The sequence below is a fragment of the Saccostrea echinata genome, unplaced genomic scaffold (assembly GCF_033153115.1).
Source record: "Saccostrea echinata isolate AGI-Se365-2 ecotype Australia unplaced genomic scaffold, CSIRO_AGI_Sech_v1 ptg000002l, whole genome shotgun sequence".
Taxonomy (NCBI): Eukaryota; Metazoa; Mollusca; class Bivalvia; order Ostreida; family Ostreidae; genus Saccostrea; species Saccostrea echinata.
In genome coordinates this window covers 17885043-17937301 of record NW_026889751.1, presented here as the reverse complement: position 1 = coordinate 17937301, position 52259 = coordinate 17885043, and the positions used below count along the sequence as shown (strand labels likewise).

At 33.4% G+C, this 52259-nt stretch overlaps 2 protein-coding genes across 2 annotated transcripts; one reads left to right on the top strand and one right to left on the bottom strand.

Annotated features, from left to right (window-relative positions):
- Positions 1-1281: 1281 nt before the first annotated feature.
- Positions 1282-27668, top strand: LOC133173781 (polypeptide N-acetylgalactosaminyltransferase 14-like). Its single transcript, XM_061308820.1, has 10 exons — positions 1282-1853; positions 2025-2188; positions 2606-2783; positions 3861-4064; positions 9617-9734; positions 10872-11057; positions 13034-13174; positions 13278-13382; positions 23228-23368; positions 26935-27668. The coding sequence occupies exons 1-10, from the start codon at positions 1510-1512 to the stop codon at positions 27073-27075; spliced, it is 1722 nt and encodes a 573-aa protein (XP_061164804.1). The 5' UTR covers positions 1282-1509; the 3' UTR covers positions 27076-27668.
- Positions 27669-32672: 5004 nt separating this feature from the next.
- On the bottom strand, positions 32673-48951 carry LOC133203095 (neuronal acetylcholine receptor subunit alpha-2-like). Its single transcript, XM_061338949.1, has 5 exons — positions 48844-48951; positions 43491-43535; positions 43266-43375; positions 38746-39281; positions 32673-33455 (listed from the first exon to the last, which is right to left on the bottom strand). The coding sequence occupies exons 1-5, from the start codon at positions 48949-48951 to the stop codon at positions 32842-32844; spliced, it is 1413 nt and encodes a 470-aa protein (XP_061194933.1). The 3' UTR covers positions 32673-32841.
- Positions 48952-52259: the final 3308 nt, after the last annotated feature.

The following is a 52259-nucleotide window of genomic DNA, read 5'->3' as shown; positions in this document are numbered from 1 at the left end:
AGTTACATGTAACTCTTATGTAAACTATTTTACGTAAAATTACAACTTTAGAAACATATTTATCAAGAAAACTTCCGGTCTACCATTAAAATCATTCTCACCCCTTTTCAAAGTATACCACTAAGTTCGACATACTTCTGATGTCTTTTAACCCACTTGTAAAAGAATTTGATTCAAATATGAATTTCATATTACAAAAAAGCAGCTAAGACATCTCTGTATCAACTTTCGTCAATATCCTTCAGACTTGTAACATGCAATCGTACATCTTCTAAATCATCAATTTTATGCCCCCTGAGACTTGATTTGAGAAACAGAAAATCCATGGGGCGAGGTCTGGACAATCAGGGTGCATTTTCACATACATGTAACCCTTCTTGAAATCGTTTATAATGCCACTGACTTGTACACTACATGTATAGCCCGACTTTTTTAACCTCCACCTTCATCGAGCAAATTGTTTTGTCTCCAAAGGGTCTCTCATAAATCACATAAAATTTTATCCCCGCGCGTTGCTCGTACAATTTCTGATGTGATGATACGATATATGCAAACCAATGAAAGCCTCAAAGACATTACGGTTATGCGTTGTTTTTTTTTTGGGGGGGGGAGATTAACATAAATTTTCAAACGGAATTAAAGAAACATCTGTACTAAGAATGTAGACTTCAGCTTATCAAACAGGCCCGAGGAAGCAATTTCAGTTTGGGGGGGGGGGGGCACAGCCAAACATTTTCAGTTGGAGGGGGCACTAACAACTACACCAAAATTCCTTGACAAGCTAAAAAAAAAAGGTCATCAGCCGTTTTTATTGAGGGGCACAACCATATAATAGCTAGGTTTTCTATAGTATTCTATATTGGCAAAATTACTGGGAGGGAGGGAGGGGGGCACGCCCCCCCCCCCCGGTTCCTACGGCCATGTCAAATATCGGAAACCGCAACCTCTTTCTTATAGATCATAAGACCGACTAACGTGATAGCATTTTAAATATTAAGTATGTTGTAATTATATTATTTACATTTATACAGAATACTTAAATCTGTATTGGAAATGCTATTTTTGAAGTGTGCAAATTTTCACTCCAATCAAACATATACATGCACATATATATAATTTAGCAGTCAGTACCAATTTGCATTTCGAACTTACATCAGGTACATGCATTGCAAGGGATGTAATTCAAAAATTATCCATACTTTTAGACCTGGGGTACCCGGCAGAGTTACCTTTCTTGTTCTAATGAGAAAATGAAAGTAGGTAATCTACCTGGGCAAGGTAAATATTATTAAGTGTGTTCATCAACAAATGTGAGAAATTAACGATATTTACTCCTTATAAGGAAAATAATGAAGCATAGTCCAGCCTCTACTACACAGAGATGATTGGTGATCAACATATTTACACCTGTTGGTGGATGTCCATAACGTGGGGTACATTTTGTATGTATACAGGGTTTAATGAATCGACATGAAATACTATTGTAAAGTTTCATAACAACAGCATTTGATGTTGCATACATATTCAAGAGAGATGGTTAAAAAATGGATTATACAACAAATATACCGCAAGAAGAAAACTCTGTTGCTCTCTTCATTTATCATTGCGGCTGTGTACATTTTGTGGCTTATGAAAGGTGGACAACGCCCTTCAAACACCGAGAATATCTATATCCCTATTCAAGCTGACGCAGTTTTCTTTACCAATACTCTTAAAGAAGAATCCCAAGTTGAGCAGCTTTTAGCGAACATCTCCAGAGACCAGGGAAACCCTAGGAGGAAATATAAAATGAATGTTTTCCTCAGTGACCGAATCCCAGTAAATCGTCCAGTTCCTGACTCTAGACCTTTAAGGTTAAACATTTTTACGTTCGTCATGCACCTTAACTTTCAATTGAACGACAAAGGAACATTTAATTCAAAGTGTAAAAAAAATCCACATGTATACGGAAGTCTAGATCTCAAATCTTTTTGGATCAAAATATTTAGCTAGGATCAATTAATATTTTGTACCATATTTTCCAGTTGCAGCAGCATAGCATGGCCTAAGGACCTACCCAAATCCAGCATAGTGATCACATACCACAACGAGTGGCCTTCGGTATTAGTACGCACTGTGTACTCTGTGATACAGCGAACTCCCGCGCACCTGCTCGATCAAATCATACTTGTGGACGACGCGAGCTTGGGTAAGATTGCCGAGGTTTATTTATTGCATATTCACTGAATCAGTTTTAGTTTAGATCTTTTTCGCTTGAAATGGATATGTGCAACAGATTTTTTTATTTTGAAGTGCATACCTTGCTAAATTGCCAGAGGATTAATTTCATACACAAATAATCAAAATTATAAAAATAGCGCAAATGCTACAATGGATTTTTTGACTTTTTGACACCAACACCGTGCGCAACGTCACTGTATTTTAATGCACATGAAATTATATAGTTTTTTGTTTTTAAAACTTCAAAAGTTTATGAATATTTCAAGAATGTGTAAATAATGATGCACTTGCATGCATATGCATATACCCGTGTCTACGTTTACATGTATGTGTACAGTTGTTGTCTGTGAAGATATTTTTCAGACCCATGTGTTGTTTTATACAGAACGGGAGACTCTCCAAGGCCCCCATTTTCTACAAACATATCTACCTAATTCTCCTATAACATACCTCCGACTGGAACAACGACATGGATTGATCAGAGCCCGACTACACGGGCTGTCCAAGGTCAAGTCAGAAGTTGTTGTGTTCCTGGATAGTCACATGGAGGTCAACAATAACTGGTACATGTAATTAATTTTGCTTAATTATTACTATAGTTCATAACTGAACACTGCTGTCCAAATATTAATTCATTCCTGTGTATTGTATGTTGCCTTTTGTTCATATTTTGAATATCTTTTTTTAAAACCCCGATTACGCTCAGATATAAAATGCCATATGCCTCATTTTCTCCAAACGAAATAGAACTGGTGAATTATGAAAATTAAGTGTTTGAATTTCATAGATTTTAGACTTAATGTACATATTAATCTATATTGTGTTTTGGCTACATTGTAAAATGTCTATTAGAAAATAAGAAATTTACAAAAAAAAGTTCTTTAAATTGTTTTGATGAAAAAAAATCAATTGTGTGAAATTATTTTTTAGAATATTATTATATATGTACATGCGAGAAGAAATTAAGGACCAGCAATTAAAAAGGAAATTCCATTGCTTTTCATTTCAGGTCTTTTTGATTTCATACAAACAATTTAAAATGCAAGTAAATTTATATAAGTCATCAGAAATTTGTGTAAACAATGAACCATTTCGAGAAAAAAAATTAACTATTTGAAAATTATTATTAATATTAAATAAAAAAAGGAAAATCATTTTAGGAAGATATTACAATTGTTCATATCATTTTACAATTTTACATGGTTAGAGGTCGAAAGTGTATGACCAGTTTTGAAAAGAACTCGTAAATCTACATGTTGCTTACATGGATCATTTAACTCTATAATGTATGTTTGTTCTCCTTGTCGTTTAATGATTACATTTAACTTAAATGCCTTAAGGCTTAATTCATCAAATGTCACATTTATCAGAATGCTTTGAAAGGGTCGGCCCGTAAAACCACTTTTTTTTCCTGGAAATACATAAAACATCATCAAATAAAACAAAACATTTTAGTATGCTTGTAATTTATTATCCTCCTACAACAACCATTTTTTGGTGTCCTCAGAACTTTTCAAATAAGTTACTTGCCGTGTTTACATGTCAACTCTTTCGAAAATTAAATCCCAAAAATAGCGCAAACTTCCTCCACTGGTACATGTATTTGTAATGACTTCAAAGGATTTTTGAACATTTTAAAGGCTACAGCCTTTATTGGTGGAAATCATGGACAACAAAGCAACAATCGCAATGTGTCACCTTGATTACATCGACGCCAAAACTTTCAAATACTCACACGAGAAGAATTATCGAACACGTTACGGTTTTGATTGGCAGCTACATTTCTTTGAAACTTACTTCCGGAGAGACCAAACAGAAGGAAAACCGGACACTGCTTCTTTACCGTAAGTTGTCTGTCAGTTTGTTTTAGGTAGAAATGTCACTTAGTGTGAATTGAAATTGCAAAGCGCATGTAATTTTCTACTTCATTTTAATGCTGAATATTTCGTAAAGAATGAAAATTTTTACTCGGTATTCATAACGAAGCGATAAAATACATTATAATAGATCTTTATTTGAATATCATTAATTTTAGAAAAAAACAATGTTAATTTCTAGCTGTCATTGCTGCTTATCTTCAAGAGCGCATGCTAATGGAAATTTCAAAACAGTGTAGACAGTAAGAAAGCCCATTAGATATATGCATGATATGTGTCAGCAGTTTTTGTAGAATTGCTGTCTTTAACAAACCAGTAGCCTCATTTCTGAGAACAACATACAAAACATTGCAGGAAATGGATCAGATTCTATTCAATTCAGGTCCGTGGAACAATATATGTCTAACCCCCTCCCCCTTTCAACCCCAAGAATTTGCATCTGCTAGCATAGCAGATCAATAGTAAATCTTGCCTTATGATTAGTTTTGTTATGTTTTATATTTCATGATGAATAAAACCAGTTTCCCAAACATATTACCTTTTGTGAGTTTAAGAACCGTGAATTAAAATTTGAACTAAAGCAATTTTTTCCTGAGTTAAATTATAAATCTTTTTTTTTTATTTTCCCACTTAGAGACACAACAGAAACCATCAATGACCAAAAATTAGGCCCCAACTTACATAATCTTTTATTATAGCATTTTTTCCTAACTGTTTGACCATTGATCAATGCTCCTTCCCAACCAAAATACAAAAATACATCCACAGCCCTGTCCCGATATGCCTGCATGACTGTAACAATTTAAGAACCTATAATTTATTCATTTGGTCAAACTAAGTTACTGGAGTAAAATTGTAAAAGGTCAGGAAATTTAATTTGCATAATCTTATTTTAAGGTTCACTAACCCTCTGATAAGACAGATAACTCAATGGAATAAATGCGCATATTCCTAATAATCTTGTCAAGTTAAAATGTCTTTTGTGACAATTTTATCCTGAAGCTATGCTAAAATTATCTGCATTTCATTTTACCTATTTATTTAATTAATTAATTAGTTTAGTTTTGTTTATTTACTTAGACTTGTATTTGTAGAATTATATTTATATTTGAACCTAAAAGACCCTTGTGTGCCTAAAAATATCGAACAAGACCAGAAGCTTTTATTATATTGAAAGAAAACCCCCATGATGAAATTAGTCCCTACATGTAAAATCAAACACTTTCCCAAACCTAAACGAGAAATATTCTATATAATGTGATAATAATGTAAGTTTATTTAAGTTTTCGAGGCTAACTGGAGAAGGTACAAAACTTTTACTTAACACAACTCTATAAATTTATGTATCATACCCAAGGGGCCTTAGGGGGCAGGAGAGAGAGGACAATAAACCTGTTATCATTAAACCTTCACTCAATTAAAGTACAGGTAATAGTTATTGTATATTTATTATGGTGTATCCTGATTTATTTGGACGAAGGGCGGTGACGAGTGCGAAGCACGAGTCTCCGCCCCTTCGTCCAAATAAATCAGAATACACCATAATAAATATTCAGTAACTTTCTTGTATCATGGCCAATCAAAACGTCAATAATTGTTATGTTCCAAATTTTCAAGCATGACTTTTCATTACACCAATAAAAAAATAGTTTTTGTCAGGTGACCGCATGGATACTCTCTCCTTCCCGCCAGTATTTTTTAATTCGCACATTTTATGTGTGTGTTCATGAGAAAGGACGTCTGATTGCATCTCTTCAACTTAATATAAAAACGGATTGTTAATGAAATTCATAAGAAACCTTTGGATATCAAGGATGTAAAATTCGAAGTTGAAGAAGGGAAATTCAGGTGTTAATCGAAAATCAAGAAAAAAAGATACCCGTTGATCATTTGACATATTCGAGAGCTGTGGCATGAACAAAACGCTGTGTTAGTAACTCTTCATCTATTGATGCAGTACAGCTGAACTTTATTCTAGTTGAGCAAAGAATACAGCAAAGATGGTACCGTATATCCTGCTAAAAGGTTCTATTACAATAGGTGTGATATTTTAAGATATTTATTTGTGGAATTCATGTCAAGAACTTGATTTCTCGATGCGGTGGATCGAATATTTGCAGAGTTCCGTAAAAACATTTCGAAATTTTGTCTCTGTATATAACAAAGCCCGTTTCATTCTGTAATTCAGATTCAATATACATGTAATTTAAAATGTTGAAATCGCCTTGGTGTTCAATAATTTATTTACACGGCACAGTTTTGGCAGGGTCCGCCCATCGGTGTATACACTTGACTTCAAAGGAAAAACACCACAGCCATGACACAAGCTCTATTAGAGACGTTCATGATTATGCAAGGTGGACACAGCTTTGAAAACGACCTAATAGCCCGAACCTCCTTGATTTTCTTTATAATCTTAACTGAACCAATGAGCAGACACAGAATATATATATCTGAAACGTGTCTTTGACCCCATCTTAATCTGAACCCATTTGATATCCCGACAAGCAAAATAGTAGCTAGCCTTGATAGAATTTTAGTTGATTATTAATAATATGGGGAATCCTATCTACCCTAACTGGTGAACAATTGTGTTTTTAAATTGCAATGCCCTTCTTTTATTGGTGTCGTGGAGGCCAAAATTGTCCTCCTTGACAAGCCCTATAAGAGAAGCGATATCCTGATAGGTGAGGATGCTGGTGGCTCAAATTTGTCTGTAATGTGGATTTGGCGGACAATGTACAATTCGACTTAGGGTGCTCATGCCCCCATTTTAAATAGCCTGAATTGCTCATTGTAATGCTTCCATCCAACTGATATTTATGTTTCAAATATATTAAGTCATAATTCATGCATTCATTTTTACCTACCTAGAGTTTTGCCACTACATGTGACAACAGTAAATATGTTGACGTACAATTAAATAAACATCTACTTCATGTTTCATTCATATACATATAATGCATTATTGTAATACAACATTGTAAAGCACAACAACTTGCTCTGCATGTATTTAACTTTACACAATTTTATCTCACAATTAATGACTGCCTTTGTATACAAATGTATCTTTTTCATGCCTCTCTTGGAGGAGGGGGGTGGTGGCTTGATTGGAAATAAACAATTGTCTATATTATACTATATAATTATACACTTAAAAATAAACAGTACTTCCCTTTGTGAATTCAGCTATATAACATTTGGATGGCTGCAATAGATTGACTGTATTTTAATTAATTTTCAATCTGTATATTTATTTACTTACTTTGCTTTAAAGGTACAGGGTAGCACTATCCTTGTACAATGTTCTTTTTTGCCACTAAAAGTTTTTAAGTATTAAACTGATAAATACATATATATATAACAAATCTATGTTACAAAAGCCACTGTGAGAATTATATGGATATTCCGTGAAGACTGTAGCCAAGGGACATAAGTATCTATAAATATCGATACGTGTTTGACCTTGAAGAAAGGGTACCGAATAAATTTGAAGTTTAATAATCATCATTTTCACGCTGGCTCTCTTTTTACGATTATTCAACTAAATAACCTTATCTTAACCTTAACCTTGTCGGAACCGGGGGGGGGGGGGGTTAGGGGGGCTTAGCCCCCCTACTTTTTTTGCAAAGATAGACATAATATAGGCATTGAAAATTGGGGCTTACCTTTTTTCGCAGGTTTAGCCCCCCACTTTCAATTAGCCCCCCCCCCCCCCCACTTTCAATTTGCTTCCGACGCCTATGCGATATGTTTCCATCCAATCAAATATTCGCCATCGAGCGATATAAATGTCAATAAAATAATTAATGCTACTTATTCCGACTGAAAATTAACTTTAAAAAACAGAAATTGTGATATACTATTTCAAAATGCAAAAAATTACATCAGATACTTTCATCACCCACCTTTCACTTTCATTGATGCATAGAAAAGGGGAGATAACCCGGAAACATAGTGACTAAGTACAGACACTGTATGGGTAGATAAATAAATTCCGACTTTACTCAATCATCAGTTTCTCGCAAAATAAGAGGCGAATGATGACATTAATAACAGGGTAGAGCTTTGATAAGGACGCATATTGTGAGACGAGCTCAAATATGCGGTAATATCAAAATGAACATTTTAATTGTATCATATGATTTATATATGTCCAAAACAAGTACACTGTAGTTGGAAGTAAAAGAAATGTGCATTTTATGGTTTACAGAGGCAGCATTTAATGGTATAATAAAGTTGTACCGTGTTCTGTACTTAGTATTGTTCTGTTTTAAAGGTGGTTTTTGCTGGACAGAAACGTTAAAGACCATTTTATGGTATTTTGCATCACCATTGTCTTAGGACACCAATCTTAAAAGTTAATTGTTAATTTTTAAATGAGATAAGAGACTTAACGATTTAAATCTAACTGTGGAAGGAAAAACTAGAATACAACTCTAGCAGGTCTTGTTTTCGACGAACGTGTGATGTGTTACTCTCAGTTACCTAACACAATCAGAAGGGGATAAAAATTTAATGTGGGACTTATTTAAAACTCTGTTATAAAGTAAGGACCTATGTTGTAAGAAACTTTGTCAGAGAAAATAAAGATTTCTGGCAAAATTTTATTTTTTTATCCATCAAAAGCTTTTAAAAAGAATTGAAAAACGAAATTCTCATACTAATTGAGCATTAATATTAAATAAACATTATGCAATATTTTGTAGCAATGTACTGATATGTATTTTTAATTTTTGAATATGTAAACATATACAAATTGGTCTTCATATTTTTCGTCCGGAATATCTACTTGTTGCATATTTGTTGCACATCCAGCTTTCAGTGGAGAACATATTTGAAACTTGGGAATCCATGTGCGGTATTTATCAATTAAATGTTAAGTTAGCCAGAGCTAAATATTATATTTTAGCTTATTAATAAACTTCTCAAAGGAGCTAGTTACTATTGATGTCTTTTTTTTTGAAAGCGAAAACTTAACACGGAACCGTAACTCTTTAATTAAGCTAATATGCCAATTTAACACACAAGAAAAAAAAACTGTATTGCATGCATGATATGTGCAATGTGTAGATGTAGCTTGAATTGGCCAAGAAACTCTAATGTGAGGGTGCCTGCATGGTCAGCGTCCATGTATTTCTGTACAAAGTTGTTAGATGTTTGGCATTCATTTGGCCTATGTACATGTAACATATCTAGGATGTTTTTGCATTTTTTCCGAGTTGCAGTTTAAAATTGAAAACACGTGCAAACATCAATATCAACATGATACATGTAAATTAACCCTTCTTAGCTTAAATATACTTTGTTTCTTTTATTTAGAAAATGACTATGATTAGAGAGGTTGTTTAATGCATGTCTAATTCGGTTTTTACATTTATGTGTGGTTTCAAAACCTAAATCGAAGATTCAGCCTTATGACTTCATGCCTAGGTAGCTGATGTCGTATAAGGGTAGTAATCGAAAGTTAATACTAGTACATGTACATAGATATATTGCTTACTTTTATTGGCGTTAAGGGGCGTGATTGCAGTAGGATCCGGATTTGCAGTGAATGTGGAGTATTTTAGAAGCATCGGGTCACTTGATGACGGAATGAAGATCTGGGGCGGAGAAAACATCGAGCTTTCTATACGGGTAAATTATTGATTGAGGATGATCATTCAATATTCCCCAGAGATTTCTACATCACCACGAGAGGCAATATTTTATTGTTTTAATGATTCAAACGTTTGACTATATACTAAGTTAGACTAAGTATATTTAATTGCATTGACGTACTATAATAATTGAAAACTTACCTTTAACTCTCTAGATCTCCCAAATTATATTTTAGCCATTCTCCAATTCCCCTCCCCATTTACCTCGGGGTGTAAATAGGGTCCCCAGTAAATTTGATATTCAGAAAATATTGGAAACTCAAATTTGGCTCATTGATTGTCTTTAATCTGAGGATTATAATGACGTTGATCGATCGATTGATAGATTGTATTTTGGCACTGTTAACATAACTGACAGAAAAAAATTAGACACATGTGTCCAGGTCCCAGGCTCATGAAGCAGTTTTAGACTTCAGTCAGAATTTGTACAAGGTTATCACAGAAAACACGTAAAATTTGAAACCAAAATTAAGAATTGTTTCCCATTTATGCTTTATTTTACTTTTCTAGTGTCAGATTAATATAAATATTCAACTTATGAATGAAAATTTGAATTTCAAAAGGCTAAGACTTTATGATCCTGGGGCCTGATCAAGCTTGAATCTGACAAAGGTTGTTTATTCAGATAAGAGTACATATAATTCAGGGTTGAAAAAAATGTTTAAAATTCGAGCTCCTTCCGTAACTGCTAGTGAGAAAATCTAGAAAGAATTCGATATAATTCTAAACCAATGACTTTGTAAAAATGACCTTGCATCAGGGTCACAGAAAGCCATAACATGAAAAATTTTGTATCAAGCAGTTTCTTTTCTTTGTTAAAAAAAATTAACTTGTGGAATCATGACACCCTTGGGTCATATGATGTTTTCCCTAAAGATGGTCTTTTATTTGTATGAGATTTCATTTTACTGTGAATTGGTCTTTAATCACTTAAATAAGGAAAGAGTAGTAATGTGGGATTGGTTTTTTTTTTTCTCTCCCTTCAAAGCTTTTGTTTATAGTCATTGTCCCAGACAGTACGTGCTTTTAAATTACATCTAGATGCTGATCACATTTCTATGTAAAAACGCTTTAACTGTGTTTGTTGATTATTAAAATATTTGAATAATGTCAGGTATGGACTTGCGGAGGCCGGCTTATCCATGTTGCATGTTCAAAGATTGGCCATATTGCACGTGACCAGCCATACAGTTTTCTGGAAGATCGAACAACCATAGAAATATATAATTACAAGAGAATCGTGGAAGTTTGGTTTGACGAATACAAACAATACGTGTATCAAATATACCCAACTATGAAGGTACATACATGTATGAGTGAATTTATTTTTTTTTTTTCACGTACCAAAAGTCAAGGAAGAATAAAAACACTTCTATCGTATATAGGGATGTGTTGATTAAAAATTATCAAAGAGGGCTTTATTTTAGCAACCAGCGACAATTATAGATGTGAATATCGAGGTAGAGGCGCATTTATTAATACTTGATCATCAAATTAAACGTTGTAAATAATTTCTCTCAACCTTCCTGAAAACATTGTGCCCTGTACACATCTTTAGATTTGCGGTACTCAAAAAGAGAATGTTTTCACAGTAAATATCAGTTCAATAGGGAAAACCTTTACTATTTCTCGGTCTTCGTTTGATGCCATCATGAATTGTTCTCCCATTATATTGCACGATATAGAACGGTACTTGAATTTTGCATACATGTATATCGTATATTTATGAGTTGAAGCAGTTAAAACATAATCCCCGCTCGATTTCTAATTTCACTTTCTTTTGCTTTCTTACATTTTAAAATTCAATTTTAACCAACTTTCTAAGACTTTGAGCAGAGAAAAGTAAATCGAAGAGACAACGTATGTTACAACGCGATATGTAATAACAACGCGAAATGTAATAAACCGGGATTATTGCATTTTGCGTTATTACATTTTGCGTCGATATCAACGCAGAATGTAATAACGTAAAATGTAACAACACACTTTTTAGGATTATTACATTTTGCGTTATTACATTTTGCGTCGAGATCAACGCAAAATGTAATAACGCAAAATGTAATAACACGATTTTTGGATTATTACATTTTGCGTTGTTACATTTTGCGTAAAGATTAAGCAAAATACAAAAACACAAAATGTAATAACACATTTTTTGTCAGTCAGATTGAGAATAATTTTCAATTGAGTAGTGGATGAAGAAAATAAACGGAAAGAAAATAAAACAATATGCTTATTCTTACAATAGATCTGATTTCATCATATATTGATATCATTAGCCATTTAAAATCAGATGACATTCAAATCATAGGTGTTGCGTGTACATGTGTGTGTGTGGGGGGGGGGGGGGGGTATTTCGTTTATCGGTGTATCGATTTGCTTTTTCTTTTTGCATAGGAACATGCACGAAATTTAGAAAAGAAATCTATTTTTACTAGCAAGTGTAACTATAGCGGGAAGGGGGTTTCTTGACAATTAAGATATCACACTGTTTTACAAATCATGTGCATTGCAGACCAGCAAAACTAAAATTCCCTCTCTCTCTAATAATAAAATGGATTGTTTCTGCATGCGCATAGAAATACAAAGTTCAACATACGAAGTAAACCCTACCCCCGCTTCTCCTCACCAGACACACACACACACACACACACACACACATGCACTTCTAATTTGCTAACCAATGTACACATGCATGTTGTACATGCATATCAAGAGCTTTTAATGGACCCATGGTCAATCCTTGGTAATCAAGAATGCCAGTGATGGATATATAATACAGACTGATTTATAAACAGACGTGTCATGTTAGAAATAGAGTTTGAAAATATATACGATTAGATTTAGTAATGTCCGTTAAGGCCATAATGTTTGTCTAATATTCTTATAGGTCTGTCTGTTTACTAAATCGAGTTTCCCCATTGTTATATGTTTCAATCAATTTTGTGATGTTTCGCATTGAAAACAATACCAAAAAAAACAATTATATTTGTTTTATTACATTTTGCTTTATTACATTTTGCGTTGTCTTCGACGCAAAAAATAATTAACGCAAAATGTAACAACCAAAAAGTGCATTATTACATTTTGCGTTAATCCCAACGCAAAAAGTAATAACGCAAAATGTAATAATCATAAAATCGCGTTATTACATTTTGCGTTATTACATTTTGTGTTGATCTCGACGCAAAATGTAATAACGGAAAATGTAATAATCCCAGTTTATTACATTTTGCGTTGTAACAAATGTCATCAGTTTTAATTTTTGTTAAATAGGAAAGAGATGCTGGAGATATTAGTAAAAGGCAGGAAATCAGAAGAACGTTAAAATGCAAACCTTTCGCCTGGTTTCTCCAAACAGTTTGGCCTGAATTACTCCCATACCAACATAATTCCAAAGTCTGGGGTACAGTGCAGGTAAATACAAGGAAATATGCAAATCATCTTAATCTGGTCCATTTTTATCCTGCATATGCGCGATTTTGCCGTGATTTTACTATGATTAAGTTTTCTTTTTCAGACTGACGTGTCGGCACGAAAAATGTGCTTGAATAATAAAAAGTATCTGTTTTCGTGGCCCGAGAAATTGACAGTGGGGTCTTGTCAAGAAGACCCCGTGACAGAGGTGAGTTATTGACGAAATCATCGCTCATTTGTCTCCTACTTGTGTACTTTTGTGAACAAAGAAAAAGGATCCTGCTATTCACGTTTTGTCAATTAGTTACCAGACCTATAAGGTTTCAAGTTCCCCATCTGTTACCTGTGTTCAAATAGAATGTCGACAAATTACTATATCTTTAAATCATCGTTGTCTTATTTTTTTTTTTTTTTTTCATTATTTTATGTTGGTATAATTTATGTGCTAATTCTTCGGATTAGCAGATTTGGATAGTGTTCATAAAGAGGGTGTTGCAGTTCTTTTATTATTTTCCCTAAAGTTGTAGCAGTTTAAAAGAAAATTTTCAATTAACAGAAAACGGTCTTAAATTTATTTCAGATACAACGGTATATACAGCACAATGTAGAACAGTATTTAGAAACTGCATATCGACTACCAATTTGCCATTAAATGAAGTGTGAATTAGCCATATAGCAAAATAAGTCAAGTTTTCTGCTTTTCAAATAGGGAATCCCCATTGTTCTGAAAAATTGCCTCCTTGAAACAGAATGAATTTGATATACGCATAAAGAGACAGGATTTTTCTTCAAAACTACCATTTCCGATTTTTGTTTCAAAGAGGCATATTTTTGAAAATCACAAAAATCGAATAAAAATTATTATCCATCCGAGGTGGAAAATGTGCACATAAAATAGCGCATGATAATTAAGTGTCCCAGCTGGTCTAGTGGTAAAGTGTGTGGACTCTTTTTCGAAGATTCTTTTACCTGAGAATGGGTTCGAATCCTGGAATGGTTGGTATATATATATTTTTTTCTCAAATAATGGAAGTACAATGTAACATCTCTCTTGAGAGAGAAAGGGAGGGAGAGAATGTCAGAAAGTTAATAGGTAATATTTTAGATGCATGCAGAATTAAATTGTTTTCCTTGATATTGTGATCTAAATCAAATAAGACATGTATACATTTAGTGGCGATGTCTTAAAAGATAAAGTGCTATCATTTTAGATAATTTAATTTTTTCATACTCATTCGATTCATTATTTTTCTGTTAATTAGTTGCTCAAATTTGACTTGAAACCACTAAATTGAAATGACTCAATGGATTTTTTTGGATATTGCATCAACAGCGTGATTATTGGACCCATTTTTATATACATATTAAAAAATATTAACGCATGCTGTCTACAACACATCTTTTCAAATGATGTTCGAGACGCACTTGCCATTAATTGTGCTTTTTATCGTTCTAACTTTTCTCGTGCAACATGGCTACAGTGACCATAGATGTGAAAAAAAGTTTACTACTAGTATTAGGTCGCCAGTCTATAGGATAGGATAATATTTATTTAATGTCGGATAAATCAACAAGATAGGAAAAACTATGCATGAAATAAACGTAAAATGTGAAATGTTTTGTTATAACAAGCTGGACATACCCGCCGTATAAATAAAGTCATCTACGTAGCTTTATCTAAATTTAGAGATAACTCTTCATGCGTCGTGGGTATTTAAGAGTGTATTCGATTAAGATAACCCGTGTCACACTAGTGTTCAATATGCGCATGCTTACTAGTTGAACTCTAGAAATCAAAATAAAACATCCCGTGTTGTACAGTATTTATTTAAATATGGCGGATGAAACAATACATCAGCGGGTATATAAAAACAGATCAAAAACAAAAACCGACAATTGTATCCTGAAAATGTGTATATTCCAGCAGACACTCTGACAACTGGGTTGTAAAAGTCAAAGAAAAACTTTTTGAAAATGGACTTGGATTTATCTGGTTTGAAAGGACAAACAAATGACTAATAAACAATTTCTAATTACTAGTATCAAACAAAGAATAACTGATAATTTCATACAAAACCTCATGACTGAAATGAATTGTTCAACAAAATGTATTTTTTACAGGCATATTGTAGATTATTTTACCTTGCAATATTATTTAAGAAAGTCAATACCTTCTCTTTATAAAAAAATACAAAAAACAAAAAAGTAGAATAAAAATGTCTTCACGTAACCTTGCAATTGAAACTGGGCCTCATAGAAATATTGTAAAGGAACAAAGATTTTGTGAGTTTTGTAAAACCAACATAGAAGATGAATTTCATTTTGTTTTGATTTGTCCCCCATACAAAGAATTGAAAAGTAAATATATTAAATGTTATTACTGGAAAAAATCATCCGCATTCAAACTAGTTCAATTACTGAGTGTCCAAAACTTTTCCGAGCTTTGTAATTTCGGATTTTTTTTGCGTTTAGCTTTTAAGTTAAGAAATGAAAAAAAGTTGTGGTTCATTCTTCGTATGTCCTATCTTTATATCCGTATATATGTATTTGTTATATGTTACAATGTTTGTTATATTCATCATGTATAGAAACGCCATACCAAGCAAAGAGCTAAAGCCACGAACCATCATATTTGGCCCTGTGTTTTTCACAAAAATAAAGTTTCGGTTCAAGAAGAGTACTATACGTTAAATATTAGAGGACAACATTCTTCTTTTCCATACATAACTTATATCGTTATATAATGCGCCATTAAACACGTGCGACGGTTGGAAAATGCGACGGTTTCATAAAAACGTTAAAAAATGCCGTTTTTTCGACAGATTTTCCCAAAGTTAGATGTGGCCACAGTCAAGAACAACTTTTATACTTCCCATAGATATAGATATTACCGATACAAATCTTTATGTTTAATATCGTTGTTGTTCGTGGCTGTGGCCAATATGAAATTTGATTTTATATTTAAATTTTGATGGATCAAATAATCATTAATTAGTAGATCAATCGTTTACATTCAATTCATGTAATAATAAAAAAATATAAATTTCACAAAATATGCTAGAAAATCAGTAAATTGTTCATTTAAAACGCTAGATGTGAAAAATAGTCAACTACATACATTTTCTGAAATAAATGTCTGGAAAAACTTTGTGGTTTTTACTATGACTAGGTCATTATGTATGACGTTACTAGTAATACGTCAGTTGTGACGTCATAAAGGCTGTAAATTATTTGGGATGTTGCTGAAAAGCTTTTAACACTCTAGATAGTGCCCCTACATGTATTTACATGTATATGATTTAATTACATGTAAACCCAACTGGATGATACCATCAAATTATAAGTTATCAGAAATTCCCGCCACGGTGTCTTTCTTTACTACCCCTCCCCCCTCCCCTCCCTGAAATAATTCAAAATACTGTTGTTAATAGTGTTATCAGGCATGACTTAAATTGTAAACAAATTAATAGAGATTGTAGCAGAGATATCACGCTATACCTTTTTAAAACAAGCGAAATAATAATGATATGGGTTGCTGCCCAAAGTGAAAATTAAAAAAAAAATGAAAAAAAAGGGAATGAAAAAAATACGCATTAAGATAATCATCTGCATTTCCGCACCGAAATCCATCTTTTTTATGTACATGCAGAAGAATCATCTCAGTTGATTAACAAAATTCAGTTATAGCCATGGCTTATACATGCTGATACAAAATAATGTATAGTTATAGTATGCAGTTATGTGAGCACCGATATCGGGTTTCGTCAAAACACTTGCACATGACGATCCCGCGCCCGTGATCAAAACAGAAGAATATATCGGTATATTTTTAATATGTCTGTATTTATTAAAATCGAAGTGAGGCTATTGACGCATATGTACATAAAACACATACCCGATCTTGTCATCCATTGTGAAACATAATTCAAATATACCCCCAGTGAGTAAAATTGCATTAAATGCATGTCGTATGTCTTAGACATCAGTATAAAATGTTTATGCATTTTTTGTACTGTGCTCCAAATATTTCATTGTAACTAACACAATTTAATTATTAGTATAGTTATGCAGTCAGTGAAAGGGTGGTGTCTTCCCACTTAACCAAAATTCTGAAATTATTACAGGTGACTGGTTTTGGCTAGGTGGAAATGGTGTACAGGTAAGGGGAGGGGAAGAACAAAAGAAATTAATTACAGGTGACCTATAGTCTGTTTTTGAATTAAGCACTGTAAAATGTTAAAATTATCCTTAAATTCCGATAATGTGATTAATGGTAAATGAAATAAACATTTTAAATTATTAATATTTTTTTAATTTAAATTAATTCATGCCAATTTTTAAATTCTTTACTATTTTAATATGTATCACAAATATTTGAAAATACATTCAAAAGTAAGGTACTATTTAATAAAATAAATTAAACAATTATTTTCATTCTTTTCATCTCTCTATTTTTATCAGTTAAGTAATAATCCAAATACATTCAATTGTTTATTGTCAAAAAATTATTTATTCCCATGTTAATTGATGAATGAATTAAATGAATTATTTTCATCAATAAAAATTGTTCTTAACATTGTCTTTTTTTTTCCAAAATGTGATTTTTTTCTGTTTAAAAAATATTGATACATGTGTTACGTGTTTTAAATTTATTAATATGTAGAACCTGATTATTCAATATCTTATAAAACAAATATTTATAATATGCATTAATTTTTAATAATGATCTTGTGCACCACAGGTAATTATTACAGGTAATAAACCTAAAACAGACTATACACAGATGACCACTCAGGTGTGAAAATCCCAATTTTGGCTAAATGGGAATAAGAAATTTGAAATTTTGGCTAGGTGGGAATAAACCGAAAGGGTAGTGATTATAGGTCTATTTAGACAAAACATAAATTAAATAAATAAGTACACTACATATAATTTACCCAAAGTTTTTATCCGTCATCATCTCTTCATTGCAACTTTATTAGTATACGGTTTTATCTAAGAATTCAGCGATGTGAAAACACATGGAGAGAGAGAGAGAGAGAGAGAGAGAGAGAGAGATCTTAGAATGTTTTAAAAAACAAATCATGTTCTTTAAAGCGTATGGCCGTAAGTTGTTTATAGCTAGATTTTTTTTAACCCAACGAAGTAGATTTTTTTTTTTTTTTTTGGATCATAATTTTTACTCTTTTTTTAAATCTATTGTCAGCTTATTCTGGTTAGTACACTTGTACCTCCTCCCTCAGTACATGTATAAACTATTAGTATCATGATATGTAGAATGGTAGATCCAAGACTTCCAGTTGAGATTGAAAAAAAGAGGGGGGGGGGGTGTTACAAACTAATGGCAACAAAATTTTCATCTAATGTAGTTATTTTTATTTTATTCTCTTAGGTTGTCTTGAATTTAACTTTCTTTATTGTTAATTAATAGAAATCAATCTAGAAATTGAAAATTGTTAAAGACTTTCCTACTCCTCTTATTTTTTCCTCAATGAGAAGGGGGGTGGGGACTGGTTTGGCAGCGCCTCTTTTCACGAAAAAAAATCATAAAGAAAATTGAAAAAAAATATGTACGGACAACTCTTATTGCTTCTCCGACTAAAATATTTTTAAGCAAGCTTTTGTTGATTAAAATCAATCTTGTGCTGATTGTGAGACAATAAAACAAGGATAAATAACACCTGTACATGTATTTCAATTATGATAGTGACCCACATATCAGCAATATCAGTGTAGCTCTACTCTTTTTATAAACCATAGAAACCATAATATGCAAATGAAATCGAAAGTGTGGATTTTACACAATGGTTACGTGTGATAATAACGAAAAATTCCTCATGCTTAATCTTTTGATACATTTACATGGAAAATAATCATAGAATTTTCGCAGACTCTACCTTTACAAAATCCCTGCTGATATTAAGGTATTTGGAGAAAAAAAATTCGAATATTTTGCAAAAAAATGGGGGGTCGAGGGTTCTAGCAAATATTGTTAAATATATAATAATGGACAGTGACGAGTGATTTTTTAACGAATTTATTTTTCTTAAGAATATTTTTTGAAGTGTACTCTACTGTTTTCCATATTACTCCAAAGAAACTTACATTTAGGGCTAGAATGTTTTGATGAGTTCTGTTTACTAATTAAACCATTCTGATAAATTGCGAAATCCCTTTCCAATTAATCTAAAATTTTCCCTGTTTCTGTATCGAAAACAACGTTCAAATTATTGTTACAAATGAATAAATGGATTAGAAACAAGTCCTTCCAACTTTTTCCTTCTTCCTCTTGTCCAAATAATTTAGATCTTTTATACGTTAAAATACTCGCAATATCAGGATCTAAGAATTTTGCATTGAAAGTCTCTTTCAATTTAAACAAAACCTTTTTGCAATTAAACTTTTACCTACACTGTAGTTATAGAATTAGCTCTTCAGTTCAGAAACATTCGTTTCAAGATCATTTCAGGTATGTTTTCAATTATTTTTTTTTCCGACTGCCCACTTCCCAACTTTGAAAAACGATACTACGTGCCTGGACGCACATGCCAAAGATCAGCTTAATATCTGCTGGCCTGTAGGGGAAAATCCGGAAAACTTGGTCAGACTATCGGCATTTGAAGCATGTCGTATATTGTTTATGATGATCTATACACAATACTTCACTAGGAGCGAAGCATCGCTCAAAAATGTGTTGAAGGGATATAAATAGAATATTCCTTTTTTAATATTATCATAGGGACCAGGTAGAATGAAAATATTCCAAGACAGTCACACAGATTATTTAACTCCCGCTTGAAAAGTTGGGGTATATAGTGATGGGGGTGTCCTTTCCGTCCGTCTGTGCGTCCGTCCATTACGCTTTTGGGTACACATCTCTTATCCGCAACTCCTCCTATACCACTCAATAAAATTTAATGATACTTTCGCAGAATCTTTGTAGATAGTGCCATTGTGCACCTCCTATTTCACTTTTTGATCGGACACATATTTCAGGTTTCCAATAGCAAAACATAGACACTGCCATTCTTTAAATAATATTTAGGGTACCCATCTCTTATCCGCAACTCCTCTTATACGCCTGAATAAATTAAGGATTTAATGATACTTTCACAGAATCTTTTTACATTGTGCCATTGTGCACCTCCTATTTCACTTTTGATCAGACACATATTTCGGGTCTCCCATAGCAAAACATGGACTTTGCCATTATAAATATATGATAGGCGGGGTATCAATTTGTGAGCTCAGTGCTCACAGTACCTCTAGTTTTTACTTCATGTATCTATATAATTCAATCAGTTAAACACGAGGTTACCATAAAGACGGCAAGTTAAATCAAGTTCCAAATGCTTTTAATCGTCTTAAATTAATTATGATGTTTATTATATTATTGATACTAGTTTTAATTCAAAGTCACATATTCATACATGCAAAATCGATCAAGGAAATTTTTCCGCCCTACGACGTTACGTTACAGAAAATGACGTTCTACTAGCATTTTTCTTTTAAAACACCACCATACTTCAAACTCTCTTTTTAAAAAAATATAATCGATATCGAAAAAAGAAAAACGGCAAAGCAAAGCTAAAGGTCTTCACTATCAATTGACAAAAACCCGTTAATTTTTGACACAGGGCCATTTTTGATGGTTCGTGGCTCTTGCTCTTTGTTCTATATAATATAGGCGCTGTTTTTCATGTATAGAAGTGCCATACCACACCATTCTGATTTTTCTGTGTATACTGTAAGAAAATTGTGATAATACGTATGCATTAAGCAAATAAAGAATAATACAGATCTAATGACAGACGTGTCAAAAAATTTGAATATTATACCCCCTGTAACATTTTGCATGGGGTATAATAATTGGTCAGAAAAGTACCATGTCTATCATTTTTCATTAGTCCACTGTTAGTCACAGGATGTGAGACATATACTTGAATTTTTGTAGATCTATTCCACAAAATATTGTGACGCCGGTAGGAAATAAACCTTGAACTAATGTGATTTAATGGTTTTCATGGCTGTGGCTTTTAACTTTGAATCTTTAAAAATTATGTTGAATATTTTAACTAAATTTATCTTTTAAATTTAAAAAAATTACGTATGTATTAATGGTACAGTATTATGATTGTGATTGAAGGCTGTCCCCCTGAAAAGGTAATTTCCATATAGGTATAACCTTTATAAGTGTATATTTATTATAAACAACAAACCATGCAGCTGGTTCTGGGGATGCGACATCCATATTTATAAGATTATAACATGCACATGTAACTGCCATTGCTCTCACATTGGAGTCTGTTTATTAATAATAATTTCCAGATAAAATAAGTTTTTAATTATATTTTCGTGTGAAATGCTATTGCAATATATAAGTCGTGATATCATACAGAAAATTTGAGAAAATATTAAGTTCAAATCTGTGTCTAAGCACCTTTAAATCTATAGGAATAATCTTATTGATCAATATACATAGACATTTTTATAAAGATTAATCCAACAATTAGGCATAGTCAAAACAAAAAAAGAAAGATAAACTTCTTTTTTTTAAAAATGAAATAAAATCTGTCGATGATAACACAATAGTAAATTGATGAGTTGATCTGAAAACTAAAAAAGGAAAAAAAGATGTCAAAATAATGTTGTAGACTTTTTTCATGGACGTTGTAATTTCTGATACAAACACTGACAAATTTATGCAGAGACATTTTTCACATTTACACTGCGTCTTCACCTTTTACTCCAGGTAAACTGAGGAGTATACTCGCGTAACACGGGTTGGTCACCCGTGTCAAAGATGTCTTGTTTTATTCACAACGCTAGTAACTCGTGTAACTCGTGTCGCTTAATCGAATATACCCTAAATGTCCTTCTCGATATAGGGAATAATCTCGAGTTTCTGCAACACCCTCTTATGTAGAGATCGATTGCCGTAGTTAAATAGGTTTAATAAAGTGTATATGTTCGTCTAACTTTTTAATCGCAAATTATCTTTATGAAAGTCTTTTGCAAACAAGACACATCTGTTTGTATACATGTGTATATAGTCATTGGTTTAATCGGATTCAGATTTTCCAAATATCGGGAAAAAAATCTTGCCTCCAAATTTTGACCAGATGCAGATCTAATGTTCACTGCATGCACCTAGTCTGGAACCGAGATTTCATGCGGTAATTTGGTGAAAGGAGAATAAAACGGAAAGAAATCTCAATATGAGCAACAAAATTGCGAAATAATCATTTTTTCCCAGTTACATCCAAAGTATACCTTATTCCTGAAATGTCATTAAAATCATTTCAAAACTTGCAGACAGACAGGAATACATGGGTGAAAACGTAACACACAGATAGGCAGAGATTGATGAAATTAAGTGTAAAAAAAAAAAGGTATTAAAAAAGAGTATTGTGTAGGGTAGCAGGACACAATTGCTATCACCTAGTTCAAAGTTATAAATTTGTTCTCATAAAGTCAACGTTTAAAATATCGCAAAGGATATGAATACGGCTTGCACGGAATTCTGTTTTCTTTAAAAAGCATGTACATGAATTTTGCAGAAAATCGGATTTGCGGTCTAAATGTTGCACTTGGGTACATAGTTCTTGTTTTTGACATGACATACGCGTACCATAAGGAATGTATAAATCATAAACACGCACACATAATCGGCACAATGTGAAAAGAATAACGAACTTAACAATATTCATATACATATACAGTGTATATAAAACAAGTATTAAAATGAAATACCATGAGCATGGTACATGTACAAGCGTTATCTAAGTTTAATATCATAGAGCTTATAATTCAAATTGGCTAAGAAAAAATTACATGGTGCATTTTATTACATACATGTACTACCATTACATATAAAAGGGGTTGTTTTTTTATGTGCCCGACTCCCAGTGTATGGAGATTGTAAGCTGAATGGATAACTAACAGTATACTGTTACTTTAGTATTGCTCAAGGTTTTATTGCTCATACATCAAACTGTTTATCACAGAATGAAATATGAAATTCTAGTGTACATAGACAGGTGTTTGTTCCAGGTGTTTGCTATTACAAGTAGTGGTCAGCTACGGACAGTTCTACAGTGTGTTGTGGTGATACTAGATGGCCTGGACTACGTACCCTATTTGCAAAGTTGTCAGGAAGTTAGAAACATTTCCGTCACACATTGGTCATACGAGGTAACAATTCAGAAACCCGTGAAGTACTTGTATAACCATAGATTTTGAGGTGTCAAAAAGAAATACGTTCATTTGGAGATGTACATAGATCAGTTCATGATGTACATCTGTAGAAGAAGAAATATCATTTAAAATACAGATTTTATATAAGCATTACGTTGTATATATATAACTTTGTTTTAATTATTAAAATCTGGCGGAAGACATGAAACGATTTCTCTTTAAACAACATTCACATTAGCAGGCAAATTCAAAGAATATACATGTATTTTAAATTATTCTATTTTTTTTTTTCCTGGAGGAAATACATGTACTTACATGTACATCCAATAATACCTGGTTTTAATTAGCTCTACTGGTCTAGTAAGTTGTCTGTCTAGCTGTCTGTCCGTCTGTCTGTCTGTAAACAATTTTTCAAAATGCTACTCCTCCTACAGTTTTGGTCTGATTTCAATATAACTTGGCACACAAGTACACTACTCTAAGATACATGATTCTGTGTATCGGTTTTTGATTTCGATGAACGATGTTGCCATGGTTACTAAAAATAGAAATTTCTGTGAAATACTTTCAAAATGCTACTCCTCCTACATTTTTGGTCTGATATCAATATAACTTGGCACACAAGTGCACTACACTAAGATTCATGATTCTGTGTATTAGTTTTTGATTTCGATGAACAGTGTTGCCATGGTTACTAAAATAGAAATTTCTGTGAAATACTTTCAAAATGCTACTCCTCCTACAGTTTTGGTCTGATTTCAATATAACTTGGCACACAAGTGCACTACACTAAGATTCATGATCCTGTATATTAGTTTTTGATTTCGATGAACAGTGTTGCCATGGTTACTAAAATAGAAATTTCTGTGAAATACTTTCAAAATGCTACTCCTCCTACAGTTTTGGTCTGATTTCAATATAACTTGGCACACAAGTACACTACACTAAGATACATAATTCTGTATATTTGTTTTTTAATTTCGGTGAACGATGTTGCCAAGGTTACTAAAAATAGAAATTTCTGTGAAATACTTTCAAAATGCTACTTCTCCTACAGTTTTGGTTTGATTTCAATATAACTTGGCACACAAGTACACCACACTAAGATTCATAATTCTCTATATCAGTTTTTGATTTCGATGAACAGTGTTGCCATGGTTACTGAAATAGAACTTTCTGTGAAATACTTTCAAAATGCTACTCCTCCTACAGTTTTGGTCTGATTTCAATATAACTTGGCACACAAGTAGATTGCAGTGAGATACATAATTCTATATATCCATTTTTTGATTTTGATGAAGTGTTGCCATGGTTACAAAAAAGCTGAAATTTCTTTGACATACTTTCAAAACATAACTTGTCACCCGCGTGGCGCAGTGGTAGAACGTTTGCTTTAGAGTCGCAGAGTAAGGAGTTGATCCTTACATCGCAGGTTCGAATCCCACTGTGGGACATGGAGACCGGTCCTTCGGATGAGACCGTTTAAACCATGGTCCCATGTCGCAGTAGGTGCTGGCACGAAAAAGATCTCTTACTGTTCAATGGCCCTGAGTGCCGAGCATAGGTCAAAATTTGCAGCTCTCTACCGGCAAGTGGTGGCGTCTCCATAGGAGTGAAAAATTATTGAGAGGGACGGTTAAACAACAAACAAACAAAATTTACTTCGCCTACAGTTTGGTCTGATTTTAATATAACATGGCATGCAAGTAGACTACGCTGAGATACATAATTATAGTCTTTATTTTTTTTTTTTTGATTTTGATGAATGATGTTGCCATGGTAACTAGAATCAAAATTTCTCTAAAATTCTTTAAAAAGGCTACTCTTTCTACAGTTTTAGTCTGATTGCAATTCATCTTGCAACAAAAAGAGAGTAAAACAAGGATTATTATTTATTTATTGCTGTTTCAAGTCCGAGTGCTACTTTTCTCTTCCTTTGTTATAAGTACAAACCAGTAGAGCTACAATCTCAACAGAGACTTCTGGTTTTAGTAAATTTTAATAAAAATATAACATGAAGTTGACCTTTTTAATTTTGAGGTTATTGTGTCAATGGACAGAGTCATTTAGACAAACATTGTAGTTAAACGGAATTATAACTCAAAAGACGAGAGTGCTTTAGCACGCGAAACTGTACAGATATCATATTGTTGAAAGAAACTTCGCCGGATCGCACAATTTCTTAAACGTGCGCCTGTTGGCGATTCTTTCGATAGAGTTACGATGAATCGTACAACTAATCGACTTGCAATTATACATAATTAGCGTGCCTGTGCAGTCGATTGTTCATCAGTCTCTTCGACCCAATCTCTAACCAGTCCAAAGTTTTTAGCATGATCAAAGGCCTCGTCCACGTTGTTCAAAAACTGTTCTGCTCATGCGATCAACCAAGACCTCTGCGATCAGTCGTGAACTCTCTCGACTAGTTTACTGCAATTTCATTTTTAGCTCTACTGGTCAGAGACCAGAAGAGCTTATGCGAAAGTAAGGTGTCCGTCGTCCGTCCGTCCAGCTGTGTAGCTGTCCGTCTGTCTGTAAACAATTTTTCAAAATGCTACTCCTCCTACAGTTTTAGTCTGATTTCAATATAACTTGGCACACAAGTAGATTACACTGAGATACAAATTCTGTATATCGGTTTTTGATTTCGATGAACGGTGTTGCCACGGTTACAAAAAATAGAGATTTTTGGGAAGTACTTTCAATACGCTACTCCTCTTACAGTTTTGGTCTGATTTCAAAATAACTTGGCACACAAGTAGACAACACTAAGATACATAATTCTGTGTATCGATTTTTTGATTTCGACGAACGGGGTTGCTATGGTGACTAAAAATAGAGATTTCTGGGAAATGTTTTCAAAACGCCACTCCTCCTATAGTTTAATCTGATTTCAATATAATTTGGTACACAAGTAGAATACACTAAGATACATTAGACTATATATCGATTTTTGATTTCGATGAACGGTGTTGCTATGGTTACTAAAATAAAAATTTCTATCAAATTCTTTCAGAACCCTACTCATCCTACAGTTTTGGTTTTATTTCAGTATAATTTAGCACACAAGTAGACAACACTAAGATATATAATTCTTTATATCGGTTTTTGATTTCGATGAACGGTGTTGCCATGGTTACTAAAAATATAAATTTCCTTGAAATACTTCCAAAATGTTACTCCTCCTACAGTTTTGGATCTGATTTCAGTATAAATTGGCACACAAGTTGACTACACTAAGATACTTTTTTTTTATTTTGTTGAATTATGTTGCCATGGTTACTAAATCTAAATTTCTGTAAAATTCTTTTAAAAGGCTATTCCTCATACAGTTTTGATGATTGCAATAAATCTTGCCACAAAAAGAGACTAAACCAAGGATCATTATTCTATTTATTGCTGTTGCAAAGTTTCAAGTCCAAGTGATACTTTTATCCTCCTTTGTTATAAGTACAAACCAGGAGAGCTACAGTCTCATCAGAGACTTCTGGTTTTTGGTCTCAGTCAGATTATTATTTGGTCGTGAGAAGACCAGACTTTATTTTTAGATATTTTTTCTGTAGTTTCAGGCCCTTAAACATGCTGCAACAGCTTTATGTTTGGAAGTATCGGAAACTGGTTTACATCTTATTATGAACACCTGTGACAGATCGAACAGACGTCAGAAATGGGAATTCCAAGTTATTCCAGAAAAAACAAGTTGAACATGTTTAATCAGTTTAATCCGGAGAGCATCTTTCGAGACAAGGGTTTCCGATCCACTCCGCTCCACATCTTCCCAAGACAAGAGTTTCTGATCCACTCCGCTTGTGGAGCGGAGCGGATCATGCAGAAACCCTTGACTTGGGAAGTTTGAATTTCAAAGAGATGTAGAGATGGTTTAGCTTGATCTTGGAATTATCAAAAACTTCTTCAGGAAAAATGCGTTTTTTTTTTCTGAAGTATGAAAATAGTCCCGACGTGTATCGTCTCCGAGAAATCCATGACAACTCCTGTTCCTGCCTTCAGCTGCAGAGCCCCAGATTGTGATGACGAGAAAAAAAAATCGGCCGTGGCTTAGACAGCATTCTGTAATGTTCACGATTTCATTTATATGCGTTTTTCTTTTTTACCAAAATATTTTATAATGCTTAACTATATGATTGAATTATTTTAAAGGATGATACTTGTACATGCAGGCATTCATTTAATGTTGTTTAAAAGAGTATAGATTATTCATTTTCAAGTGCAGGAAAAAATTCAGTTGATTACTGGTATTGAGTGGAACTACTTATATTATCGTGTTAAAATAAAGAAAAATAACCAGTATTTGTTTATTTATAAATTAGATTTTATACTTGCTAGAATGCGTAAAAAGGTTCATTTTATCCGATTTTTTTAATTACATTTTTATGAATTATCAGATTTTGGATGAGACTTTTTCAATTACATTTTTTGTTAATTATGACATTAATGTCCTAACAGATTTCATCTTAAAATTTGCGTGACAAAGCATGCATTGGGCTTTTACGTAAAGAATGTTGATGCAGAGAATTAGTTTTAAAATATACCGTAATATCGGCGAGGGCTTGACAGATTTAATCAATGTTTTGATTCATTAAAAAGCATATCATCTCAAGACATTGTTAACAGATGGCAATAATTGTTATTCAATAGAACAAACATTCTTTAGCAAAGTTAAACAACCGCCTCCTTCAAAAGAAACACATTGACTTAAATTTTCTAGCAATGATTTTTAGTCACTATCATTTATAATTTACTAGATACTTAGTAACTGTAGTGTGTACTCCAGCAAAAACAACGTGATTTTCTAAATGTCTTAGTATAAGCAGCATTCTAAACAATGATGGTTCTAGTAACCATAACAAAATAACTTGTCAAGTATTTCTGTTTTTATCAGTCAATCGCCTGAATAGCAATAACTGTTTTATTATTTTTTGATTAAATGATACAAACACGTGAAGCACAGTCACCATGCATGCTATCTTTCTTGATTGTTTTTATTTGTTGAAGTCCTATAGCTACAGATGTAGCTAAACGCAATGAGAAAGGCACTGTTAAAACAGACATAACTAGTGGTATTGATTTGGAATTTAATTTTTTTTTCAAGAAAGTGGAAGGAATTGACAACTTATTTGAAAATATCTTTGACAAGCTAAAAAAAAAAAAGAGAATTCTTTTAAACTCCAAAATATTATTCAGGGGTTTTAGTGTCCATGATCTTAGGAGGGATTTGACTATTATAATACTGGATAAAAAAAGATGGGGGGTGTTTCAACCAGCCTTTCAATTAACATTTTCATACAAAATTCATAGTAAAAATTTACATTCAGAGAAAAAAGGGAAGGGGAAGGGCAAGCCCCCTGCCCCTTCCAATGTTACGTGCCTGATTGTTCACCTGAGTGGAAGCAACTGAAATAACTTTTTATAGCTAATTGTATAAATTCAGAAGTTCTTAATCTATTTTTAGTCCAATGTAGAAAAAAAGATTCTTATGTTCACATGGAAGGTCATGTGCAGATGAATATAAAGTAGTATTTTAGGTCACTGAGTCACTTAGGTGACCTTTGCTCACCTATCGTTTTCGTCCGTCGTCTTGCGGGTGTACGTCGTTTGTAAACTTTTCACATTTTCAACTTCTCAACAACCAATAAACCGATTTCAATCAAACTTCCCAAAAAGTATCCTTGGGTGAATGGGACTCAAGTTTATTCAAATGAAGGGCAGTGCTTTTTTTCAAGTGGAGATAATCAAGAAAAGGCAAAAATAAGGTGTTGTCATTTTAAAAATCTTGTTCTCGAGAACCACTCGGTCAGATCGTTGAATCTTATATGATATCTTTCTAACATAGTGTAGATTTAAGTTTGTTCAGATCTTGGTCCCTGTGGATAGGATGGAGCCACAGAAAAGGGACAAGGTTTATATTGAATTTTATATAAATTACGGACAAAATAGATTTGTTTGTGTTCCTTCATTCCAGACCCAATTACAATTTCTATCTGTAGCAGCCTTCTTTATTCGAAAGCCTCGATAATAGAATAGTAACTTTGATTCAAGAGTGGTAACTCTTTAAGGAGGGATTCTTCTCATATTTCTAGTATTTAAAAATTAATGAAATTTTCATAGATTCAAGAAGACATTATCATTAAGTGATGGTATCAATTAGATTAAATTTGACCGTTTTATTTTAAAAGTAAGGTCAGGTCAAGGTCATTATCTTTTTCCTTGATTGTAAGAATAAAAAACTACTGTTGCCAATCATGCGATGCCTACTTCTATTTCAAAAGATTAAATGTTTTTCTTTTCGCATAAAAAGATATTACCATATAGGGTCTATCAAATAATACTACCAAATTGACATTAATAATTTAACTAGAATAGATATTGGCTAATCCGAATTTCCTCTATTTTTCTGAAATTTTTGGGATATATTAGTTATTTTTATATGCTTCGTATATTTACATTTTTCTTATTTTCACATATGGTAAAGAAGTCATATAAAGATACAAATTGATACAGAAAAAAAGTTTTGACCATTTACTAAGAGAGAAAAAAGCATTTTACGAATTTTTTGCTCAAATCTGTACCTAGATTGGAAGCTTTTAAAAGTCAACAAAATTGTAGTTTGTTTGGGAAATCATATTTATTTGATATATTTTAAAACTTCAGTCCATTATTATTAATTTCACTTACATTTGAAATTTTCTTGAAGTCTTCGATTGTTTAAAAATGTTAACGAAATTCATTGTTCTAAAGTAATTTTGAGAAGCAGAAAAGGAGAAGTTTTCATACGCCGCCGTTCCGCCAAAAATATAGTCCCTGCTAGATTTCAAACTCAATTTACCATTTTTATTTAAAGTTGTACAATCATGTTGAGGAAAGAAAAGTATGATCTTTTAAATCTCTTACATCTAAATATATAAGACTTATAAGCAAATATACTTTGAATGTTTCGTCTAGTCAGAAACCAGACAAGAATCCGTCCTTAAGGTATAAATGTCTGTTATTCCTTTATATACTAAGTATTTGTCAAGTTGAAATGTCATTTGGACAAAATATGCGAAAATTGTTTGCATTCCATTTATAAAACGCACTTTTTAAAAATAACTTTCTTTTGGAAAATCATATGCGTTAAAGAAAAAAATTATGAGTGAATAGAGGGTTTATAAATTTTAGACTTACAAACTTCATATTCACAGTGTATTAACCACAAACCGTCTACAAGTAGTAAACTTGACTGCATTATATAACAGGAAGACTTTAATCTTATATAGAAATTACACATTTTACTGTGTAACTCTGCATTTTGAGTAATGTTTTATTCCACGACTCATCATAGCTTCCAATTTAAAATTATTTACATGTATTATAATAGGTGACTGAGGTTTCATTCCTTCACATCAGAGATATGGCGATCCCTATTTTGGATCTGATTATTCAGATTATCCTCCCCCTTCTTTTAATGAAAAAAAAAACATTTACAGTGAATAAAGAATAATTAAAATCAGATGTGGCAATCGATTACAATAGAAAATCATTAAATTTGATGTTGAGATAGGAGCTGCCTTTTCTCCTTTAAGACATGCGACATGAGTTAACGATTTTTATCGACCTTCTTGACCATGTTTATCATTGTTCTTCAATTACCTCTCAGTCTGGTGACCCTTTCATGCACTATCCTCTTACTGTCGTTTGAATTGTTGATACAGATGTTAGAGTATCAAATTATAGTATCAGATTATACTTTATAATCGTTTTTTTCAACAATTGGTTCGACCCCTTTCTTCTCTGACGTCAAGAAATAACGTGCAAGATATAGAAAAATAACGATATTTTTTTTTAATTATGAAAAAATCTGTGTTTCTTTATGTGGGTGTTTTATAATGATATATGTACAATATATTAATACATTCATTTAAAATAAATAGTTGTCTCACATACTATTATCATACAGAGCATCATGGTTGTACATTTTTAAGAATCCACTTGACCAATCTAGGGCGCACTATTTCATGAAATTCAAAATGATTTTTTTTTCTTTTAACTTCTAAGCTTCAAAGTTTAAACTTTAAAGAAAAGAGACAATCATGTCTAAACGAAATATAAAAAAATAATTATAAAAAGCATAATCCCAAAGATTCCTCCAACGATGGAGTTAATCTCGATAGATTATACCATCTTTAAAAAATTGTTTGTTTGCCTTCTCACGACCGACTGGCCACAAATGGCCGGGCTCAAACCTTTTTTTAACATCTTTGAAACGATATTTTTTCCCTTTCTATTCCTGTATTTTTTCATCTTGATATATGTTGAAATTTTCTAGAGAAAAAAATTCCCAATCTACCTACCGACCCAATTTTTTACCCCGAGTCGGGAAAGGGTAAACAAATATTATTTTAAAAATGGCCTTATAGACTTGCAGTCCTTATAAAGGTTCAGTGTACTGAATATAACTTCAGAGACTGTGAAGCGAAAGTATGTTCAATATAATTAATTTCAAAGACTGAAAAGAGCATAAACTTGACATTTTCAACCGCTCAAAAAACTAGAGATCATTTTCAAAACTCAAAAACAAAAAAGAAATCATAGGATGCCATATCAAGAATTCTAGCGTTCAACTGCTTTTAAGAATTTGTATCTGACGATGTCCGTATTGATTGGAATATACCGGAAATAATGTTTTAATTAATCATTTTTCTGATCAGTAATGACCCACCGGCCATTCAATATCATGATGAATTGTTCAGCTGTGTAATGAATTGATCCACATTACTGTTCTAAAATTTCTCCATAGCGATAGAATTCACGCCGGTATACCTATCAGTCTCCGAGAAACTGAAGAAAGAGACTGACATACATATAGAAAATAAAATTAGTTCTATTGATCTAAAAGAAACTTCTTACAGCGTCATTAGAAGTTCTTTAAAAGGATAAAATATTACATATCAAAATAATGTATTGTAGTAGCTTTTGATATATGGCATCAAAAAAGAATAAACAATATGGTTCAAATGGAATTTGCCTTCCAATAAATGACTGCTGATTTAGCAAAATAAGGTAGGATATGATTACTGATGTATGAAAAAAATGTTCATCTTATAACCCAGCATCTTTAAAAAAAAAATAGAAAATTACACCGATCTTCAAATTGAAACTGAAGGCGGGCTTGCTTCTCAAGTTTTGAGTGTACAAATATTCATACTATAGTATTTAAAAATATCGCATAATAATTTACATTCTTTAATTCTGTCAGAAAAAATGAAAAAAAAAACAATTATTTTCTAACAAAACTGCTGCGTAGTCGTAAATGATAAATTTACATATATACATGTACAAATATTGAAACATGTTTTCACTTATAAAACAAACGTGAAAAATGGGAAAATAGAATGAAGATGATACAAAAATTTGATGTATTTGTTCAACTTTAAAGTTTGATAGATGTAACAAAAGAAGACAACAGAGAACACTCATTTCGCTGCTGGGGTAATAACCAGAACTATAATAGTTGAACTTAATGTTCCGAAAAGAAAAATCCAAAATAAGATGCGATCCACGACCTGCGCTACTTTTCTCCATTCCTGAATAATTTGAAAATCTTGATCTTCCTTTTCATGCTTGTCCAAAATAACCTGTAAATTTTTAACAATCTCTTCGTGCGATTTTGTATGCAAATTTTTGACTTGGATTCCTCTTTTTGGTCTTTGATGCGTTTCATTTGGCAATAGTCTGACATCACACCTTATGTCATTATGGAGCGTTGTTCCCTGCCCATCCGTAATAACTGTGTCCGCCATTCCGCCATTTTCTAATTGAGCTTCATTCTGAAGTTCCTGAGCAATATTTTCTAATGTTGCTCTTAAAGACATTGTTCTTAAAATTCGATGATTTTGTTCCTGGTTTAGTGTCGGTAATCCATTACTTTTCCCCATGCATAAAATATCATGAAGTGGCCCAAGAAGAAAATTACGTAACCACACCGGCACTGGGTGCCTATTTGGTCCTCTGTGATGGAGATTTAGCACGAATACTGTCATTATTACAGAAACTGATGTCAAAGACATGACGATAGTGAGATAGATACCTAAAATTGAAAGAAACGACGTTTAGAGATTAATTGTAAAGGGGATACCCTTCCCATATCCAGCAAAATTCATCGAACAATCTTTCATCACATATTATTACATAACCTGAGTTAATTTTTTAAAAATACGTTATTTATAAAATTAGGCATTCTGAACCGTTTAATATTTTCCCTTGCTTTTGCATACATAAAATCTGGTCACAGATTGAACTGTAACACATGGATACAGAGTAAACTATTGCTTGATTATATAGAGCGTCAGTGTCCCCATATTACAGCGACGCAGTTTACCCTCGCGATGCCACGTACAATTTCTGAGCATTATTCCGTTAATGTACATTTCTAAGAATGTTCAGTTTTGAACTAAATGCTGACACAAGGCCGTAATGTGTGCCTCCTTTGCATTGGGTAGCTAATGAATATTTCATAATATACAATATACATTTGTACATGCGTCAAATTGAGCATAAAATGCTCGAGTAAGCATGTGACCCATGAGCCTCTTACATTATGTTAGTATTTAATGCAATAATTCAATTACTAGTCTGAAACTAAAGAGTTTAATGAAGCAAAAATTCTGTGTGTTTTTTTTAAAAAGGATTTTTAGAAACTTATATATGAAAAATAAATTTTAAATTTTATTTTTGATATCGGCACCAAGTTAGCCTCCTTGACGGAAAAGAAAACTCCAAAACCCTATTGCACATTTACAGGGCATTAACAGTCATATTACAAAATATAAATTGGCTACATCACACTTTAAGAGCCATTCTCTGTAATGACTTGAACTTTTATATAGAAGCTGTGGCACGCATAGTCTCAGAATTTCTCCAAACTCTCTATAATAAAAGTCTTTGATACCGTAAACTCAAATCAGGCAAAAATTGGTTGCTACGTGTCATGGTTACCATAGCAACATGTCCTAAAGTTTGAAAAATTGCATTTTTCAACATGTTCAGAGTCCCACAGTTGACGTTTGCAGCAAAGCAAACAAGTAGCAATGACTGTTTCTGAAAGTTGAAGGCCTGGTGTCTTAAATGCATGATAAACATGTTTGGTAAATCAACTATAACATACGTTACTATGGAAACAAAGTATTCAAAAGTAATAATTTTGTTTATTTAATTTTATAAAGTCATACACTTAAAAATAAAAACAATTATAGGTTGAAATGCAAGCAAACAATAGAAAAGAGATCTTTGTAACATATATCAAGGACGAAATATGATATTTCTTATAGGTTGGCAATGGTTGCCATGGTTTTAATACCACGAAGTGATTTTGAATTTACTCTCTTAGTGTTTTAATCTTATCCTATCTTTTTTAAAAGCATATTTTTATATAACTGATGATCGATTTTTAAAGGCGTTGGTGTGACCCTAATTTTCACATTTCAAAACATTTAATTTCAATTCTTTAGATAGTGCGTTGCTATGGAAATAAGGCGAAAAAACATGCATAAAAATCTGAAAAATACTCTGTTTCCTTGAATACATACCCTTTGTATGTAGATTCCCAAAACTTTAATGATTGATATATGTGAAAAACTAACCCGACTTTCAATTTTGACTACCACCCAATCTCTAACTGGATGCAAAAAACTGGCATAAAGGTTCTAATATTGACATAAAATTAACAAAATCGAACATTTTCTCTTCTTGGTAACCATAGCAACAGTGTTGTATTTTTCAACAAACTTTATCAATATATGATATTCAACTTTAGTTCTGCCAGATAAGTACTATTCAAGATGAGTCAAATAAAAAGTTTCTCGATTAAAAGGTAAGTAAATTCCTAAAGCAGCAAAAAAATATCACTTTAAACAACAAGTACATTGTTTCCATGGTTACACTGCAAAGTAACAATTAATCTCAATTTTTCTTATGTTGTCGGTGTTACAAGGTCCTAAGGATGTACATGTGCCAGTCATGAATCTTATTGTTTTTCCTCAAGACAGTAGCATTAACCCAATCATAGCAACAGATTTTGCATGGTGACACTGTGTTACCATGGCAACCATGAAAGTTATTTTTAGAATAATATTGCCAATACCTAATAACATAAGGTCAAATATTTTTCATTGTTTTTCTTAGGTTGTTGATTGAGTTTGATCATGTAACATCTATCATTTGTGAATATTGAGCGTTTTTCAGCATTTTTCAGCATCTAAAATGTATTCCAAATGTACCCATGGTTACCACTTACTTAGAGATAAATTCTAAATAGTTTCCTTATAGCATAAGTGGCAACAAGGTGTCATGTTTTTGGGAGAATGATTTGTTTGTTTTTCTTAGTCCTTATTAAGGCTTAATAAAGATTTGAAGTAGCTGAAAATCTCAATTTTTTCAAATTTTCTGGCTGTTACCATGACAACCAAGACACATAGCAACGAAATTTTATTTGATATATGTTTCTGGTGTCAAGTTGTAATAATGGGCAAAGTTTCATCAAAATCGGTGACCATGCGTGGCAAAGAAGTTTAAGTGGTTACAGAGAATCGCTATTAAAAAAGGAATTCTTAGAACAACGTTTTTAAAGAAAAGCGTCGTTCGTTTTTGGTCCACCCCTATTTTGCCCGAAAGCGAAAACGAAACTATTGCATATTTACAGGATATTACCAAAAAATATTAATAAAGAATTGACAACTACGTAAAATTTAAGAGGAGTTTGAGGAAGAAGATTTTGAAGAAAAACGTCGTCCTTCGACCCAAATTGACCCCTAGGGCGAAAAGAAAATATTAATGCGACTGATGGATTGGTCCGGGTAATAACAATATAATCGAACCTTCTTTAGAAGATGCGAATATTACAATTATAGTTATTTCATAATTTACATTAATATACATGTATCAAACTGATCATTAAAATAATCGTATGAGCATGTGACCTATATCCTTCTTATGTTAGTATTTCATAGAATAAATCCATTACCAATTTAAAATTAAAGATTGGCAATAAAATTAAGAAGTTTGAGGAAGATGTTTTAGAATAAACGTCGTGTTTCGACTCCCAAATTGCCTCTAGGGTGAAAATGAAAATTTTAAATCCTTATTGCGCATCTTAAAGAACACTACCTATCATATATTCCAAATTATGAATTAGCTACAGTAACTGAAATTATATATAATTAAGGAGTCTGAGGAAGAATCGAAGATAGCGTGACGGACGGACCAAGATAACGATTATACCTGAGCTTTCTGAAGATAGTGCGGTGTAAAATGTATATATCTATATGTTCAAACTGTTTGGTATTTGCCGATCCCCCCCCCCCTTTTTTTGGTAAAACTTTTTTTTTCGTCATTTACTGTATTGAATAAATGATATTTTCATTGTCACATATAATTGTCCTGTCGTATTTGAAATAAAATTGGGAGGAAAACAAAGCTGCGGTGAGCTGCTTGTAGTAGGAATAGTGAGAGACATATTAAACATTATTTCATATCTTGTAGATAGTGCAATGCCTGTCTGGTTACCACGTATGTACTGCACAGACACAAAAAATCTTACTTGACCGTGAATGAGCTTCAGCAATTCCTTTCAGTTAAAATAGAAAAGATTAATCGACATAAAAATGAAATATTAAGCAATGGATACATGTACATGTAGTTTCCATCTCACCATCGCATAAGCTCGTCTGGTCTTTTACCAGTAGAGCTTAAAATGAGGGTATGAAAAATTTCTACGAAGAATTTAGCAAAGTTTTAACAAATATTTATAAAGTAAGATTCTCAGATTCATTAATTAAGGGTGGGGATTGTTTGTAATTCATTTCAGCATCCCCTTTCTCTTATATTGTCCCTTAGGGCTTATTTATTTCTCCCAATGTGAAGCTGGCAATATAAACCTGATCATTTGTATTCCTTCCACGGCAAAGAGAATTACAATTGAACAACACGATGTCCAGATTCTATCATTTTAAACATGACTTATTGTATTAAGGGACATGCTAGCTATGTGATAAATTTACAAATTGTTATTCCGGTCATCTATGCGTTTGTTGTAGTCAATACTTTCACAGAGACGGGGTTTAATGTCTTTCTCATAAAAGGTTACATTGTAAAAGCTTTTTGTTTATTTCAGTGCATCCGAAATTTAAGATTTCTAGATCACTATCGTTTAGAACTAGCAGTCAAGTACATTGTACAATGTTCATGCATAATCATATAAGTGCAAGCAAAAGTATTTGGGACCAACGTTTTATAATCTTTTACAGAAAAATATGCGTTTTTATGATTCATGCAATCACGTAATCGTGTACTTGTATATCGGTATTGCACTAAGTAAATATTGTTTATGATCAATTTGAAGAGGAAAATGATGTATGGTGTAAAAAGTTCTGACGACCAACAGGCCTCACTAATGCTTCCTGAATTAAGATCGAGTATATTGTATTGATATCATTTGACTTATAGGGCTGCAAAATAAGCCGGAATTCCCAGAGGGTATCCGGGTCCTCCTCGAGAATGTCCAGGAAAAAATCATAAATAGACGTATCAATGCCCTTGCCAAAGGACAAAAACCCCAATAACGACGAGATGATTCATAACATAGAACTCATAAAAATATCTACAAATGGACAAATTCTGTCAATCAGAACTTAAAACTTAGAATGTCCCTTTCTCTCCCTCTTTCTTATCTTTTACTTCATCACATTTTGATATATGTACTGCAAAGTACATATAATCAGGAATGGTTTTCTACATTCCCAGGTACACAATACATGTACATGTATCAGGGGAGGAACATTTTGTTGCAGCCCAGTCGAATTTTTCCATGGTAATGTATCTTAATTTTTTTTCCTTTTCGACAACCCCCATCCCCAAACACACAAAATAGAATATTTAAAACTTTTTTCGTGTTTTTTTCCTTGTCCATAACTTTTCAGGTAAGTTATCAATTATTTTTCTGACTGACCTCCCAACTTACAAAAACGATGCCAGATGACTGATTCCAGAACAATATTGCGCTTTTTGACGATCTTCCTTAAATAGCCGATAATGAATACCCAGTAGCATACATGTATATGACTCGGGGATCAATGAAAAATGAACATTGGGTATCCTCTTAGTAGTTGCAATAATTTCGAAAAAAATATGTGCATAGTAATTAAACACTGTACTATGAATGCTTGTTTTATACATTCCTTAAGTCTCAGAACGTTTCCATGTTTTGTGAACATAATATGCATATCTACAAGATACTACGAAGAAGCTAAAAAATGGAGAAAAATGTCAGAGACATATAACTTAAACAAATTTAATCTAATGTAAAAGCAACTTATATGACTTACTGATAAGTGGAACGAACTCGGAAGTTTCCGGTAAATTTTCTGCCACCGCAAGCATAAAGACAGAAAAGGCGAGTAGAACGGTGATCCCCAGTGCTATCTTTTCCCCAGAATCCGGTGGGAGGCAAAAGACCAGCAGGGTAAGAGCTGACATCATTATACACGGAAAGATGACGTTATACATATAATAAAGGGTTCTACGTCGAATATGAACAAAAAACGTCACATCCGGAAATGGTTCTGGGCAGCATGTATATTGAACAACGTTTCTTTGAACTTTGACATTGATGAGAACCCATTCACCGTTCACAACGTAGTTAGTAAGGTCCACTTCCTGTGACCTATTTGTTATGTCCACTTGAAAGCCGTCGTATGTCCATGATCCAAATTTCATTTTACAGATCTGGTCATCGAAAGGAAAGTAAGTCACGTCCACTTTACAAGAGCTTTGAAGTTTGGTGGGTACTGGCCAGAAAACATTACCATTGTTTTCTACCATTGCATTTGCAGACATGACTCCATCTGTGTACTCAGCCGCACTAAATGAAACAATAAATATTAATGCAAGCATAAAAAATTACGTGATAGCTTGATACTCATATTTGTTGATTAAAGAACACACATAGAGCATGGTTTACGTATGAACATTTTCTAAAACGAGGAAGTTATTGATAAACAAGTTGAGGAAACAAGAATATCAACAGTCTCGTTTAAAGTCATCATTTTGTAAGTTCTATGGTCGATACAATGACCTCAGCAAATAGAATCTATCATTAAGTCAAATGCTGACTGACGTTTTTCATACTAATTGGTAGGCCATTATTTACAAACTGAATTGTCCACTGGTTTTTCCGTTATTTCCCGATCATGACAAGGACCCGCCCTGTGCTCTTTATCATGATCAGGAAATAACGGGAAAATCCGTAGACAATTCAGTGTGATCGGTCGCCAGGGGATGCTCACTCCTCCATGGCACCTGATCCCACGTCTGATGTTTTAGAGGTTCGTGTTTGCTCTGCTCCTAATTTGTATTGTTTAAATGGACTTTGAGCTTGAATACTAATCGTTATCTCCATATATTTCATGTACAAGTATGTACTTTTATGTATAGATGGCAAACAAGTATTAGTGTTTTGCCTTTTTTGTTGTGATCGGCCGCGGTACATCACAGTTGATTCAATCGAAAGCATCCGGCAAATGCAACCACGTTATGTTACGGACTTATTTGTTTGCTATGGTTCGACAGCTTCCCTTATATCATAGTGACATACAAGAAAATATTGATGTAACCATCAATTGTCGCCCGGGAAATAAATAAAGTAAACAATGGAAGTCTTGATCAACAAACCGCTTCGATATGTGTGAAAAAGGCATGCGTCTAAATGATGGAGACGATAGTAGAGACTATTTTGAAAACTTATAGTCGGATGAAAATCGAACAAAAACGATACCCTTTTAAACTTTATCAATTCCTCAAGTAAATGTTGGCTGCATAAAATATAATTTGAAACCAGGCACATGCATCACCTATTTTCAAAAATGTCTTTCACTTTAAGATTATAAAACACGAACTGTGTAAAGTACGTTTTTATGCGATAAGTAAAATTCGATGTTTTAAAAAAAAAGGGACCTGTCGTTTTTTTCGATAGTAAATGATAGGCAACTTTATATATTAAATATGAAAAACATATATATTTTTACAGATTCACTTTATGGAAGTAAAATTATTGTGTATCTCGTAATTTATAAAGGGAAAGAACATTCTGATTAACAATCTTTTTAATGTTTAGAAAACCTTTAATTCTGAATAACTTCTCCCACCTCAATCCCCATATACCAACACTTAAACTTATATGTATAGAGCAGCCCGGTCCTCCGGGCTGCAATAATGTACTAAATCGCTTTCTGTTGTATACTTTGAGATACAAAATTTAAAATACACATGGTGCATTAACCGTTTTCTCCAGGGTTGCAATTTAAAGAATTTTTGCACATTTGAAAGTGAAGTACCCCCTTTTTTGAAGGATATGCTAATTGGTGCATTAGATAAGTGTTTCGAGTGAAAACTCGTATTTATTTGTTTTGGAGGGAAATTGATTCGTTTATCAGTAGCTAGGTTATTGACTATTATATACATTCCGCGCCATTTCTTATGTTAACAAATTGAGAAGGAGTATACATCTGAATAATTATACATGTACATTGAAGCTTTTCCCGATCATTTTCCTTTAGAAGGAATGATTGTTTTCGTTTTAACGCTATCAAGAAAAGAACTGAATCTAATACGTTTCATATCTCGTCGAAGAAACATATTCAATGTAATTGGTTTCAGCTAATATTTTATCGCTTTCTATAAACGTCATCATACTTTCGCTAAAAACGTGTTCAATAAGAGAATAGTAACATGGAGACGAAGCTTGTTTATGTATTAGTCGATTTATTAAGTCTGGAACTGATCCACTGATATACATAATGATGCGCTTATTTTATGTTTATTTAAGCTTACTCTTAATTTACTGTGATAGTGGTTTTGTGCTACATGTAATTCAGATAACACAATTAATGAATAAGGGCTCAATTGCACTACAAAACATAAAATATTACATACACAAGTCAAGGGCCGATCAACTAAATGGGGGTACTAAGGGCCCAACCCCTTGGAGAAATGGTGTAAATTTTGATAATTTGCATAGCGGTATATTGTATTTAATGACAAATATCTGTCCAATGCATTATATATGGAGATAAAGAATATCCCCAAGACAGAATCATTTCCTCCTCGTACGATTCTGTCTTTTATTGTGCCCTGGATCGGTATGCACTCTTGTTTACAAAATGACGGAAAGTTGTTCGTTCCTTTTTAGTGGGAAAATCTGAAGCGAAACTTCATTACTTTGATAGAGAAAAGTGTGATGAAAGAGCTGGGAACGCTTTTGTCAAGTAAATTTAGAAATATTTGAGTTCTTTCTTTCAGAGCGTGAAGGTGTGTATACATGTAAGTTGTACTCTCAATTGAAAAAAAAAAAGTTTAAAAATGATAAGACGTTTCCTTTTGAACTTGAAAATCACATCAGGCCAGACTTTAGACAAGGTGAATTGAGCCCCCGACAGGGGGAAAATTATTGACCTTGGAAAATATTACACACTTGATGGTCAATATAACATGATAAAATTACACGTATGATCAAATTTATATGTTTTTATTTCATAAAAGAACATTGATAATTAAATCATGGGGATTTTTAGAAAAATCACAAAAAAAATTAATATCACGTGATCATTAATTCATGTATAAAGTGTACAGCATTTCTCCATATGGGTTTCTATTTTTATCGTCTTCCTTGGAAGACGGCATACAGAGTTGAAGTATTTTCAGTCTTCAGACTCATCTTCTCTTCTGTGATTGGTAGAAAATGCATGATGTGAACATTTTCAATTCATTGGTTGTTCAAGACAAGGGAGATAATTTTCTTGAGATCTAATTTACGTACGACTTAACATTTTTTCAAGATTCTCGATCTTTAAAAAATCAACGAAACGAACAAAAGATAATTGCAATGAATGAAAATGACACTTTACTTTTTATAGAAACTATCATTAAGTATCAGGAAGAGAATGGTCTCTTTTTTGCATGCAATCATTGAAATTTGTGTCTTTTCTTTTTTTTTTCCCTCGTTTATATGGTAGGGCTAATTACAGTAAAATTCTGTTGAAGATGTACAGACACCCTTAAGTGTACCACGGGGGTCATGATTTGAAGAAAAAAATATTGAATCTACATGCTTTTTTAGAGGATTTTTATAGATTTTCCCCGTATATTCCCATATTAAACTTTGAACAGATCTCTTATTGTGCATGGGCCCACCCTACCCCCAGGAGCCATGATTTGAACAAACTTCAATCTGAGGATGCTTCCATATTAATATGAATAATCATGACCATGTTATTCTTGAGAAGATTTTCAAAAGATTTTCCCTAGATATTCCAATGTAAATCTTTGATCTCATATTGTGACCCCACCCTATCCCAAGGGCCATAATTTGTATTATTCAGAATATGTATTCTCAAGAAAAAGATTTTTAACTATTTTATCATGTTTCAATGTTTAATTTCCATCCCCTATAGTTGCCCCACCCTACTTCCTCCCTTGGGCCATGCTTTCAGAAATTTAGAATCTATATTACCTCAGGAAGCTTTCATTTAGGAAGCTTTCATAAGGGTTTCATCTTTTCTGGTCCAGACAGAGGGACGGACGCCGGACAACTTGTGATTAGAAATTAAAGCTTACTTGAGCTTTCAGCTCAGATGAACTAAAAATGGGAAGTACATGTATCACTACAGTGACAACTTTAGAAGTTTTGCCAACCCTCTACACAGAAGAAAAACATGCAGCAAATACTTTTTCCTTCTAATGAAAGGGTGGCATTTCAACGAAAGCCCCAACTCCCAACCCAAACATGTAAATACAGGTATGTGTTGAGAATTCCTTTCTACTACAAGGAGAGAAAACAGACAGAACTTACTTGTTATATAGAACAATGTCAGGAAGCCAAATCTTATGACAAGGAATTCTAATTTTACTAATATTAGCAAACTTTTCTCGATCCCATTTTAAAAATTCGTCGTCCCATTCCTGCAAAAGAAAATCGTATTAGAAGCCCGATTTTTCGGTTCACATATCTCTTATTTCAGCATTTTAAATGTTTTTTTAAAATCAATATTAATTTTCTTGGTTTGTGAAGACTTACTTGATCAAGCCAGACATTAGTGACGAGAACTTGATTTTTCTCATCCTATAAAATGACAAATACAGTGGAATTGCATGACTATTTTTAAAAGATTCAAATAAGAACTAAGGATTAAATCGAACTTGATTTCCTATGTACATGAATATGGTAAAATTTTAATTTACTATAAATTTACTTTAGTTTATTTGTATTACTTAATATTACAAAAAGTATAGATTGTATAAATAGTGTCATAGCATGAAAGATTGATACGATGTAATAAAATACAGTTATATAAGATATCTGGGACCCTTTTAATTTTTTATGTGGTACACATTTTGCAGTGCTTCTTATGACCACATTAAAACACGTCCATTGTTCTGTGAGATGATGAAGCACAACTAAGCAAAGAAACAAGGTAAAAATAGCTGATGTACCGAACGGAAATCGAAGGAATAACAATAATTCATAGAGTTCCGGATTTATGACTGCTAATAAAGAAAAAATGGTAGACGATAAAAGAGAGAATTTATGTCATCTGACGTGGATAGCAAGATGTTTGTGTAAACGATGTGTTCGTGGTAGGAAGCGATAAACAGAAATCGACAGACAATCTATTTTCCGGACCTTTTGATTACTCACTTTACCTACATGTATCCCAAAGCTTATTTTCTTTACCTTTCGCACCGAGTTCTAATCAAAAGCATATATATTCGCCATTTTCTTTTCTTATTATTTTCAGTGACTGTCAACAATGAATATTCACAAAATCAAAATTTATAAACACAAATTATACGATTTACAATCAAATCCGGGTAGGAATATTTAAAGCCATGAACATGAGGCATATAGTGAGAAAATGGCAAGATATCATTCAAACGAATTACTTTTATCAGCAAAGAGAGCGGGAACCAATTAGAGCCCAGAAATGAGCCAATTACAGGAGAAATATCAAATCGCATTAACTTCGAATCGATGACAACCATCTACAAGAGTACAGTAAATATGTGATCATACTATACAGAAAAGTATGGATGATTTTCAGAGGTGGTCAGTCCGTATTTAATACTCTTATTGTTGCACTTTCATTTTTTTTATTATAAATAAGTTGTACGTCAGTTTTTTTCCGCACGCCAGTAAAGGGAACATTTCTGTTAAATAAACCAGCGTAAGAAAATCAGCACAAGAAGTCCGTAATATACATCTGTCATCAAATAGTCAGTATTAACAGCATACAGTCAGTATTGACAACAGTCAGCATTGCTTCAAACATCAGCAACGAGTATTTGCTGAGAAAACTGCAAGGAAAATTTGGTACAGACAGGTGCACGAATAAAGAGGACGTTGACATCAGATGTAAAAAAAAAATGAATCCCATCATATGGCATGCCTACACAAAGAGTGCTTAAATTTCACGCATCTGCGATGAGTAGTTGCTGAGAAAACTGCGACGAAAATTTGTTACGGACAGACACATGGACAGATAGGCATACACTCGAGGGTAAAACAGTATATCCCCTCTCCGTCGGAGCGGGGATATACTAATCAGTATTGCTCGGTCAGTATTAACAGCAGTCAGCATAACCAGGAAACAATGAGTATTGACAACAGACAGTCGATACTGACAGCAAGCATAACCAGTAATGACGGCAAATAATCAGTATTTCCAAAATCTGTCAGTATTGCCAACAAGCAGTCAATATTGACACAGCCAGTATTGACAGCAAACAGTCAATGTTGACAGGAAACATAACTATCAATGAGGGCAAACAATATTGGCAACATTAGCAACAAACAGTCTGTATTGACAATAAACAGTCATTATTGACAAAAGCAATTAGTAATGACACAAATTAAAACCAGCTTAGTATTGCCAACAAGAAGTCAATATTGCCAACAGTCAAAATTATCAGCATTGCCAGCAAACAGTCAGGCTTGCCAGTAAATAGCATTTCCAGCAAACAATCAGTATTGACAGCACCATAACCAGAATTGACAAGAATAGATATTGACAGCAACCCTTGACAGAAAGCATCGACTGCAAACATTCACAATTTACAACAACAGGCAGCCAGTATGAAGAGAAAAAAGTCAGTCTTGAAAACAGTAAGTTACTTTGAACACCAAGCAGTCGCCTTTGACAACAACCATAACGAAGTTGACAGCAAACAGTCCGTTTTGCCAGCAAAAGTCAGCAATGCCAGCGAACAATCAGTTTTGGCACAAACCATAGTCAACATTGACAGCAATCATAACCAGCATTGACAGTATGAAAACCCAGCATGAATAACAAACAAACAGCAAAACAGCAACAATTAACAGCGCAAACTGCAAATATTCGGGATTTGCAACAACTGTGATCAGCATTGACGCCAACCAAAACAAGAAAACCCACCATCAATAGCAAACAGTAAGGAATGAAACAATAGCCAGCATTCACAACAAAATGCCAGCATAAACAGTAACCGAAACTACGAGTAAACATTGATAACTGCATTCCGCATTCACAGCACGCAATATTGTTGGCATCTATAGCCAAAACGAAATGAAGATAACGAACAGTAGTCTTGCTCAATAGTCCGCTGAAATAAAACAAATTCTGAGCAGAACAAACAAGAACCTCTGAAAAACTCAGAGGGGGAATTAGGTGCCATTGAGGGGTAAATATTCCCTGTAGACAGTTCACACCCGCTGTGTGCTCTTTGTCATGGTTGGGTAAACGGAGGAATCCGTATTCAATTCAAACTTATAAAAATAATGGTCAAACAATTTGTTTGAAAGACGTCATCCAACAATCGACGTGTATTTGCAAACAAGATCATTGTATCGACCATACATTTTGCGAAATGTTGACTTTAAACGAGATTGTAGATACTCTTGTATCATCAACATGTATGTCAGTAGCCTCACTTACCTGTCACGTTTTAGAATTGTTCATACGAAAAATTAACATCACTGACACTACAGATGCATATATAATCAGCATTAACAACAACAAATATGAGCACCAACAGCAAACAAAACAAGCATTGACAGCACCAAAACCAGCAATAACAGAAAACATAAACATAACCATCATTGACAGGAATCAAAACAAACGTTTATTGCAAAAACTTAATACCAAACATGACACAATATATAAATACTGCATGTAGTTGAGTGTAACATTGAAAATTTTCAACCCAAGAAAACCTTTGTCAACCGAGGCGCAATTCTCAATTATATGCAGTATTTATTACATTATACTGAATGTTTTATACAAATACGTATTACAGTGAACCGCGCGCATAAATTCTGCGCACTCAATATTCTTTTGGAATAACACCCGTCGTCAAGCAATATTGATTGTTGTTATGCTGAAGGGCGTGGCTTCATTATTCAGCGGGTAATAGTGTTTTTTAAAAAATGGTTCTCGACGAATCAGATTCAACTAATTTACATGAAAGTATAATATTCTGCATTAACAGTTTACAGTCAGCATTCAAGGATCCATTACCAGCATTTACAACGAGCAATCAGCATGTTCAACAAACACAACCGGTACCAGCATTTACAACAACTGTTATAAATAGTAAGCAAAATTCAGTAATAGCAACCATACACAGCATTTACAGCAGTCAGCATTGAAGCATATCACTACCAGCATTGACAGCAACTCTTATTAACAGTACAAAATCAGCAGAGACAGCAACCGAACCAATATTAATATCAAAACAACAAACTGGTAACATTGAAACAACCATATCCACCATAATAAACAGCAACAAAAAACTGACACCTAAATTCAGCATTACAGGCAAGAAATCAGCATAGACAGTAACTATAACCTGTATTGATAATAAACATTTCTAGTATTGACATTAACCAAGATCAGCAATAATCGCGCCATAACCAGCAATAAAAGCAAATATTAACAGCAAGCATAACAAACATTGACACCAACCATTACTAACATTAACACCAGCGTTTATCAACATTACTTTAGCAAAAAATACTATTTATAATACTCTTAAGTTAACTAGAGTTTACTAAAGGTAACTATAGTAAATCAAAGTTTCAGTTATTACTCTAGTAAATCAAAGTCTTCATGGTTATCAGTATGGTAAATAAAAGTAGTTATCACTATAGTAATTCTTGTTAACTTAAGTATTTGTTTGTTAGGGTAACACCAGTCATAACCAGCATTAACATCAACCAGTACAAGCATTAACGGCAAACATAACCAGCATAACCATCAACCAGAACCAGCATGAACAGCAAACATGACCAGCATTACCATCAACCAGAACCAGCATTAACCGCAAACATAACCAGCATTAATGGCAAACATAACCAGCATTAATGGCAAACATAACCAGCATAAAAGACAAACATAATCAGCATTAACGGCAAACATAACCAGCATTAACATCAACCAGAATCAGCATTAACGGCAAACATAACCAGCATAAAAGACAAACATAATCAGCATTAACGGCAAACATAACCAGCATTAATGGCAAACATAACCAGCATTACCATCGACCAGAACCAGCATTAACGGCAAACATGTCCAGCATTTACAGCAAACATAACCAGCATTAACGACAAACATAACCAGCGTTAACGGCACACATAACAAGCCTTCATCAAACCTTGGCTGTATGACGTAACGTGATACGTCTCCGCCTATTGTGATACGGCTGCCGGTTTACCGCTAAGGGAAACCGTAACGCTTCCAAAAGCATAATAAACAAGCATATGACATATGACAAAAATCTTCAAGAGCATTAAGATAACATTTAGAATAACAATGAGACCGGTCCTTCGGATGAGACCGTATAAACCGAGGTTCCATGTCGCTGTAGGTGCTGGCACGAAAAAGATCCCTCACTGCTCAATGGCCCTCAGTGCCGAGTATAGGTCAAAATTTGTAGCCCTCCACCGGCAAGTGGTGGCGTCTCCATATGAGTGGAAAATTCTCGAGAGGTACGTTAAACAACAAACAAACAAAAAAAACCTAAGAACATGCATGTAGAATCTTTTACATCATCACATGTTTGTTTACGTATGGAAATCAGCACAGCCTTCACCTGTAATTCAAGGCGCAGCCATGTTGACTGTAAAGTAGCCCCGGTTCAATGGTCGTTTAAATGATACAGCCGAGGTTAGATGATGTACGAATCGGCCGACATGTGCCTAGTGAAATACGAGCTAGAAGGGGTGTGTGTCTGAAATTGAATTAGGTACCTTGTGGAAAGAAAAATGGTGGGGTGTCCTGTATGCAAAACAAGTGCTTGTGTTAGCAAATTACTGTAAAAGTCAACTTAGCAGAGCCTGCAGTCAACTGGTACAGTAGCTACTGTCATTTTTAAAAGGTCTTTGTAATACTTGCCATATCAAATATCTGAGTTAAGGTCAAACCCATCTTAACGATGACGGCTGACGAGGCGTTCTGTACGGGTCGCACAGCTCTTTCATATCCCTTCAAGATGTGATTCATCAATCGTTGCTCATCGGGTATCGGTCTAGTAATGACGTCATCAATATTAGGGTTCATCACGTATGTGACATTATAAAATGCACTGTCGGTGATGCTGGCGGGAAAATTTGCAAGGTGTTCTAAAAGAAATTAAATTTTTTTTAAAAAAAGGTAAAACTGACAGCATTTGATATCCATTAAATTAGCACTAAATAATCATATTTTGCATTTCACTCTTTCATTAAAATCATGTTTGTGCATACATGTGTATATCACATTTAAACATAATTACGTGTATTTGTTGTCTTACTCAATAGAATAAGTTTCACTGGGTCATATATACAAGTTATTCATTTAAAAAACAAGTTAGGAGTGTAAATACTGTAGGAAAATAGGCTATGTAGCTTTATTTTAAACTGCTAAAAATACGTTAATTACTTCTTAGAGATTGAAACATGCACTTGTAAAGGGGGGGGGGGGGGGATAGTGTACCCCATGAACCTTTCACTATTCATAATGAAGTATATTCTACAAAGTTATCTGTTCGTTTTTGACAGTCTCATATTATATTAAAGCGAGACAGCTGAACAACCTTAGATTGCTAAGGTTGAAAAGCTACCTCCGGTTTTAGAAATGAAAATAAATACTCCTATTCTTAAGGACAGGTTTGCATTCCCATTTTTTTCAAATATGACATTATTCCTCCAAATGATTGAAGTGAGTACCCAATTAAGAATAAGACCATACAAATAGTCAGCTTGTCTAAACACCCAAGCAAACAACCCTGGAACATGATTCACTCACATCCATAAGCAAGTCAAGATTTTGATCTTAATCAAGTCAAAGTCGTGCGATTCTTGTCTAAAAAAAATATGAGGCCAGAGAAGTCGAAACAGTGACCTACTCTAAATCAAAGACTGCAAAATTGATTTGATGAATCTATATATTACCTTTTTGATAGGTGAGAAATGGTCCTACTTGAATACTTATACTGTAGAAATTAGTTTGATCGTAGATTTAGCCAGACATTTTTTCTGGTCAAAAAAAAGTCCATAGACACTTGGGCTTATTATTAGTCCCCTACCGGTGAAACCGGAGGGGACTATAGGTTTCCTCTGAGTCTGTCCGTCCGTCTGTCTGTCTGTCTGTCCGTCCGTCTGTCCCTCTGTCTGTCTGTCAGTCTGTCCCACTTGGTTTTCCGCACTTTTTTCCTAAACGCTTGCAGATATTGAGCTGATTTTTGGTATGTGAGTGTATCTTGATGAGTTACAGATCAAGTTTGCATTTTGTTCCACTTCATTGATTTTTGACGGAATTGTGCCCATTTCAATTTTTAGGGGTTTTCCGCAATTTTCTTCTAAACGCTTTCAGATATTGAGCTGATTTTTGGTATGTGACTTTACCTTGATTAGTTATAGATCAAGTTTGCATTTCGCCCCTCTTCATTGATTTTTGACGGAATTATGGCATTTTCAATTTTTAACGGGAACCAGATTACACTTGCCGGTAGGGGACTAGTATTGCTAATGCAATACTCTCAGAATGCTTGTTGTCACAGAATCTCAGCTCGTCTGCATATATTGACGGTATTGTAAACAGTGCTTATAAAAAAAACTAGGGCTTTTGAAAAAACTACAGTTTAAATTGAGTAGAAATAACCTTTCAAAATTGTACACTACATTTATTAGACCAATGCTTGAATACGCTTCTCTTGTTTGGGATGGTTGCTCTGAACATGATTCTGAAAAGCTTGAAAAAGTACAACTAGCTGCGGCTAGAATTGTCACAGGACTTCCTATATTTGCATCTACAGAAACTCTTTATTTAGAAACTGGTTGGGAAACTTTAAAATTTAGGCGCTATACTGCAAAAATGACTACAATGTTTAAAAATTCATAAAGGGACTGTTCCTGAATATTTAAGTAATATTGTACCAAACAAGCATGAAAATGTATCAAAATACAATACCCGCAATAAAGAGCAGTTTATTATTCCAAGATGTAGATTAGAACTATTCAAAAGGTCATTTGTACCAGACGCTGTGAAACAATGGAACTTATTAAAATTAGAAACAAGAAAAGCCATTTCAATTAATTCATTCCGTAAAAAACTTAAGAGCTTGTACAAAAATCACCAATCCGCCAACGTATTTTTTTTTTTTTTTTTTTGGCAAATGCTACACAAACATAATTCATACTAAAATAAGACACAACTGTTTACTTAATTATGATCTATATAAACGCAATATCATCAACAGTCCCCTTTGTTCATGCGGAAAGTACGAAGATGTTTATCATTATTTTTTTTTTTTTTTGCTTGTAGAAATTATGCAAATGCTAGGAACAATCTTTTCAACCACCTGTTTTTGCTTGAAGAATTGGTTACAACTGACACAAACCTGTCACTATGGGGTGATAAAGATTTACCTGTACTAACTAATAACAATATTTTTGCTGCTGTCCATAAATTTATTGACGAAACATGTAGATTTTAAATTGACGTCTTATTCACTTATATCACTTGAAAATATAATATTTTAATGTATTATTTGCATGACATATTGTTATATTTAAGAAGTAAGTTGTAAGAACTTGTTTCCAATCCTTTTGATTAATTCAATAAAATATGTTCAAAACAAAAAAAACCTATCCCTAACTCTTCCATTTGGGATAAGAACCGTGATTCAATGACAGCTGTTAAGTCTAGGCCATATACAACCTGCGTGGCATATAGGAGTTACAGTCTTTCTCCCCTCCAAAGTTATGGTCCAGACACATCATTTTTTTGCCAATATACATGTACTTGATCAGATAACTTTTAGCCAAGGTCATGACACATTCTCTTGACATGAGCAATCACTGTTCACATGAAAATTCGTAAAGAAATATGACCATAACTTTATTTGAATGCTAACTGATACTACTACATGTATGACCAGCTAAGATCATTTGTCCTGAAGCCAATTGTATTTATTATACTCATCCATGTTACTACTCGAATACAATTTGCAGAAAAACGAACTGAAAGAGTGATTTATATACATGTACCTGGAATAGCGCCCTTCTCTGTGGGGCAGATAAAAATTGTCACTTTTAGTCAAAGGCAAACCTACGTTATTTACCAATTACATAGAAGAAATTCTTTCTTAATTAGCACATAATCGGAACATCCTCGAGACATTGGGCTCAATGGTTTCTTGATCCCAATCAATGTAGGAAAGAATTTCCGTCTTCACTGTCGGATTTGAAGACTTTCAGTTAAAAGAGCCTGGGAAACCTTCATTGTTTGTGTCGTTAGAAAGGATGTAGGAAAATCTCTGTGTCATCTTC

Bases quoted from the DNA above. Each gene is read 5' to 3' on its own strand.
- LOC133203095 (XM_061338949.1), bottom strand. From the start codon at position 48,951: ATGAATCACATCTTGAAGGGATATGAAAGAGCTGTGCGACCCGTACAG. The intron at 43,376-43,490 runs GTAAGTCTTCAC...TTTCTTTTGCAG, and splicing joins CTAATGTCTGGCTTGATCAA to GAATGGGACGACGAATTTTT. The intron at 33,456-38,745 runs GTAAGTCATATA...TTTCAATTTTAG, and splicing joins CGAGTTCGTTCCACTTATCA to GTATCTATCTCACTATCGTC.
- LOC133173781 (XM_061308820.1), top strand. From the start codon at position 1,510: ATGTTGCATACATATTCAAGAGAGATGGTTAAAAAATGGATTATACAA. The intron at 9,735-10,871 runs GTAAATTATTGA...GAATAATGTCAG, and splicing joins ACATCGAGCTTTCTATACGG to GTATGGACTTGCGGAGGCCG. The intron at 11,058-13,033 runs GTACATACATGT...TTTGTTAAATAG, and splicing joins AAATATACCCAACTATGAAG to GAAAGAGATGCTGGAGATAT.